The sequence below is a fragment of the Sminthopsis crassicaudata genome, chromosome 1 (assembly GCF_048593235.1).
Source record: "Sminthopsis crassicaudata isolate SCR6 chromosome 1, ASM4859323v1, whole genome shotgun sequence".
In the NCBI taxonomy this organism is placed as follows: Eukaryota; Metazoa; Chordata; class Mammalia; order Dasyuromorphia; family Dasyuridae; genus Sminthopsis; species Sminthopsis crassicaudata.
In genome coordinates, this window is record NC_133617.1 from 616,473,083 (window position 1) to 616,537,288 (window position 64,206).

The 64,206-nt window shown below is 33.4% G+C and overlaps 2 protein-coding genes across 9 annotated transcripts in view; both read left to right on the forward strand.

Moving 5' to 3' along the window:
• Nucleotides 1–13,990: 13,990 nt before the first annotated feature.
• C1H5orf34 (chromosome 1 C5orf34 homolog) lies at nt 13,991–49,042 on the forward strand. Of its 4 annotated transcripts, none has more exons than XM_074282563.1 (13): nt 13,993–17,523; nt 20,842–21,119; nt 21,281–21,370; nt 30,293–30,924; nt 32,445–32,534; nt 32,721–32,844; nt 35,121–35,212; nt 36,283–36,352; nt 40,304–40,459; nt 41,676–41,770; nt 42,618–42,719; nt 45,807–45,847; nt 48,803–49,042. In XM_074282563.1, exons 2-13 carry the CDS (start codon nt 20,925–20,927, stop codon nt 49,000–49,002), a joined length of 1,887 nt encoding a protein of 628 aa, XP_074138664.1. In that variant the 5' UTR covers nt 13,993–17,523; nt 20,842–20,924; the 3' UTR covers nt 49,003–49,042. The 4 variants fall into 4 exon arrangements, with proteins under 4 accessions (XP_074138665.1, XP_074138664.1, XP_074138663.1 ...); XM_074282562.1 differs by having other exon boundaries at nt 13,994–17,412; XM_074282564.1 differs by lacking the exon at nt 42,618–42,719 and having other exon boundaries at nt 13,991–17,412.
• A 6,889-nt stretch (nt 49,043–55,931) lies between these two features.
• Nucleotides 55,932–64,206, forward strand: part of TMEM267 (transmembrane protein 267) — a 14,502-nt gene continuing 6,227 nt past the window's right edge. The window contains exons 1-4 of one of the 5 annotated variants that reach the window (XM_074282571.1): nt 56,796–57,254; nt 59,212–59,278; nt 59,913–60,029; nt 62,190–62,577. In XM_074282571.1, the coding sequence (XP_074138672.1) occupies nt 62,266–62,577 (312 nt within the window). In that variant the 5' untranslated portion in view covers nt 56,796–57,254; nt 59,212–59,278; nt 59,913–60,029; nt 62,190–62,265. The other 4 variants (XM_074282567.1, XM_074282569.1, XM_074282572.1 and 1 more) reach the window with 4 other exon arrangements.

A 64,206-nucleotide genomic window follows, 5' to 3' on the forward strand; every position in this document is an offset into this window, starting at 1 on the left:
CAATTTTATTTTGTAGTTGTGAAGATTTTGTACTTGGGAATTTTAATAGGTTTATTCATCTACTACATATATAATTCCATTTTTTTTTCCTTTATAATTTTTAAAGAGTCTTTTTTTTTTTCCTGATATTCTTTAATTTCAGTTTGGTTTTGTACTGATAAGTAATTTAAGTAAATTGCCTACCAAACTTGAAACCTGTACTTATTTCCAACTTACTATAAGTAGGTAAAAAACAAAAACTTATGTATAAAAAAAATTGTAAATATGCATGTAAATAGTACTGTTAATAATGCACTGTAACACATTTGGAACTTTTATTTGTGTCAGTTAATACAGTTAGGTTTCTGACTAAATTTTCTGCCTGTTTATTTGCTGAATATACTAGTTTAAAATGACTTTTTTTTTTTTTTTTTTTTTTTTTAAATAAAAAAGTTTGGGTTTCTTTAAATGAAGTTTTGTAGTGGTTGCCAGGTTTTGTTTTATTTTATTTTAAATGGCTTTAAAAGAGCTTGTCCCACATGTGACATTTGTTGGAATAAGTAAGATTCTTAGATTTAATCTTTGACTATTTTGACCAAAAAGAAACAAACTTATTTTTTTCCTTATTTCATAAATGTTCTATTGATGTTTTTCTAGAACTGTTTTACTTCCCTAAGTCCTGAATATCACCACCAGTAAGAAGGCTCTCTTGTAACCAAAAAGTACAATTAAGCAAAACAGAATAAACGTTTTGGCCATGTTTTGACAACACATGTCTCATTCTACCAGCTCTGAATTATGTTTCACTTGTAGTTCTCTGAAGTAAAAATTGATCTTTTCAATGTTGTTCTCCTTTATATTATTCTTGAAATTCAAAAGAAATGTTTATGAAGAGAAAAGGGGAAAAAAAAAACTTTCAGCTTCCCCCTCCCTTCCCAGCACATAGTAAGGAAAAAAAATATTAAGCACCATGACAACAGTTCAAAATGTATTGCCATAATGCCTGGGTAGAAAGGAAGTGTTTCTCAAACTGGAACTGAGGCGAGATTAGCATTACAAATAAGTCCTTGAGATTATTATAGCTATTAATATGGCCTATAGCCTTCAAATTATTACTAAAATATCTTCATTTCCAACATTACTTTCAGACTATATTTTCATATATCAAACTACATTCTGAATATTTCCATAGAACTAGATAATACTCAATATCTCCAAAACTAATTACCTTCTCTTGAAAACTTGACTTTTTTCAAGTAAGATTGAGTATACTTACCACATGGCCTTGAGAATTTGTTATTTTCTATCCTCATCCATATGACTTGCAATGCTTAAAATCCTATTAATTTTTTTGCAGAAAAAAAAAAACAACCTCTTCCATCCATTATCTTTTTTTTTTAATAACAGCTTTTTATTTTTCAAAATACATGCAAAGATAATTTTAACATTCACTCTTGCAAACCTGTTCCAAATTTTACTCCCTTTCCTTCCCTTCTCTAGACTGTAAGTAATTCAATATAGATTAAATAGGAGTATTTCTTCTAAGCATGTTTCCACATTTTATCATGCTGCACAAGAAAAAACAGATCAAACAGGGGAAAAAAGAATATAATAAAGGTGAAAATACTATTATGCTTTGATCCACATTTAATCTCCATAGTTCTTCTGGATACAGATGGCTCTTTCCATCACAAATATATTGGAATTTCTTTGAATCACCTCATTGTGGAAAAAAGCTAAGTCCGTCATATAATGTTCTGGTGCTGATCAATTCATGTAAGTCTCTCCAGGCCTTTCTGAAATCATCCTGCTGATCATTTCTTATAGAATAGTAATATTCCATTACATTCATATACCGTAAGTTATTTAGTCATTCCCCAATTGAGGGACATTCACTCAATATCCAATTCTTTGCCACTACAAGAAGGGCTGCCACAAACATTTTTGCACATGTGGGTTCTTTTCTCATTGCTTTTTCTTTTAAAAATTATTTCCACTGCCACTTTCCAATAACTTTTCCTTCCCTAAAACAAAACTTTCTTTTGCACATTCATAAATCGATACATTGGCTGTATCTAAAAAATGGAAAGGATGCTTTACTTTTTATTGCTCAAAAGTCAAGGTTGGTCTGTAAATTGATGAGTTCTAAAGACTTTTCCACATTGTTTTCTTTTATAATACTGTGGTCATTAGGTAAGTTGTTAAGTCTAACCAAGTTCTGAATTTTTCATATTCAAGCATTTTTCTATCAATGAGTACCTATTTTTCTTGTAATTTTTTGCCACGCCAGAATCTTGACAGTATTTCTATGCACATGAGACTTGTTTCCTTGTTAGCTAAGTAGTATCACTGGGTCAAAGGGTATGTATCCCTTCATTTAATGACATTTTGAAATATATTTCTAAAATTTTTTTCAAAAGGGTTGGACCATTTCACTAGTACACCAGCAATGTATTTAGTGTACCTATCCTCACACTCCTCTAATAACATTTGCCATTTTTGCATATCTGATGAGGTGAAACTTCTGTTGTAATTTGCATTTCTCTTATTGAGGGCAGTTATATGACACAGTGTATAGAGTGAACTATATAACTTAACTTGGAGTGAACAGTTAAATCCCAAGTTCAGCCCTCAGCATTTACTCTGTGTGACTCAGAGTAAATTAAATCTTTCTCTTTTTGTAAAATGGGAATAGTAGCCTTTACCTCCTGGCATTATGAGGATAAAATGAGCTATTTTAAAGTGCTTTGCAAGCCCAGTGTAAGTGTTGACTATTGCAAATTTGGAGCTTTTTTTTTTTTTTTTTTTTATGATTGCTGATATTTTTAATGTGTTTTTTTTTTTCTTTTTTTTGAGTCGGGATTAAACATTTAGTAAATGTTGAGTGTCTGAAGCCAAATTTAAACTCGGGTCCTCCTGGCTTCAGGGCTGATGTTCTATCCAGAGTGCCATCTAGTTGCTCCAATTACTGATATTTTTTTAAAACTACCAATTCAAATACTTTGCCACATAGGTATTCTGCTTTCATTCTCCTTTTTTCCATTGTGTTTTAAATCCTCATTTTTCAGTTGGATAATTGTAATCGACTATTAGCTCTTCTTCCTGTATCTAGAATATCTCCTCTCCAGTCCATTTTAAACATTTCCTACTTGAATAATCTTCTTAATGCATGTCTGATCCTTTGCCCCAAATTCTTTCCCATTGAGCAAAACAACTCCACATCATGATATTCTAGGCTCAGCAATCTGGCTCCAACCTATCTTTCCTCATTTCACAATACCTTTAGTCAACTTTTAAAATAATATTTTAATTTTTGAAATACATGCAAAAGATAGTTTTCAACACTGACCTTTGCAAAATTCTCTCAATTTTTTTCTCCCTCCCCCCAAGACAGCAAGCAATTGATAAACAACATTCATCATGCTGTACAAGAACAATCAGATCAAAGTGGGGGGGGAGAATGAGATAAAAGAAACAACAAAAAATTAAGAATACCATGATTTGATCCACATTCAGTCTTCATAGTTTTCTCTGGATGCAAATGACATTTCCATCACAAGTCTGTTGGAATTGCCTTGAATCCCCTCATTGTTGAAAAGAGCCAAATCCATCACAGTTGTTAACACATTATCTTGTTACTGTATACTGTGTTCTCTTGATTCTGCTCACTTAACATCAGTTCATATAAGTCTTTCCAGGCCTTTCAGAAGTCATCCTGCTGATTGTTTTTTTATAAAACAATAATATTCCATAACATTTATATACCATAACTTATTCAAGCCATTCCCCAACTGATGGGCATCCACTCAGTTTCCAGTTCCTTGACACAACAAAAAGGGTTGCAACAAACTTTTGCACATGTGTGTTCTTTTCCCTTTTTTATGCTCTTTGGGATACAGGCCCAGTGGAGACACTGCTAGATCAAAAGGTATGCACAATGTAATAATAATCTTTTGGACAGAACAGTTTTCAATTTCAAGACTCCAACAATGCATTAGTGGCTCAAATTTTCCCAAATCTCCAATATTTATTATCTTTTCCTGTCATCTTAGCCTTCTTCATAGATCTTAGAAATGGACTATACCTTGTTTTCCTAATTTGCTCCTTAATCAACTTGTTTTTCTAAATGAATCATTCTGTCTGCTCCACCTCTATTGTCCAGCTCTTCTACTTCATGGCTGGAATGGGCTCCTTCCCTCCCAACTCTCTTTGAAGACTTAACCTAAGTACAACCTCTCTTTGCCCTTTTCACCTAACTTCTTTGCCCTTAGTAATTTTGCATGTATCTTAAAATTGTAAGCTCTCCAGAGCAGTATGGTAGAGAGATGATTGAAGACTTTTATTACTTGTGATTGGTCAACTCACTTTACCGTCTTTGAGCTGGTTAAACTATCACAGTTTCAGAATTTGATGGAATTAAGTACAATGCTTAATTAGAAAAGGAAATCAATCCTCTATGAGTCTAGCCTCTACTTAAAGCCCTTCAGTGAAGGTGAATGCAGTAACCTATTTCACCTTGAGATATCCCCCTAATTGTTAGGGTTTTTCCTGTGACCTAAATTCTTCCCTTTTTAACTTCCAATCCTTTGCTGCTTATGCTATTCCCTTTCCAGGCCAAGGAAAACAAGCATAATTCCTTATCTAGTATGACAGTTTTTCAAACACTTGAACACAATTATCATAAGTTTCAAAGTCTTTTTCTTCAAACTAAAAATCACCATTTTCTGTTACTCTTCATTTGACATGAACTCCACTATGCTTGTTGCCCTCTGCTAGATATTCTTCATCATACTGATGTCATTTATTAATTGTCACCCATACTGACCACAATACCCAGCATGTGATCTGACAGAAGAGCTGTAATCATGGTCATTTAACTTAAACTATAATGCAGCCAAGATCCTTTTAGCTTTTCAGCCTGGGATGATATACTGGTGACTCACTGAACTTGCAATCCACAAAACGCTTCATTGACAAAACCCTTCATATCTTTTTTCAGACAAATTGCTTTGTAATAATGGTTTCCTCATCTTGTATTTGTAAAACTGATTTATAAATTTTTTTAAAGTATTGAACTTTACACTTATCCCAAGTAAGTTTCATCTACTCAAATATAACCCAGTTTTCTAGATTGTCAATGTATTCATTAATCTTGACTGATATCCCTTGTTCTGCTTTCTGTCATTTGCACATTTAATAAGAATGCTACTATTCTTCAAAGCATTAACAAAAATGTTAAAAATAACTCAGCCTTGTTCAGATCCCTGAAGTACTTCATCTGAGAATATTCTGAAATTAAAATTGAACCCTTAAATATCATTCTTTTGAATCCAGCCATAGAACCAATACTGAATCCATCTAATTGTTCTATTACTTTTCCCCAATTTTTCATAAGAATTTTTTTTTTTTTTTGCTAAAACTTTAGGTCAACTAAATATCTTTATTTTCACCCAATCTACCAGGTTGGTAATTCTGTTAATAATATTAGTCTAACAAGACTGTCTTGAAATCTCTTTTGAAGGTTTTTTGTCATCATTGTTTCCTTCTAAATATTAATTATTTCTTGTATTTTTGCAGTAACCTAAATTAGGCTCAATGGCCTGTAATTTGCGAATTCACATCATTTCCTTTTTTTTAGATATGTAAAATTCATCCATTCTCTTGAATCTTTTAAAGTTCATTATGCTAATGTAGCACTTATATCATATATTTAATTACTCATGCTTAAAGTCTCTTCTGCTCACAGTGATATAAATCATCAAAGGTAACTTAATGTTCTCATTATGTCTTATATTGGTATCAACTCTCTCAGTTATTGTTCAGTCTTTTCAAATGCAAAAGTTTCCCTTGGCAGAAAAACAAACAAAAAACACCCCTACAGATACCATGGGAAAAGCTTGCCTGAAGTCTTGAGAACCCGAATTCAACTCTTATCCCTGATGCTGTCATCTATATGATCTTGGGCACAATCACTTCAACTCTATAAGTGTATTTCTTTATGTTTAAAATAAAGAAATTGGACTAAATGGCTTCAGAGTTCTCATCTAACTTTATAGATTTATGAATCTAATTGGACCAGCTTTTGCTTTTTCCCTATTAAGTCGTCATTTCATCCACCTTAAGCAAAAGTAATCCTTGTTTGATCCTTTGCTCTTTCCCTCTATATAGCTATTAAAAATTTAGAAGTGAATTCTTATCCTAAAAATTGGGGTCTTTGGGTTTGTTACACTAGATTGCTATAGTTATTGACTATTTTGTCCTGTGAACCTAACCTATTCCACAGATTAACTGATCTATTTCTTAGCCAATACTAAATGGTTTTGGTGACTGCTGCTTTATAATATAGTTTTAGATCAGGTACAGCTAGGCCACCATAATTTGATTTTTTTTCCATTAGTTCCCTTGAAATTCTTGACCAGATTAATTTTGTTGTTATTTTTTCTATGTCATTAATTATCATTTATTTTCTCATGCAGTAGAAGTGGTGAGAGGGGGGCTAGTCCATACCCATACATTTGACCTTGATTTGTGGTTATAACTGCCCTTTGCCTCATAGTTGCCCTACTGAAATTACCTTCTCAGCTATAGCTATACCCTTAATTTTGCTAGCCTAGGCCAAATCAGAACCCATCCCATAGCATAAGATCCAAAACATAGCCATTATTTGTTGTTACATTTATGTTTCATTCAACTATTTCAACATGTATAAAACTTCTATTTTATTGATATTTTCTGTTTCTTATATCATCATAATTGTCACAAGTATCTTCCCCTAAATTAGCCCTACTCCCTTCCCAGAGATCCATCTCCTATGGCAGATATTTCTTGGAGAGGACAAAAAAAAAATCAACACAGCTATTTAATAATCTGTATTACCTATAGAATGTCCAGAAAAGGAAAGTTTGAAGTTGTGTTCTCATCTCTTCAAATCTTGTTGATTCTTTATAATTTTGTTATATTTACTTTTGATTTTTTTGGTGTGTCATTCTTTCCATTTACATATTGTTTTCTTGTCTCTTTCACCCTGATTCAGTTCTTAAACATCCTTGGATTAATCACACATTATTTATTATAGCACAGTAATGTTCTGTTACATTAAGGTATCACAGTTTATATGGCCATTTCCCATTTGATGGGCATTTGTTTCTAATTCTTGATTGTCACAGAGAGTGAACCTATAAATATTTTGGAATATATGAAGATTTTCTCCTTATCAGTGGCTTCCTTGGGGTATAAGCCTAATAATATGGAGTCTCTGGTTCAGTGGATATGGGCATTTTAGTTATTTTATTTGCCTAATTCCAAATTACTTCCCAAAATAGTTTCACCATTTCATGGCTTCACCCAACAGTGTATGTGCCTATCTCTCTACAAAACTTTCAGCAGTGATTTGCCATTTTGAGGTCACTTTTGCCATATTGATTTGCATTTCTCTTTATTATTTGCTCTTTATTCAGAGCATTCTTTCATGAATATTTTACAGTTATTTTGGCAGCTGTTCATATCATTTGACATTTATCTATTGGAATTATTAGTCTTATATTTTTATAAATTGTTACATTTTAAGATACCAAATCCTTATCAGAGAAACTGATAGCAACTTTTCCCCTTCATTTGACTGCTTTCCTTGGTATTATTCTAGGTGCACCTAGATTACCTTATTCTAGATACAGTAAAGCTTTTGTGCTGAAGTTTTGCATTTGATTACAAGTCATCTATTTGTCTTTTGTAATTGCCTCTTTCTCTTGTTTGGTTAGGGATATATCTTCTACCTAAAGCTCTGAAAAGTATGATACAGTTATCATTCTTAAATAATGATCTTTAATATTAAGGTATCATATCCATTTAGAATGTATTGTGGAAAATGGCATGAGATGTTGGTCTAAGCCTGCTTTCCACCTGATTGTTTTCTATTTTTCTGAATGATTTTTATTAAATAAGCAGTGTTCTTAGGTAACTTATGTTTTCTACTTGTCAATATTGGGTTGTTCTGTTATTTCTGAATCACCTTTGTCTAATCTGTTCCATTGATCTATTCCTCTATTTTTTTAAACAGTACCAGATGGTTTTTGATTTTAAAATCTAGTTTAAGGTGTGGAAGTGTTGTTAAATTTTTTCTCTGTCTCTAATACTGGTTTGTTGTTTTTGTTATGGGTTTGTTTTCCCCCCCAATGCTGTAAATGCAGTTTTTTTTATTCCTTTATCCCCACTTCTTTATATTTCCCTTTTATATTCTAGTTTTTTGTTTTTCAAAATGAATTATTGAATATTCATCTTTTTTTCATGTATGGTTAAGTTCATATCCAAAGGCTACATCACTCTAGGTTGCATCTTGATCTCGTCTTCAGAAGATATTATTTCATAACCTCTTGTATTTTCTAGTGATTCTCTCCAACATTTTTCCAGTGAGGGTAGAATAATAATGCATTATTTAGATATCCTTTCTTTTTGTATTTGAAGGTTTTTTCTTCTGATCTTTTGTAGAATTTATTTATGAATTGAATTGTTAAATTTAACTACATGTGTCTTAAAAATTTGAAGCTTTGAGCTTGTTTTTCTGAAGATAAGCTGTGAATTTTTAAAATTGGTATTTGCTTTTCTATATTTAGAAGTTCTGGGCAATTCCTGCATTGTGATTTTAAGGGTTTTTTTGTCCTTTTGTGTCCTGTTCTTCTGTCATCCTTACATTGTATCTCTACCCATCCTGTCTTCCAGAAGGATCAGTATGTTTTGTTTGCATGTAGAGCATATTTTATTTTAATGTTGGTGGTTTTTTTTTGCTTCCATTCTTCTGGAATGACCTTCACTTCTGTGTATTTGCATTCTCAACTTATTCTCCTTTTTTTTTTTTTTTTTTTTTTTTTTTTGTTAAGGCTTGTCTTTTCCATTCTAGAATTTTTTTTTTTTTAATTCTGCCCATTATGTTTGCTGTGCAGGCCATAAATTTTGCTCTGATAATTTTCTCTTTTTAGGAACAGTGTTTTGTGTAGTTCATGTTCTTCTAAAAGTCCCCAGGATCTTCTATCCCTTCAGGTGTTGAATCACTTTCCTTTGTTTTCACTCACAGATGCTTGGATTCATTTACTAGATCTTGAAACCATACTTCCTATAGTTAGTGTTTTTCCTGTTGATTTATCTGTTTATATTAAAGGTCTTTGAGTTATTTTTCTGAGATCTTTAGTTATTTCAGTCTTTTTTCCCTTATCTTTCCTTAGCCCACTTTCTGACTTTCTCTTGTGCTTGTAGTTTTCTTAAGGACTTAATTTCAAAGCTTCTCAACCTCTTCCCATGCTGGGCAGTTCACCAGCAGAGGTCTTTGTTCCAAATAACATTGGAGTGGTCGGGACTAGATCCAAATGGATGCTGTGGTTTTTCCATCTAGTGCTACATATACCATGTTCCACATGTAACCTTCCTTATATGTTGTCCTATTCCACTCCTTCTGTTCCTTATTTCTTTGGCCCAATGCTAGCAGTTCAGAGCTTTAATGCACTGATTCTACAGGGTTGTAGCCTCTAGTAGACTTTTGCTCTTAAAGAATTGGAACTGTGCTGATTTGCTGTCATTGTCCAAGACAAATTTTTGCATCCTGGAAAAAGGATTTTCACAAAACTAGAAATAAGACGGAGGATAGTACTTGAAGGTAGATTTTATTATTAATGATTTTATTATTAACTTGTGTCATATCTTTAGACGCATCACTGATGGTACTGTGGAAGATAGAGGAGAAGTGCTGAGGGAGCTCAGGATCAGTAAACATGTATGTGCGCGTGTGTGTCTAAGCTTTTGGAATTTGGGTATCTTGGAGCATGAAAATAGCTCGAGTTGCTTTGCCTTTGGTACATATTTTTTTGTCTAGAAGAGGTTTGAGAAGTTATGAGAATCAAGAAAAAAATGCCCAAACCTCTATCTTTGTTGCTTACATGACCAAGAAATCCTATCTTTTTTTTTTTAAATGCGTTTCAAAGTTTTTGAGTATTGCACTTCTACCTCCATTTTCCCCATTACTTTTGTAGTTTTTAATTGAATAATTTTGTATAGCAGGGTAATTTTTAATAACACATATGTTCAGTTATAGCAGAACTAACTTTATACTTTTACTACGGTCACTTGTTTCACATGGTATTGGATCAAATTCATGTTACTTAAAAACATTTTAAAATTCTTCATCATGAAGCCATACTTCTATCACATTAGATACCAAATCTCTTTTTTGAAGAGTTTTCTAATTAGGATTTAAATCACATGAACTGCCTATATCAATGAAAAAATTTTATCTTGTGGAGAAAACTTTTTTAATAAGTGGCATGTTATAAATTAATGTTGTAACATTCCATCTTCATTTCAGATATTATAAACTTACCCAAAACAACTTCTGATTGTTAGTATATGGCCTTGACTGAAAAATTGATTTTGAGTTTCATCAATAACAGTCACTTTTTTTCACTCTTCAGTATTCTAGCCTGATAGTTTGGCTATGACAGGTGTTTGTGTTTTTGCTTCATATCAGTGATCAGCAGCTCTTCCTGCCTCCTCCCTCCCAAGTATTACTTTTTTCAACTCCAAGAAACCTGTATGCAACTTAGAGAAATTGTTTTAACATTCAAGTGCCAGGTGTCTCCGAAGATCTTAATTTATATTCTGATGGGTTCATTGGATTGTTTCAATTTTATAGTGGCATGCAACTCTGGCCAAATTAAAGACAGAAAAATAAGCTCAATCCAGTTTCATTTCATTTAGGTCTATTTTAGCCTAATGTCAGAAGCACATGTATATGACTCATAAAATTAAAATTTATCACAGAAATAAACCATCAAAAATACTACTTGTTTCAAGTAGTTTGAATGTGAACACCATATTTCTAATCTCTTAAAATCCTTTTTAAATTCACATTCCCAAAATCTAGGGCACAAGTTTGGCTACAATAGGCTTTTGTGTCTATAGAAAATAATGGTTATTTTCTTCCAGAAATGGCTTTCCCCATTTTTGTCCCAGCCATCAGCCTACTTTACCCAATTAGTGATATTTATATCCATAATAGAATTTTCTGCCTATTTTGGGGGTGTTTTGAAGATTGAAAATGCCAATTTTCATTTCAGTGGCAAGCCAGGAAATTGCTACTGGCTAGTTAGAGCACTCCCACAGATGTTTGCATAATTCAAGTCTCATATCACTGATATATACTGCCTCTCTCAGACTTCTAAGTCTGATGGGTCCAGAATCTATTTATTTCCTCCTGTGCAGAAGGGCGGTAGTAAAGATGTTGGTAAAACTGTTTATATTTGTTTTTCCATTGTTTTCACCAGATGTTTGTGGCTGTTAGTTTCTGGACTGGTTCACACAAGTATAGTCTCCCCTTAACCTATTTGAAAAGGGTATATACCCTACCAGAACCATATTTCACACTAAGTCTCAGTGATTCTTGAAGTCATATTTTCCCCCCTTGCATTCAGGCCTTTAGTTCCTCTTATATATTGCCTAAGGTTTGTGAATTTGTGTTTCATCAACATATGATATTGTGTAGGCTTTATTGATGTTTTATTGGGTATTTCTTCTTTGGCTTATGTGTCATAACTATTTTTCCTTAATTAGCTACTCTTTATAAGGTGTCTAGTTTTATAAATCAACAAAAGTCATTTTCTCCTCCTTTTTGTAACCCTTTAGAATATTCAAGAAACCAAACAAACTTTGTTAGTTGCACTACATCTCTATAGGAACCTGTAATTTGTGTGTTTTAAGTTGTGATCCAAAAATCTAAAACCTATTTTCAGTCACATTTTTTTTTAAAGACACAATTATTTTCTGTACAATGAAATTTTCTTCTCTGTATCCCTTGCCTTCAGAGAGCAGCAGAAGGGAAAACACCATCTCTACCCCTTTGCCCTTCACTTTTATTTCCTAAATCTTGGTCATTTCTCAATCCCTTATGACTATTTAATCATCAATTTGTAAGCTTTGATAAATTTTCTGTTATGCCTTGGCTATATATGCCCAGGAAAATAAAAAAAACTTTTTAAAATAGCTGCTTCAGTATTTTTCACTGAGGGAATGACCAGCTACTATTTCTCTTCTCTTCTTTTAAATGTTTTTGAAAGATCCTTCACTTAACTGCTTCAATGACTCCATTTTATCATTTCATGGAGAACAACCTGCTTCTCTCAGAACACTCTGTTCCTCTTCTTTAGAAAAATCCTCAATTTTTTTTAGATTGAAGCAAACAGTTGTCTTCTTTTCCTGTATGGCATTTTTTTAAATAACCTGACAAAGGTTAAATATTTCTTCTACTTAAGATATATAGATATAATACATCAAAGCTCTCCTTTATTTCTTTTTTTTTAATGAACAAAATACAAAATAAGGAAAAACAGGATAGAAAAAACAAAGAAAAGGAAAATAAAGAAACAAAATAAAACATTATCATGTGCCCAGCAAAACATCAGGGAGGATTAAAAAAAATAACAGTTTCCATCTCAAGAAATCATATGTAATAATAGAGATTATATTCATGAGTGTTCATCTTTGCTTCCTTATAGTTGTTCTTTAGTTCTCTTTTGTGCACATTTTAATTTATCCCTCCCTTTTTCCCCCCTTTCATTTTCCCACTTCCCCCAAGCAGGCTAAACATAGATATATTTATATGTATATGTACATATATTCATGTCCATTCACACAATATAGATCTATATACACATACATGCATATGCATCCATATCCACATATAATCTAACATATATATGTACATATGTATTTACCCATATGTAAACATGCATTTAAAACAATGTTAATGTGGTTGACATAAAATGTAGATTTCTCTCTTGACTGAATCTTTTAAGTTTGATTTTGTTTAAGATTTTATTACTAGTCTTACTTTTTTTCCTAATAAATTCTACTCCTGATCCTTTTGTAGTGTTTATATATAACTCCTATTCCCTATCCCTGTTAAGTCTTCCACTTTAATTCTGTTACTTAACTTCCCCCCATCCATGGATTCTTCTTTATCATCATTCCCATTGACTACATACTCTATCCCACTCCTGTTAATATAAACACCTTCTTCACCCCACCATATCTTATTCCCTCCCTCCTTATTTCTTTATAAATTTTGGAGGGGATATATATATATATGTACATATATATATATATATATTTTGGAGGGGATATATATATATATATATATAAAGAGAGAGAGAGAGAGAGAAATGGATATTCTATGATGAACTTGCAGATTTTCAAGACTCTATTAATTAAATCCAAATCAATTTCAAGAAACTCAACATAGACAAATCTTTTTTTTTTTTTTTTTTTTTTTTTTTTTTACAAAGACTGACATTAACAATAGAGTAGCTCAAAAGAAAGTGGACTCATAGGTATGCTAGTTCCTTCTCATGCAGGGTCACATCTCTGCAACATAGCTGGGCCTCCAGCTGAGCCTAGTGTTCTTAATCTAGCTGGTTCCCTCAGTCTTAGGGATCAGACTCAGTCCAAGAGGTCAAAGTTTCCGTGGTTGCTGCTGAGGCTCCATTCACACCCAGACAGCCCCAGGAATTCCCGCTAGTTGTTTCCATACTGTTACACCAGAGGTGTTTGCATTTTACTAGAGCTAATCACCCACTGGGGACTTTCATCAGATCTTGGGTTGACCTGGAGGACCCTTGTTCTGTCAGAATTTTTTTCACCAGTCTAAGTTTGTCCAGAGGCACAAATTAGTTCCATTTGTAGAGGAAATCTGGAGAGCTTGAAATTTACCAACTTACTCCACCATCTTTGCATGGTGGAATCCTCCTCCAATTCTAATTTTCAAACAATTATTTTCTTCTTGAAATTTCTACTTTCTTTTCTAGTTGGTTAACTTCTTTTTTCTCATAATCTTATTTTATTGGATGGTTCTTATTTTGTTTTTTAGTTTTTCCTTATGTTCTCTCACTTGGTTATTTTTCCTCTTGAAAAATTTTATTTTAAACATTCTTTTTTTTTTTTTTTCACTTTTTAAATTTTAATAGTATTTTATTTTTTCAAATACATACAAAGATAGTTTTCAACATTCACCTTTCCAAAACCTTGTGATCCAAATTTTTCTTCCTATCCTCTCCCCTCCTGCTTCCTAAAGATAGCAAGGAATCCGAAATAGGTTAAACATATACAATTCTTCTAAACATATTTCCATGTTCATCAGGTGTAAAAAAAGAAAAAAGCAAAACAAACCAAAAAAAAGATCAAAAGGCAAAAAACACAAGAAAGGGAAAAAAAAAAACCACAAACAATAACAACAAAGATGAAAGGACTTATTATGCTTTGATCCACATTCAGTCTCCATAGTTCTTTCTCTGGATGTGGATGACACTTTGTATTACAAATCTATTGGAATTGCTTTGAATCATCTTATTAGTGAAAAGAGCCAAGTTTATCGTGTACGATTTTCTCGTGGTTTAGCTTCACTCAGCATCAGTTCGTATCCAGGCTTTTCTAAAATAAACCTCCTTATAGTTTCTTATAAAATAATAACATTCATTACATTCATATACTATATTCAGCCATTCTCAACTAAGGGGCATCCATTCAGTTTCCAGTTCCTTGCCACTACAAAAAGGGCTGCTAACAAACATTTTTTGCACATATGAGTCCTTTTCCTCCTTTTATGATCTCTTCAGGATACAGACCCAGTAAAGTCTGTTGGGTCAAAGGGTTTGCACAATTTTATAGCCTTTTGGGCATAATTCCAAATTGCTCTTCAAGAATGGTTGGGTCATTTTAAGACTCTACCAACAGTGCATTAGTATCCCAGTTTTCTCACATCTCTTCAAACATCATTTTTTCCTTCAGTCTTAACCAATCTGAGAAGTGAAGTCTCCCACTTGATTTATAAAGTCTTTTTTTGAGTACTATAAATTTTCTGGGCAAATAGCCATTTAACATTGCTTTTTGTAGGCTTTTTTTCCCCCCACTGTCCTCTGAAGATGAACCCATTCCCATAATGAGTTTCTATGATTGTGTTCTTTTTCCTTTGTTCATTTTTTTTTATCTCTATAATTGGATTTGGAGGGATTGTGTCCTCTAGCTTCATTTCTCTCCCTTTTGGCCTAGAACCCCAAACTAAAAGCTCCACCCTTCTGCAAATGCCAGCAGCATTCCTGCCCTAATGCTTCTACAATCACCAGTGTGCTGGTTCCTTCTCCAGAGTCACATCTCAGCAGCATACCTGAGCCTGGCCTTTCCCTCTGTGTTCCAGACTCAGACCCCAGATTTTCCATGCTGTCCAGAAGGATGCTCCAGCTTGCTTTTTTTATGGAGCTAGCCTCGAGGTATTTCACTTTATACTGGTTAATATCCTCCTGAGACCTTTTTTATGGTCTTCTCCAGGTGTCCCCAGGGGATCCCTGTTTTTTGTTTTGTTTTGCATTGGCCTATGTTCACCCTGGGATGCAAATTAGTTCTGTTTGTGGGGGAAATCTGGAGAGCTTGAAATTTCTGACATTTTTCCAGAATCTTCCCTCTACTTTTTTTTTAACTTAATACACATAATTGTTCTTGATAATAACCTTAAGTCTTGTAACTTTGTAAATAAAAACCTTTTATAAATTGTCAAAACTATACACACACATATACATATATTTTTTTTCTCACTTAATGCTTCCAGTGCCTGGAATATTTGTTAAATCTGTTAAAACATTTCTGATAGATGGGAGAAGAGACTACTAAAATATTGACAAGCTTGGATTCAGAAATTTAAAAATAGTAAATTATTTGTGTTAGAGTCAGTGCAACAGTCATAATAGCAACATTTATATTGTATTTTAAGACTTGCAAAACACTTTATCATATTTGAACTTAACAGACCCTAGTTATAGCTGCTTCAGGTATTATTCCTATTATACAGATGAAGCTAACACTCAGGCTTTCCACTTGTTATCACTTACTTCAGGCCCAACCCACTTGTCTGATCACACAATTCTTTGATTTTGTGATATATAATTTTTCATTGACATTGCAGCATTTTTATACCCTCTGTCTCTTACTACTTTGCCTTGTGAGTGATAGCAGTTTTGATTCCTTTGAAATTCTATTCCATGATTACACCTAGCACAGAATTAATATTGGTATTTAAAGATGATGTTTTTATTTTGAGGAAAATCTAGAGTTCATTGACAGTACTATTTGATTTCTTAGATGTACATTCTTTCCCTCTCAATTCAACACAGCATCCAGTTCATCACACATCACCTGTAGCAGCATATAACTAACTACAACTCAACCTACTCTATTCTGCTTAGTAAGTGGGGCTTTTTGGGTAAATTTCCCACTAAGAACTGTCCCTACAATATAGTCTGGACAATGGCATATTCACTTATGTATTTATTTCAGGTCTGGATAGAACAATCCTACAGCTCTGGATTTTAAGTCAGAAGATCTGACTTCAAAACAGAATTAAAAAAGAAACCCAGGTCTGCTATTTATTGCCTTCCTCACTTTAAATAAGGTGGCTCAGGTCACTTCCTCCTTACGTCCTGATGACTAATCAAGACCTATTTATACATGAGAAAGTTTTAGTTATAGTGAAGTGACTTCCCCTTTTCCTTGATGTAGAATTAAAACAAATTGGGGTTTTATAGTAATAGGAAAAACTTTTCCCACTAATTTCTTCGGATTTCTCTCATTGTTGCTTTTAATGCATTAATTTTGGATAAAAGGTGTATCTGAGACAGAGTTCTAATTTTTACTAAGCTCTCAAATTTCTGTAGATGCTGTTCTCAATGAAGAATGTAAAGGAGTAGCCACAATGTTGTTTTTATTCAGAATGTTATACTCACTTGTTACTCGGGATAAGAAAGTCTACATGGTTTATAATTAGGATGCCTACATTGTTGAGCTTCTAAAGAAGAAATGGACTATTGTATTATTGTAAACATGTTAATTACTTAATTTACCAGTAATTCTCCTCGGTGGGATAGCCGCATACTCCCATTCGTGAACACTACACTTTTATCATGGTCTGCTAGACATACATTCAGTGCTCCTTGAGTACACCAGAGTGAAAATATAGGAAGACTTCCGCTGGAGCAAAGTATTAACTCGCTCAGGAAACAGGGATGGTGAAAAGGGGACCACTGACCTTTGGGTGTTTCCGGTGCCTACATGACTTACGTGGGCTCCTCTCTCACGGAGCGGCGTCTGCCCCGGGGTGTTTCTCCGCCTCTTGTTCGAGCTAGCCAATGAGCAGCGTAACTTCGGGAAGGAGGCGGGACTTCCTGCTTTCAACCCCGGGACGGTTAAATCCTTTCGTGGAAAGTCGGAAACTCCCATTCCCGTAGAGGTTGCTGAATCGAAGCTATTTCCTGTCCTCCCTTCGTGGTTTTATCCTTCTCCAGCTTCTGGTAGTTTCTGTTTATGCTGGCGTGCAAAGCTGTTTCAAAGAAGTATTACCGATGACCCGGAACGGTAGGCAGGACAGCCTTCCTTTTTCAGGGAAGGAAACCGAGGCTGAAAGAAATCACGTGATCCCGCCCCCCCTCCTTCCAGTCCCTGAGAAGTTCCGGGGAGTGTTAGGAGGTGGGATTGGAGATCTTGGAATCACATTGCTTAGGGTTGAGGGTGTTTGGCCGTTATTTCCTGCTTATGGGGGAAATACTTGGTTTTCTTTGTTTTGGGTTTTGTCTGCCTGCCGCGTGGCCCAGACTCCAGTGGCGGGCAGGCGAGGCAGCGTCTGTAAATGTTAACGAAGCTCATCTGTTGCACTGGAATAAAATTAACTACCAAATAGTCCCTTTATGGACCCTAGATTAAAAACTACCGATTAACTACTAGATTAAAAAGCAACCTTCCTCCAGCCCCGTATTCTGAGTCACCAGACGAGAAAAGATTGTTTCCAGGGGGAAAGTGGGTCTTTGTGGGGAGGTGGCGTTTTAGGGGTCAGGACCCGGATGCGGCACCCTCGGGGGGGATGTTATGGAAGAGGGAAGCCGTGAGAAGTGGGGAAGGGAAGTTTCTCCTAGCTCGCATTTATTTAACACCAGTAACCCAGCAGCGGCTCTATCTCCGGGATTCAGGGGCGGAAAATAGGTTCTTGTAGTCCCAGGGATACCGAGTTGACGAAATTTCAATCCAGACCCCCTGACAAAGAAATGAGGAGACTTGGATTCACTGGGCTGCAGCACTTAGAATGAGGGGGGGGAGTGCTTTTTTTTTTCCGTGCTGGATTAAACGGTTTGAAAAGATGAACTCGGGCCAGCGAGTGAAAGTCTTGAGTACCAGGATAAGGAAAGAGTAGATTTTATTCAGGACTAATTAGAAAATTTTTGCAATCAATCGGATGAGGATTAACGAGAGGCTTTGATGAGGTTTTGGTGTCAAAGAGGACTGTGATGGTTCTGGTAAGCTAGAATCAACAGAACTTGATGCTAAGAAGAGACAAAGACGACTCCCAGGTTTTTAGCCCATATGCCTGGAAATGTGGTGGTGCAATTATAAAAATAAGAAGGAAATGCACGGGAAGGAGGGGAAAAGAAGCATTTTGGGCATACATGTAAAGTTCGATAAACATTTGGAAATAGAGCAAACGTGCAAATTAAGTCAATTACATAAATATTGGATAGTTGAAACCAGGTAAAATATATAGAGAAAAAGAGGTTTGAGAAATTAACCTAATTCTTATAACTTTTTGAATGAAATATGGTATATTTCATTAATAATTTACAGATGGAAATGAGACATCCAATTTTGTCAAATTTAGATAACTTACTAAACATATTAAAACTGATGCACTAATTCAGAATGCTTTCTCCATGTAGTCTAATTGCCTTTGATTTCGACTTATTAAATCTATTTATTTATACATTTATTAATTAAATCTATAAGTTTATTAAGATTTATGATAACACTTCAAAAATTGTATCTTTATTATCTTTTGTTTTTACATCACCTCCATTGCAAAATATACTCCTCTTTCCCATACCAAACCAACCATTCTTTTTGTAACCAAGCAAAACCAACACAAAGTATGCAGAACTGGCTGTTTTAAACATGCTAGTTTAAGGATTAAATATTTGTATAATGGCATCCACTGTTCTTTGGCATGAGTGGGTTAGAATTCACTCTTTTTCCTCCACCTTGAAGACCTTCCTTCTTAATCTGTCTTTTTATACCCAGTCTCCACTTTTATCTGTGATCAATGCTATTCGTTAAACATTTTGTGGAGCACTTTAAAAAAAAAAAAAAAAGTGACTTGTCATGGAAATTGCCTGTTGTATGTCATTTATTTTTGCAGTTATTTGTAAAAGATTATTTATTGCTAGGTTAACTAACCAATAATATTTTCCCCCCAGAAAATGGACTCATTTGAGGGATGTTATCTCAAAAACAAATGAAATTGATAATGGTTCAAGTCTCAGATAACACCTAAATGAAATGTTAATTACTTTTTAAAAAGTTTTATTTTTGTCATAATTCAACCCATCCTCTATATTGAACTCTCACTTGAATCAAAAAGAAGCAAAAAAAATAAAAAATAATAATTATAGTAAGCACATTAGTTTATACAACATTACAATCTAATATATTTCCATTTCTGCTTTGATGGGGAAGGTATGTTTCCTTTTTTGTGCTCCTTGACCTTCATTAACATTTGTAGTTAATCAGTTTGATTACCTTTAAGTGATTTTTTTTTTTACATTGTTTTTGTGTATTCATTCTCTTACCGCTTATTTTCTTCTGCAGTGCCATGTTTCTTCAAATTCATTATTTTTTACTGCACAGTAATGTCATTACAATTCTTTTCCATAGTTTTTTCCATCCCAATCAATGGGCACTCCTCTTGTTTCCAGGTTATATGTTAGATTTTGTTTCTTAGATTTTCTTGTAATAAATGATCATGAGTGGAATTGCCTTGGGATGGCATAGTTAGCTGCTCTAGTAAGAAATGCATAAACTAGTATGTGTACTGTAAATGTCCGAGAGAGAGAGAGAGAGAGAGAGAGAGAGAGAGAGAGAGAGAGAGAGAGAGAGAGAGAGAGAGAGAGAGAGTGTGTGTGTGTGTGTGTGTGTGTGTGTGTGTGTGTGTGTGTGTGTGTGTGTGTGTGTTTAAATAAATATAGAGGAAAAAGAATCTGCTTTGTGGAATAAACCAAATCAGTTTAGCTGGAATGATAGGTACTTTCAAAAAGCTGTTCTTTAAGAGCAAACTACTTAGGATCACCTAAATGCATATAACCTTGAGAGAAAGCAGCTTATATCATTTCACATACCTGTAAATTCTATGAAAAATGATACAGAATTTCAGAAAACTGCTGGTTTTGATAATTGAAGGCTATACGGAGATAAAAATATGATGAAGTTCTGAAAATTAATTGATGTTCAGGTGGGTTTTTAAAAGTTTCTACCTTACTGAGAAACAAAAAATTTCTGAGTTTTAAATTTATATAACAAAAAAAAAAAAAAAAAAAAAACAAAAAAGTTGGGGGAGATAGTAACAATGTAAACATACATGGTAATGAAGATTCAATCTTTTTTTATCCTTAGCACATAGCAGAGTACCTGGAATATTAGTAGGCACTCAGTAAATATTTAACTGATCAACTCATTAGAACTTCTATTCCATTTATTTCCATGTTAACGATTGAACAAATAAAGAATTCCATGGAAAATTCTAATCTCTAATTTGAATGTAGTTCTTATAATATAGTAGAAATGGAGTCAGAGTATTTAATTTCTTTGTGGTACTGCCATTTATTACCTTGGTATTTTCAGGAAAATCAATTAATTTCTCTGGCTTCAGTTTCCTAATCTGTAAAGAATGAAGATGCTGGACTAAATAATCTCAGGTCTTATACAGGTCTAAATCTATAAAACTAATCTGTTCTTTTATTTTAACAGGTTTAATATGCATTGAGAAAACTATGCTGTTATGACCTATTTAGTATAGGGTTATTCTTGGAAAACTCTTACATACATTAGCAATGGATATTGAAACTCACATGGTACTTTATGAAGATGATTCAGTAGAAGTACACTATCTTGATGGCTCCAAATTACAGCTTTCTCCATGTGGCTCTGAATTCCTATTTGAAAAGGCACCTCCTATTTCAGCACATCCTTTGCAGCAACCAGAAAGAATTCGTCAAAGGACCCAATTTGTTATTAGTAATTACAGAGTGAGTGAGTATGGGACATTCTGATTATTGTTTATAATACTATCAGATCATTGAGGGAGGTTGGTGAAGATGTAAGATAATTAGATCTCTGGATAACTTGTCATTGTCTCCATTAAGAAATATATCAAATTAATGATTTTACTTGTTTTTCTTTCTCATAGGAGCAATTATTGCAGGCCCTAGATTTTAGAAATTGCTTTTCTAGTTGTCCATTTTTACCTGAAAGCATTATACCTTCTGAAAGAAAACAGGTAAGCTTTTATTTGACTCAGATTTTCTTAAATATAACCTGAAAAAGTAAACTAGATATCATTCCTTTACAATTAATTGTTTTAGTTCATTGTTGTGGCCCTTGGAAATAGAATCACGAGTGTGGCTTATATAAGCCTGTAGATTCCATGCAATAAGAGATTTAAGCATTTCCATATTTAGGAGAAGAGCTATGTGATCTGTCATCCTGTCCTCAGGCCAAATCTTAACTTTTCAAGAGATGACCATTTTTTAATTCTTAAAAATCACTGCAAATTGTAAGGTCTTTTGTGGTAAAAGAGACATTTGAAAAGATGTTTACAATCCTAATATTTCTTGTTCCTTTAATATTTTTAGCAGTGAAATACCGATTTTTATATATATTCAATTTGATCTCTGTGGAACAATTACTTAATTTGCAAGTGCTGAGGAAGGCCCTGGGAATGTTCCCAGAGACAAATGAGATAGTCTGTTTTCCTGTAGAGAGTTGCAATTTATTAGGGGAAATAAGATAGACACAAATAAATATAATATATAAATATAATATGATTACAGCCAGATAAATGTATGAGAGTATAACATACCATGAGAGTTCCAAAAAGAGGTCAAGGAAGGTTTCACAGAGAAGGCGGCTTATGGGAATTAAGTAGAATTTCTACAAGCATTGATGGGAAAAGTTCATTCCAGACATTAGGAAAAAAGCTAAAGACATGGAGATAGTATAGAATACAACTAGTTTGAGATAGTTTGAATGGTTCATTGTTAAGTCTGAAGCAAAATAAATATATGGAGAGTAGTTTGAAATAAAAATAATGTCCTAGAATTTAAAACTAGATGAGATTACAATACAGCTTTTAAAAGACCTTTATAGAAATTTTCTATTTTAAACTACTCATTTTACAGCTGAAGAAATTGACACCAGAAAGATCAAATGATAGGCAGTATATAACAAAACCAGGAATGAAACCTAGGGTCCTTTGAATATGAGTCCAGGATAGAATCAGATTGTGTAGGTCCTGGAATGTCAGTCAAAGGAGTTTGGACTTAATATTTGATAAAGTTTTTATGTCTTTTAAACAGAGTAATGATAATTAGAAATATCTGTTGAATTAGGTATCAATGAATGGAAGTAGATTATATCAATAATAAGGAAAAGAAGCAGTTGGATGCAAGAGATACTGAGAAGGACGGATATATATTTTGGTCCCATTGATATGGGAAAGAAAGGAGAAAAGATAATTACTATTTAAATTGTAGGTGATTGGAAGAATTAGAGTAAACAAATAGGTCAGGAGAAAAGATATATTTTGAGGCAAAGATGAGTTCAGTTTGAACGTATTGGTTTGAGATTTAGTCTCTTAAAGCTGAATGTGTACAACAGTAGGCACTTAGTGAAGCTATGGTGAAATGTCATAGGGCCTGTCAAAAGAAAAAATGTAAGATGATGTTAATTTTTTTTTTTTTTTAGAATTTTTTTCCACAGTATATATGCATGAGTAATTTTTTTTATAATATCCCTTGTATTCATTTTTCCAAATTATCCCCCTCCCCCCCGATGACAGGCAATCCCATGCATTTTACATATGTTACAATATAACCTAGATACAATATATGTGTGTAAATACCATTTTCTTGTTGCACATTAAGTATTAGATTCCTAAGATATAAGTAACCTGGGTAGATAGACAGTAGTGCTAACAATTTACATTCACTTCCCAGTGTTCCTTCTCTGGATGTAGTTATTTCTGTCCATCATTGATCAACTGGAAGTGAGTTGGATCTTCTTTATGTTGAAGATTTCCACTTCCATCAGAATACCTCTTCATGAATAAAAGGTCAAGAATTGCAAGGGAACTAATGAAAAAAAACTCAGAGGAAGGTGGTCTAAGTATACCTGATCTAAAGCTATATTATATAGCAGCAGTCACCAAAACCATTTGGTATTGGCTAAGAAATAGACCGGTAGATCAGTGGAACAGATTAGATACAAAGGACAAAAAAGGGTACATTTATAGCAATCTAATCTTTGACAAACCAAAGATTCCAACATTAGGGATAAAAATTCATTATTCGGAAAAAACTGTTGGGAAAACTGGAAATTAGTATGGCAGAAATTAGATATGGATCCACACTTAACACCATATACCAAGACAAGATCAAAATGGGTCCATGATTTAGGCATAAAGAGGGAGATAATAAATAGATTAGAGGAACAGAGGATAATCTACCTCTCAGACTTGTGGAGGAGGAAGGAATTTATGACCAGAGGAGAACTAGAGATCATTATTGATCACAAAATAGAAGATTTTGATTACATCAAACTAAAAAGTTTCTGTACAAATAATACTAATGCAAACAAGATTAGAAGGGAAGTAACAAATTGGGAAAATATTTTTAAAAACAAAGGTTCTGACAAAGGTCTCATTTCCAAAATATATAGAGAACTGACCATAATTTATAAGAAACCGAACCATTCTCCAATTGATAAATGGTCAAAGGATATGAACAGACAATTCTCAGAGGAAGAAATTGAAACTATATCCACTCACATGAAAGAGTGTTCCAAATCACTACTGATCAGAGAAATGCAAATTAAGACCACTCTGAGATACCACTACACACCTGTCAGATTGGCTAAGATGACAGGAACAAATAATGACAAATGTTGGAGGGGATGTGGGGAAATTGGGACACTAATACATTGCTGGTGGAGTTGTGAAAGAATCCAGCCATTCTGGAGAGCAATCTGGAATTATGCCCAAAAAGTTATCAAACTGTGCATACCCTTTGACCCAGCAGCGCTACTACTGGGATTATATCCCAAAGAAATACTAAAGAGCGGGAAGAGACATATATGTGCCAAAATGTTTGTGGCAGCTCTTTTTGTTGTAGCTAGAAACTGGAAGATGAATGGATGTCCATCAGTTGGAGAATGGTTGGGTAAATTGTGGTATATGAAGGTTATGGAATATTATTGCTCGGTAAGAAATGACCAGCAGGAGGAATATAGAGAGGCCTGGAGAGACTTAAATCAACTGATGCTGAGTGAAATGAGCAGAACCAGAAGATCACTGTACACTTCAACAACAATACTGTATGAGGATGTATTCTGATGGAAGTGGAAATCTTCAACATAAAGAAGATCCAACTCACTTCCAGTTGATCAATGATGGACAGAGGTAGCTACACCCAGAGAAGAAACACTGGGAGGGGAATGTAAATTGTTAGCACTAATATCTGTCTGCCCAGGTTGCATGTACCTTCGGATTCTAATGTTTATTGTGCAACAAGAAAATGATATTCACACACATGTATTGTACCTAGACTATATTGTAACACATGTAAAATGTATGGTATTGCCTGTCGTCGGGGGGAGGGAATAGAGGGAGGGGGGGTAATTTGGAAAAATGAATACAAGGGATAATATTATAATATATATATATATATATATATATATATATATATATATATATATATATATAAAATAAAAAAATTAAAAAAAAAAAAAAAAGAATACCTCTTCATACAGCATTGAAGTGTACAGCGATCTTCTGGTTCTGTTCATTTCACTCAGCATCAGTTGTTCTAAGTCTCTCCAAGCCTCTCTGTATTCCTCCTGCTGGTCATTTCTTACAGAGCAATAATATTCAATAACATTCATATACCATAATTTACCCAACCATTCTCCAATTGATGGACATCCATTCAACTTCCAGTTTCTAGCTACTACAAAAAGAGCTGCCACAAACATTTTGGCACATACAGGTCCCTTTCCACTCTTTAGGATTTCTTTGGGATATAAGCCCAATAGCAGCAATGCCGGGTCAAAGGATATGATGCACAGTTTGATAACTTTTTGGGCATAGTACCAAATTGCTCTCCAGAATGGCTGGATTCTTTCACAACTCCACCAATAATGAAGATACTGTTTCTTAAAAATTATTTTCTGGAAGGCCACTGAGATGGACATTTGTATCACTCATTATTCATGAATTTAGGCTTCCAGGGATATTGGGTCTCAATGATTATTGCCTTACATTATAGTTACTATTATTAGAGATTAACTCATTAGTATTTTCTGAGAGAGAAAAATATTTCTTCATTCTTATTTCTCCTTTCCATTTAGCCTACATGCCAGCTCAAATGGCCACCCCTGTCTGTTGAATAAACTTTGGATTTTTCTGCTGTTGTTCATGCTATTATTCTCTGTATTAAGAAGAATTGTTCAAAAGACTATTAGGCCAATTTCTATAGCAGAAAAGCCATTATTCTACCTTACTGTGCAGTTTCCCAAGGACTTCTCCCTTTGCTTCCCACACCTAGCATCATCACAAAGGAGCCCCTTGGAATCCACCTTTTACCTGAAGGATCCTGTACCTCTCTCATTGTAGCAGTTGCCCATTGTAACTAAATTGTGCTATTCTCCACAGGTTCTTCTTCCATCTCTCCTATTTGATTCTCCCCTGCAGTGCCTCTTGGAACTGTACTCTGAAGTTCCTGCCCCTCTGTTGATAAGTCCACTCCTAACCTGATTCCTCTCCCCTTTCTTTCTTACTCTTTCTCTCCCACAGTGTTGGCCAGTATAACTGAAACCGATTGTTTTGGATGTAAGCAATTAATTAGATTCATGGGGAGAAGGGAAGGTGTGGTTGTGAGTCAAAAATGATGCTGAAATTTATTTGCAAGATACCTAGAAGAATATGATGATACTTTTAACATAAACTGAAGAATTAGTAGATTTTGAAGGGAAAAAAGATGTTCAGTTTTAAGCATTTAATTTAAAGTGTTGATAGGGAGAGGTACATATGCATAGGCAGGGCAGTCAGTTGGAAATTAAGACTAGTATTTGGGAGAATGTTGCCTAGGCAATAGGAATCAATTTGAGGCTGATCTTTATGAAGTTAAATATTGAAATTGTAAAAAACAGATAAGGTTGGAAAGCAGAGAACAGAACAGGGTCAAACTGTACCATGGAAAAAGGAAGAATAGTCAGAAAAAGACATTGAAAAGATAACTCACCGAGAAAGAGAAGCAAGAAGCTTCAAAGTCTTGGAACCTAAAGGAGAAAAAAGAATCAAAGAAGAGAATTGTCCATAATAGCACATGTAGAGAAGTTAAAGAGGATGAAGACTAACATGAAGCCTTTAAATCTAGTATTTGAGGTAGTTATTGCTAAATTTATAGAAAGCTATTTACTTAGTAGCTAGAAGCCATATTACAAAGATTTGGGATAGTGTTAAAGAAGCAGATCTAATAAGTGTAAACAAGTCTTTGTAAAACGTCAGAAATGAAGGGGGAAAAAGTGGCATCAAAATATAAAAAGAGGTGTTGTTTGTTTTGTTTTGTTTTTAACAAAGTTTTTGCTTTAAAGTAGGATAGATCTAAACTTGGGGGGCAAAGAAGAATTAACAACATGTTTTTAATAAGTTCATGCTACTAGCTGCAAATGAACTATCTCAAGTTACTAGAAGTACTAGAAGATGTGATTGATTGTCCAGCCATTGTGAGTAATCTTTGAAAGATCTTAGAGAACAGAAGAGCTAGATGTTGTAGGGCAAGTGTTTTGACTTTAAAAGGGGGGAGAGGAGAAGTAAATATAGTCTGTATTCTGTAGGTCAAGTACCATGACTGAGAAAAGAACTTTTCTGAAAAAATTGGTTTAATACCATGTTGGAAAGAAGCCTCTAGTGAAATATTTCAAATCCGTGATTAATGTTTTGATAAATGATTTGGATTTGTAGAAAGTACAAAGACTAGATTGGATACGGATATAGATGACAGAATCAAAATTCGAAAGAACTCTACAAACCACAATGCTGTAAAAAAAAAAAAAAAAAAAGACAAATTTATAAGGATTAATGTAAAAAGTTACACTTATGTTCAAAAAAACACAACAAATTTAAGATGAGAAAAACTTGTGTAGATAGCAATTCATCTATAAAAGATCTGGAAGTTTTTATGAATAAGTCCAGAATGATTCAGTCTTGTAAATATTACTCTGATTACCTATTCTGTCTGCTGGTTCTTTCCATATCTGTGGATGTAGACTTGGTAACAAACTTATTTAGGATTAGATAAGGTCTTCTCTCACTATCAATAACTATCTTGAGTTACAATTCCCTATTAGCCATTTGTGCTCTGTCATTTTCAATCTGATAATCATTCTCTGTGGCAGAGAAAATAGGAATTATTCTAACTTGTGTCTATTATCATTACATCTACCAAAATTTCTGCTATCCCTTTTGATCCTTTTTTTTTTCCCCTCAACAAGTCTCAATAAGGCTTAAAAAAATCTAACACCTTCTCTTTATCCTTAGCATTTATTACTGATTTCTACTTTAGTACTCTAGACATTCTTATATATAATCATACCATGCTTTTGCATTTTTTCCTTTGCTTCCATCTTTTCAGTCTTTTTAAAAATTTCCATTGTTTAATGACTTTCTGCATGCATATCAGTTTTTTTACACATCTCCATATTCTTCCTTATTGAAATTATTTCCATTTATTCCAACTTTAATTCTTGAGAGCTTCTTGCCCTTTCTTCATTGATTTCCCTTATACAATCTTACTTATTGGAGTTTTAACTAGCCTTTCAATATACCCTTTGAAATCCATTCTCCCAAAAATCTAGGATACATATCAGACTAGGATTTTCTTTCTTTTTTTTGAACTTTTGAACTTTAAGATGGTTTAGTCATTTCCCCTCTCTTCCTCTCTCCCCCCGCCCCGGACTATTGTTAATGTTTCTACTTCATCAACCAGTTTTTTTCCTTGGTCTGAGAATAGCAGTTAAAGCAGATTAAGAACAGTTCAAATCCAACCTCAGATACTGGTTCAGACTAGATCAGGCTCAAATATTAGTATATCACTCAGAGTTTTTGTGAGAATCATACAAGATAGTATATGTAATAGATATGATATAGTGACACAAAGTTATTGAGTATTGAAAATGGGTAGTATGTGTAAAGTGCTTAACATAGTTCCTGGCACATAGTAGTTAATGTTTATTTCCCCTTCCCATTTCCTCAGTCATTTAAAGGAAATTAGTTATTTAGGGCATAATTTAGCAGACGTTGAGAAAATGAAATTATCCAGTCACTTAGATCATATCTCCATGCAGGCTTGTGATCTGTTTAGTAAACTCATATATTTCTTCCTTCTGTCTTGGTTGTTTTTATCAGAAGAGTATCATTTCTATTTTTCCTTCTGTTGATTCTCTCCCAAGTGCTTTCACTATTATTCATATGAGCAGAAACATTTAATATTATTCAGTTCTATTCCACTCCCCCTTTTTTTCTGCTCCCAATGAATAAGCTTTCCAGGACCATATTCCATTCATTAGTCCCTTCCTATTAAGACTGATTCGTATCTATGAGGTTAGATTTGTCTTTTATTTGCCTTCATCAACTACATATGATAGGCAGAATAGAACAAGCTAGTAAAGAGTGACAATTGAAAATGAAAGAGACAGAAAAGCAAGAACTCAGAGAAAATAGGAAGAGATGGGATCATGTCTCTAATACTAGCTAAGTTACTTGGGAGGAGAAGCGGAATAGGAATTGGTTATCCAATAAAGAAAACATAGTATAGAGGATGAAGCATTTAAAAGTAGAGTTCTTACTCTATTGCTAAGAGTAGAGCAATATTAATATTGTTCAACAATAGAGTATATTGTTGAACTGGCCATTTAAGACTAAAGAGAAGAAGGAAGAGAAGCTAGAAGTTAGGCATACACATTGAACTGAGAGATGAGTAAGAAATAGAGAAAATTAACATTATGATTGAGATAAAATATAAGTTAAGAAGTAAAGGACTTTTTAAAAAGCAGTACTCTGAAAAGGGATTTTCACAGTTAAAAATCATGGCGGTGAGCAGTTTGAATGATGTTGAAATCTAGAGTGTGATTTACTTTGTTGGGTGGAACAAGTAAGGTGAAGATAGAAATGATGGCAGTTGTGGGAATTAAGGCCAGGGGGTTAAAAGGGAATTAGAAATGAGAAAATTAGTTGCCATAAAAGATAACAAAGTTCAGGAAGAAGAGAAAGACTGAAGAATTCAGGGAGAGTCCTCCAGAGACAGTTGATGACAGGAACTAAATTTGAGGAAAAAGTTGTAGGACCAGTGGTGTTATAACACAGTGGTACTGAAATTGGAGTTATGGAACCCAAGTTAAAAATCTTAGATCTACCACTTAATTATGTTATCTTCAGGTTATTATTATGGGATCCTCACTTTTCTTATCTGTAAAATAGAGGGTTGGATTGGATCACTTTTGACTTGTAACTCTGGGTCTTTGACATAAGAAAAGATTTGAGAATTTTTTTTTGAAAAGTAAAATTTTAATTACCATAAGAAAATGTAAGGACTATAGGAATAGAGTGTGCTGACATTAAGGGAGGGGATCCCAAAGGAAAAATAAAAAATCACCAAGATCTGGAGTCAGTTGGAATGAAAGTACAGGGAATAATTGAGCCATGAGAGTACAGAGTTGGGGGGGGGCAGCTGGGTGGCGAAGTGGATAGAACACCAGCCCTGAATTCAGGAGGACCAGAGTTCAAATCTGGTCTCAGACACTTCCTAGCTGTGTGACCTTGGGCAAGTCACTTAACCTCAGCCTCAGAAAAAAAAAAAAAAGAGAGAGAGAGAGTACAGAGTTGGAAGATACTTTTTAGAGCCCTGAGGTTTTAGTTGCTTATATTACCAGGAGTGGGACAGTGACTTGGGCTCTAGAAGGGAAGCTGAATTGATTTTAGGCTAATTTTATAAGCATCTCTCAGAGGAATCATTTGTCACAAGGCCAAGATCTTTAGTCTGTTAAGCTCTAATTCTAATACTGAGCATACTGTCAACACTTAAGTGGAAGAGTTGAATTGTTTATAGAAAATCTTTATTATAATCCTTATTTTATTTTTTTAAAACAGTCTATTTATACTGATATCTCAGAAGTCAAGTGGCCCAGTCGTGATACTCATGATGCAGCGATTTGTATGGATGATAGCTCTGTGAAGATTTCATCTTTAGATGGTCATGCTTATCTTTGTCTACCTAAACAGCAGCATGAATTTACTATACATTTTTTATGCAAAATCAGCCAGAAGTCTCACTCACTAATGGTACTACCAGAAAAAAAGAATAATAATTTTAAAAAAGTACATCACCAGTGGAAAAAAACAAGTAAAAGCTGTATGTTTCAGACAACTTCTGATGGACAAAGTTTACAGAATAAGGAAAATAATTCACACTGCCATATCATGAAATCCAAGGAATTATTAGGGGCAAATAATTTTGTAAATGAATCTGAAGGGAAAGAGATGACACCTTTGTCTCACAAAAAATACACATTTGTGTACACATGGGTGAAACAGCGCTGGTCAATAGACTCATGTCCAGAACAATGGAAATATCCTTTATCTTTGGCACTTGACTTTCTTCAAGCTGATCAGAAAGTTAAACAGATCACAGTTTCAGCATCTGATATTTCAAAGGAAGATGAAGAGGTTTCTGTTCTTCCTAGAGCTCTTCCCCTCAGTTGTCATAATCCACATCTGCACAGGTAATGAAAGAATTGCTTTTCAGAAGAGTTCTACCATAAAAACTAATTTAACATTCATGTTTTGAAAAATTCTAAAGCTCTTAAATATTAAGTTTCAACTCTTAAAATGGATGTAATAAAATTTATTATTTTTAAGGAATTTTTTTATATATCTCTAATAGCTTTTTTAGCAGAATCTTTGGGGTTCTCTAAGTATACCACCATATCATCTGCAAATAGTGATAGTTTGATTTCCTCATTACCTACTCTAATTCCTTTAATCTCTTTCTCGGCTCTTACTTTATATATCATTATTTTTTAGTTTATTCATTTTCAATCAAGCTATTACTATAGTTGTTTAGATCATAAACCTAGAGCCCAATTTGTTTTTCACTCATTTCATGACCCCATTTCAGGTTTTTTTGGCAAAGCTACTGCAGAGGTTTGCCATTTCCTTCTCCAGCTCATTTTACAGATGAGAAAACCGAGACAGAGATAAGTGATATGCCCAGGACCATATTAGTAAGTGTCTGAGGCCAGATTTGAATTTGGGAGGATGAGTTTTCCTGATTCTAGGGCCCAGCACTCTATCCATTGAACCACATATCTGCCCTCAAAGTTCTAGCTTTGCACTGTTTCCCCACACTCCCCCCCCAAAAAAAATCCCAAGCCAACAATTATTCTATACCATTCATTCTTAGTCCCAGATGCTAGAAGTAATTAGTATCAAAAATAATAATGCTTTATAGTTAAACAAAGCATCATTTGTGTTATGATTTTCAATCCTTATAACAACTCTTTGAAGTAGAAGTTGTGTCTTGTCCAAGTTCATACTTAATCCATATCCAGTGCTCTTTTCACAAGAAAAAGATGTCTAGTAGATGGTTGAAATCTTATCTATCACCAATATTAAAAGACATATGCCATAATGATGATAAATCCTGAAGATTTATCATTTTAATGCAGAAAAAATATAGAAACTACTTCAAAGCCCCTAAAGATTGGTTAGTTCTTATGACAATAATGTACCACAACTTTTGATATTCTTGGAAAAAAAGAATCCATCAAAAGAAACTTAAAATAATTAAAACATCTAAACTGATTCTTTAAAATTATTGCTACCTTTTTTTAATATATATATTATTTGTATTTCTCCCCCTTCCAGAGGTTTATTCTTTCAAATATAGAATACAAAAAAGGGAGGAAATTTTCATTTTCAACCAAATCTGATTCATTATTAGAGTCAACTCACCTCTAGAAAGAAAGTGTGGTGCATTCTCATGTCTTTGGTGCCAATTTTCCACCAGGCTGATTTGGCTTGACTGTATAATTAATTATATTAGAATTTTATAATGATAATACAGAAAATCTTCAAAATTTGTCTCCTGGAATTTTCTTTTGAAAATGTAGTTTGATTTTTCTCATGTTCTGAATTTCATAGGGGAAATCATTATATGATAATAACATTATGTTGATTTTTCCAGGTAAACATAAGGAGTACTCTTAAAAATAATTCCATATTTGTTTTTACTTTGTAACAGATGGAATTTCTCTGATTCATCTTTGCAGGAACAAGAATATACTTATCCTGAACTTGCAAAAGTAGTATGGTATAAAGGTACATTATTTAGGTAAGATACTCATGTGGTACACATTGTTAATTTTTTTAAAAACTAAATTTGAAATAAACTGAAATTTAATAAAAATTTCATTCTTGCCAGCTGAGCAAAGGATTTATATTTTTTCATAGTTATCTTTATGTTCATATGTATATAAGAAAAAAAATCAATTTTGGTTTAACATTGATCCTTCTCTAGATTAACTCTTGAAACTGTGAACTCAATAGAAATTTTTCCTGGGGATGGATCCATTCTCAAATCAGAAGGAACTTTTTTGGGAAACTATTTCACATTCTCTTCAGCACACAAAGAATCAGAACAAGTAGGTCTTAATAATCATTATCTCCACACAACTCTATTGTTGGTTGAGTAGATGTTTCTGATAGTTGTGATACTTTTGTTTGGCTTTTTAAATTGTAAAGATATACTTCATGAAATAAATTGTCTTGCAATTCATTGTGTTGTGATATATTGCCCAGTCATGGCACAGACTGCATTGTCATCCAATTTGCAAAATTTTGTTTTAATTTTGTTCTTATTAGCATGGATTGCTCATTCTTGGCAGCTCACTGACAGTATCCTTTTACCCTACTGTACTTGATTTGCCTGTGCAGTCTTGCGCGAAAACATAGTTTCCTCTAGCATATGATAAAAGTTTATGAACAAAAGTTTATAAACCAGTAGCATTTTAGCACAATTTTAAAAATATCAATAAATATTAATAAAATTATTCTTTTTTGAATTTTCTGATCATATGAATGCATGAAGAATGTGATAGATCATGCTTAGTACTGGTAGAAGATAATAGTGGATATAGAATGATAAAACATATTTAAATAATAGACTTTAACTTACCCAGGAGACATTTGCCATCTCTCTCTTAAGTGATATCATTATATTGTCTTACTTTTCTTTGCAATCATAGTAAACAGAATTTTCCTACCATCTATAGTAGAATGGAAAATTGGATAAATTGCTTAATAAAACCAGTGGGAGAGATAGTTGAAAATTAAGTTAATCTTAGCCTAAGGTGTAAACAGAAATATAAAAAAGTAAAATATTATTATGACATATAATAACAACAATAGTTAGTATTTATATAGCCTTTTAAGTTTTGAAGTGCTTGACACAGCTAGTAAGTTTCTGAAGCAGGGTTTGATACAAGTCCAGTACTCTTATCTGCAGTATCAGTAGCTGCCACAGATATAAGTAATATCCTACTCTGTAAAATAGTAATATGTGTCCTTTGATGCAAGGTTCAGTTATAACAAAGCAATTTTACTTTCTTGTTCAATTAAAGTTTTATTCTCCCTGTTTGTTAAGTTTACTTTTATATTTAAATGAAAAGAGTTAAGGCATAATTGGACTTTAGTAAACTAAGGTTTAAAATTATTCAAATTTATAAATACAAAGTGAATAGTTTGGAAAGATACTAATAATTAGGGGACAACAAGAAAGACTTAATGTAGAAGGTGATGTTTGAGCTACTTGAAGAAAACATATTGAATTGATAGTAGCATTTCATATGTTTACTTGAAAAATTCAATATAATGCCAAACATAGGGGCAGGACCAATGGAAAAGCATGGAAACATGAAGTATATTTTATATGAAGAACTGAAAAAAAAGCTTTTTTGACTATTTATAGAGCAGGGTGAAGAATGAGATGCAGCAAGGCTAGAAAAAATAAGTTCAGGACAGGCTCTGAAGGTCTTTCAGAGCCAAACAAAAGAGTTTAGGTTTTCTCCTAAAGATAAAAGGAACAGTTTTCAGTAGAAATGTAATATGCTCAAAGTACAAAAATTATTAACAGTCTTGGATAAACAAAAGTGGAAGCAATTTGAATTAATTAGACTATTAAAGTAGTCTAATAATTACAATAAGCTTTGTGAGGATAAGAAAGGGGATCAGTTAGAAGAGATGTTGTGAAGATAGGAAATTCTAAATTTAGCAGCTGATTGTATGTGAAAAATGAGGGAGAATTAAGAACCGAGGAGAGTAGAAATGGTGCTGCCTCCCACAGAAGTAGTGAAGTTTGGACATGTTGAGTTTGAGATGCCCCTGGGACAAGGAGTTTGAAATTTCCATTGAGTAATTGGAGAGATATTGGGATATAGAAATGTAAGTCATCCACATAAAGATGATAATTAAACCCAAGTGAAAAATTATTATTTGCCAAGGTTGCCAAGAGAGATTATAGCAAGAGAAGTCTTAGGACAGAATGTTGGGGAACATTCACATTTGATTTCATTCCAAATTTTAAATAGTCCTTTTGAAGTAACATCTATGACTAGAACTGGATATATCTCAGTGGTATATTAAAGTTAGCTCATACCAGCTTAGAAGAGCCAATTGTTAAATTTTCAGTGTGAATGTTTACACATCTGAAATTGGCCAGCACTACAAATCAGAGATTATTTATTGTTTTGTTGACTGTCTAAAAATATAGGAGAAAATATTAGTTATGCCTTGTTATTTATGATAAAAACTTCATTTTCTGTAAAATGCAGTGGGAGTGTGATGGCCTAATAATTACATGCTTTTTAATTGTCAGTAATTGTGCTAATTCAGAATTAATATATTTCTAACTACATTTCAGAGAGAAGAGAAAATGTATTCAATAAAAAACCTTCCTCCAGATAGACCAGGGCATTCATATTCTGTTTGTTCCCTTATTACACAGGCCACCAGGTAAGCCATCTACTTTCATCTTTATGAAATACTATACTAACACATTTTTGTGTTACTTACGGAATAAGATCTGGGTCTGGTAGGTACTATGAAATGGTTTCATCTTGAGTAAGCAACTTTACCTTATAGTTTCCCATAAATAAAAATCTAAAGTCACTAATTTCTGGTCTTTGAATTCTAAAATTCAATGACTTAGTATATTTTTGAACCAAAAAATTAGGCATATCAATAAGAAAATACTTACATGCCTAGGACATAGGTATATCTTTATATTTTCTATCTCCCATTTAGAGCTTCAACTAGGAAAAAACCTAAGGCAATGCAAGTCTCAGAGATTAGTTTATGCTTCACATTGATATTTTTCTCTTCCTAGTAAGTAAACTCTGCATAGGGAAGGTTAAAAGTCCTTTGAGGACATTATATTCCCACTGTCTCCAGGCATAGCTTATGACTTCCCTTTAACTGGTTATGGCTCTTCCTTAAAGAGGATATTTGATTGACCAGTCCAATTTGGAATCATTTCATAGATGAAACTAAAATCTCTAGCACAGCTATCAAGGGGAATTGAGAAGTAGCATGAAATAAGAGAGAGACTCAGGAACACTTGACTCCAAATCATTCTAACAGATGCTGGCTGTGTGATTAGTGATTGACAAGTGACAAGTCAACCTCTCACTACCTCCAGAAAACTGTCAAGTCTATAAATTATATTTATGTTGAGAGTCAGCATTGTTGAAAAGAGTTTCTATATTGGAAGCTCCTCATACTAAAGAAATCACAGATCCAAACATTTTTTTATTTTATTATTTTTTTTTTAAATAATAATTATGGAAATCTAAGAGGAATATTTCCTGACTGAGATATTAAATGAAAAGGCAGCAACTAAAACTCCCTTCTTGAATCTTAATTATCAATTGTGGGGAAAATAAAAGATTATGGTAAATTCTAATGCAAGTGAATGTTGTTTTTGATCTGAAATATTGTATGATCCCGTGAATGAAGTTACTTTTAAGAGCTAGAATGTGCAACTTGAGTTGTTTATATTTAACTAATTTTTTTCATATTTGCAGAATTCTTCAACATTGTGTCAAAATTAGACTTTCTTTAAGCCATAACTATAATATATGCTGCTGGAAAATGGTATGTACTTGGCTCAACAGAAAAAAATAATTTAATCCTCAAAACAAAGTACCATCTACCACCTCTGATATGTTCTTTTAGAATTTTCTCTTTTTAGAGATATTTTAAAAATATAAATGGAATTCTTGGTACTCAACTCCAGTTCAGATTCCTTCTGTGTTTTTTCCATTTGGTATGAGCAGTGGTCTATTTATATTCTGAAGTGCTGTTGCCATATCTTTACCTAGTATATCAAATAATGAGATGTAGAGTCTATATAGAATATCTGGGCCTCCTGGTGATAATCATTACTATTACTAAGAAGAATAGAACCTTAGAATTGCTGGTGAAACTATTTCATATTAGTTTTTATTCTAGTTTCAAACACAATAATGTTAGGATAATCTAACTTATTTGTATTTTATATGTAGTTGTTTTCAAAGTCATTTTCTCAATTGTTTTTTGCTATTTTTAAAGTGATAATGCTCATATTTCAATCATACTCTTCCATGATATTTTACAGATAAACTTAGGCTCCAATGTATTGCTCTTGGTTCCCATGTTTCTCCACCAAGCAAAGGAGAACATGTATGTGTGTGAGACAGACACAATGTTTGAAATTTTTCACTGTTATTATAAATATTAGCAGTAATCTTTTGAATATTTTCCATCTTTCAAAATCTGCAGCTTGTTTCGGTAGACTTGAATAGGAACTACTGTTATCAAATATAATTTCTCATTTTTATCCATTTTAGACTAGATTTTGACTTTCAAGGCCAATTGCTGGTCTTAACTTCACACAGATATCTTATTTGTAAATGACTCCCAAACTAATAACCAATTAACTTGTCGGTTATGATATATGTAGTCCATATTTTGTGATGTAGGTTAGTGCTTCCCATATTTTAATACCTTCTGACCCTCAGAGAAAGTATTTAGTCATATGAAAACATGCTCCAAAACTTTAATAATTAGAAAAATGCAAATTAAAGAAACTCTTTGCTTCTGCCTCATGCCAATCATATATTGGTAATGTTGACCAAGAAAGAAAGGAAGGAAGGAAGGAGAAAGAAAGAAACAGATGTTGGAAAGGCTATATAGCAAAGCAGGTACATTAATTGCACATTGGTGAAACCATGAATTGAGCCATTCTGAAGGACAATTTGGAACAATACCATTATCAGATCCATACCCCAAAGAGGTCAAAGAAAAAAAAGAAAAGGACCGATATGCACAAAAATATTTGTAGGAAATGTGTTTCTGTTTATGCTTATATAATAGCAAAGAAACTAAGGTGGTGCTTATCATTTTGGAAGTGGCTGAACAAATACAGGTATATGAATAGGATGAAATACTGTTTGTACTATAAGAAATGTTGAAAGGGACGGTTAGTTGTCTTGCTAGTCTACATCAATCAGTACTGCCCTCAAACAAACATTGGTTGCTATTCAGAGAATGCAGGGTTTTGTTTAGTTGTAAGGAATGAGCTGATGACTGAGACCTCCAACTTGCTGTTAGGATTCTATCCCTATGATTCTAGGGATATTAACTGATTACTCTCAAATTTTGATTGGTTGTCTAGTACCAAATTTATCTACCACATAATTTGATTGGTAGTTAGTTATGTAAACTATTGCCAAAAATTGTTTACATTATTTTTAATTGTTTTTTAATTGTTTACATTATTTTTTAATTGGTAGACTGTCATTTCTGGGCTTTTACGTGTTTTGTCAATTGTTATGGGCATATACATTTTCAAGTGTATTACATAAATATCTATCTTGTTATTGAAAAACAACCTAACAGTAAAACAACTTGGTCAAAACATTTCAGTCATAAAATAGAGGCTTAAAACAAAATGGACTTGTTCATGCAAAGTTAATGTACTTTGTCTCACTATGACTTATATGAAATAAAAAGTGAGCAGAAGAAAAACTGTATACAATAACAACATTGATAAACAAACCACTTTGAAAACCTTGAAAGCTTCATTCAATGCAGTGATCAACTAATGATGAAGCCTTGATAGTCAGGTAATGGACTTGGTACAGAATGAGGCTATGCATACATATTTATTACAAGGGTTTTGATTTTTGCTTTTTCAGTCTTGGAGAGATGGGAAGGAGGAAGAACAAAATAAAAACCTATTTTTAAAAAATGTTATGACAGTGTAAGAGGGGAATTGTGAATAACAGGAAAAAAAGCTAAAACAACAACATTTTGGCCCTCTTTATATTGAATCACCACCCTGCCTTTGAGTTTGTTTGTTTGTTTGTTTTTTCTTAATGCTGAAACATCAGAAATGATGTTATCTGTTGGGGTGGCATTACATGAGATAGCTAATCTAAAAAGGGGTCTTTTCTGTTATTAGCCAGCAATAGGCCTGTCCTATCAAAAGGATATTACATTTCCATTCCTATCTTCCTTCCCAGGATTAGCTCTATCCAGTCCTAAGGTATCCCATACCTAATTCACCTCCTGGCTAAACTAAAACTTATATAAGCTGCCCTTCTGTTCCCTTGGAGACTCTATGTGTGGAAAATTTTGTAACAAACTCAATAAACTCTTGTTGGTTCCTGGATATATGGTACTGTGTTTGGGTTAAAAATAATTATTTTGATCTCTACATTGGAAGTTCATTGTGAAAATTGCTTTCCAAGATAGTTAAATATCCCATGAAATTATGTTATCTTTCAACTCCTTTGTCTCAGAGAAAACTTATGTGACACTTAAATTTAACTAAAACTAATTCATGTCTTTGGTTTTCATTTATAGCAAGAATTTCAATCTGGATGTTCAGTTATATTCATGTGTAATATTATTTTGTTCAGTTATAGTTTATATTTACAATTATGTGATTGGACAAAAGTCACAAATTAAGATAAATTAACATTCATAGATGGTCTTAGAATTATTAGTATCCTTTTTTCCCCCTCACTCTCACTAGAGAAGCAGAAAGAGGCCAAACAAGTTTGAGTCTCCTGAATTTTATGTATTTCATGAGTAGCCAGTCTTGTGTTGTTAAGCCTCTTTTTAAAAACTTATTTTTTAACAAATAAGCATTAATATCTCAGTCTCACAAACCTCATCGCTAGAAAAAGCCTTGTAACAGATATGCTTGGTCAAGTAAAATCGATTTCCACATTAGTTTTTATACTTCATTCTGCATCTTGAGCCCATCACTTTCATCAGTTTTTTTGGAATCAAGATTGACCATTTTTTAATCAGAGTTTTTTTTGGTCTTTCCAAGTTATGTATTATGCTGTTATTGTATAACTTATTCTTTTGGTTCTGCTTTCTTCACTCTATCAGTTCATACATAGATTTTTCTGAAACATCATTTTTCATTGTATTGTATCGTTCTTCTACACTCATATATCACAAGTTGGTTAACCATTCTCCAATAGATGAATTCCCCTTTAATTTGCGATCCTTTGCCCTTACCAAAAAAATTATTATAAATATTTTTGTACTTAACAGTTAAGCCTTTCCATCTTGAATGGACCCGGTCTTCAGAGAGCAGGTTTTCATCCAGGCCATATCAAAGTTTTTCCATTGTTGAAAGCAGCCAAGGCCTATAGTTTGCTGCAATAGCCTTCAAGAACCTAGAGTCACAAAATACTAAAAATAGCCTATGGAAGGCACTGAGAAACTTTAATGATTTTTCTTTGGAAATTGCATAGAAGATTAATTTCTCAGTCTCACAAACCTCATCTCTGGAAAAAAAGCCTTGTAACATTTATGCTTGGTCAAGTAAAACCAATTTCCACATTAGTTTTGTTTTTTGTTTTAAATAGATGCTCATTCTACATCTTGAGCCCATCACTTTCATCAGTTCTTTGGAATCATGATTGGCCATTTTTTAATCAGAGTTAGGCATGGAGGGGTGGAGTCTTAAAATGCTTTTTAGTTGACTATTTAAATCTTGTTTATGAATAACTAATGTTCTTTTTTCAACTTACTTGGTTTTAGGTTTCTGGATCAAATAAAAGGAATATGCCAGTGCTTTTGAGGGAGACACTCATTCCCATGATAGGAAGTTTTTTTGTGTATTCTGATGATAAAGTATTTGCTATCTTTTTGGATGGTGTTTCCCTAACCCTAATTTGGAATTTCAGAAAGACACAGGTAAATATATTTCAGGGCAATCTGCCTTTTTTATTCTGGATCTCCAACAGGGTATGTCTCTTCAACATTCTACATGTAAAAATATAAAACCTCTTTCCCCACTATTTTCAATATTGAATTGAGTTAAATAAAACCTATCAAAAAATTGGATAGTTTAATAAAGATTTCAGTTGATATCTTTATCAATTGATAAAGATAAAGAATTTAATAAAACCTATTTTAAAAAAACCTCTAGCTTCTGCCATTCTAATCTTCAGCAAATGCTGTTGAATCCCTTCTTAGCTTGGCATTACCACATTGGAAAAAGTGAGGGCGGGAGGGAGTCCCTTTTACTTGTCTGGAGCAGCCAAAAAAAAAAGGAAGAAAGAAAAAAGGAGAGGAATATCAATTCCATCATCTGTATGGGATGGACAGTCCAGGTTCCAAGGTATTATTCCCATTAGAGAAATTAAAATATTGTATTTCAACAGGTTAAACATTCTTCTATAGGTCAGTTGAAAACCTGAATATTGTAACTTATTTCTTTGACAAATTGTTTTCAGTACTATCAAATAATTTTTCAAATATTCTTTTCAATGGACCTGGGTTCAACTTTGACTTCATACTCTTTATTAGTGGTATAATCTTGAGCAAGTCATGTGATCCTTCTCTGTCCCAATTTATTCATTTCTAAGATGAGGAAAATAATAATAGTACCCACCCTCCCAGGATTTCTTGAAAGAATAAAATAAAATATTATTTGTTAAAGTACTTTGTGAACTTTTAAGTGTTCTCTGTAAATGCTAACTTTTATCATTGTTTTTCCTAATTTGGGAACTGTGTGTTTTTGTAATTGAAATATGGATGTCCATTCTTCCCCAGAATACAAAAAAATTTTTTTTTAAATGAAGAAACATGTAATGTTAACTCTGCTTCCTTGATAAAATACTCAAGTCTGGAAGGGACTATACTATGCTTTCTTGATATGTTTTAATAATTTAATTAACTTCATTTTATTTCTCTTTGTTGGGTTGTCTTGATGTAAGGATAATTTGTCAAAATAGTGTCCACATCCCAAAGTAAAAGTATTAATTGCATTTAAATTATCTGCTAATTCTTTGCTAGTTCAGTTACTTGCTGAATATTTCTCTATTGTTCTTTGCATAAAATAGGAATATTTTATCAGTTTTAGACTTGTTGGAGCTTTTAAAAAATCTTTCTCCTCACTTTTTTTTAGATAAATCAAGGTATTGCCTTAGGTTGGTGTAAATTAACTCTCCCAGATGGACAAGATCATTTAATTCAAATTGAACATCCTGGAAAATTTGAAAGGTACTATAGTAAAATTTATCTTTTCCTTCATATATTCATGTATAATAATAATATAAATATATTTTATTTATATAAATTTAAGTTAAAACTTTAAAAATATAAATAATTTTTTAAAAAATATATAAATAATTTTTAAAATTAATTTTTACTTGTCTGTCAGAAATTGAGTTTTATCATCTAATTGTTAACATTAATAACATAAAATATATATTGGTAAAAGAAAACATCTCATTAAATAGCAAAGTTTTCTTTCATATTGACAGTACTGTCTAAGGTAGAACATATCTTAAACAACAAAAAAGATGTATGGATGCTATTTCTTTTTTGACAAATTTAATACCTTGTCCAGACAGCTTTTAAGGCTACAACTTAAACATTTATTTGACAAACTGACTGAAGCAGGTATTTTTTATATTTATATATGCACTGATTAAAATTTTAATTTTTAAAATTAATATATATCATACACATATATGTTATGTTAAAATTTAATAAGGTTTTTTGTGTGAAACTTATAAAAATAAATTTTTTAAGAAGCAATTAAATTGAAATTCATTTTATTTGGAGAGAATGATCTTATAAATGAAATTGGATTTTCTGTTTAAAATTTGTTGAATATTTCAAGTTATTTTTTTTCTCCTACTGAATAAGGATCTTTTATTATGGCATAAAAATAAAAGTTGAATTAAATTTAGATAGTTTAAAATTTTAGAAATTTTATTACTTAACACTTTATCTGCTTTTTCATTACTAGTCTTTTCCCCAATAGTCTTCAAGAGTAGGTTTCCATTCTCTGAAGTAGGTGATTTAAATGATTTCCTTTCCTAATTACTTGTATTCAACCTAGGTATGTGACAACAGTAGTAACTTGGTGCAAGAGTCTCACTCAGACTAATCTTCAGGAGATTTTCACATATCCTCCATCATCACCTGTTACTGAAAAAAACTGGTATTCTTGATAATTTTCTACCTACTTTATGTGTGTATGGAACATAATCAATAGTGACAGCTTGAAAAGCTGTGTTTGTGAATCTAGAGAAAGTTTTTTTTTTTTTTTTTTTTCGCTTTCCCTGAGTAAATTATCTGTTAGAGTAATTTAAATGTGGTTATTTTATCATTTTTCACAGCTCATTGAACCTAAAAACTATAGAATGAGTTTTAAACAAAAGTGTTACTAATGATATTTTATATAATTTAGCAATGGAGTCCTCAGACTAAAATGCTTGGTAGCAAAAAGCTATGTGATATATTCAGTTATCATTTTTATGCCAAAATTTAAAAGATTTTAAAAATAATCTACAGGCCAAGGTTTTAGACCAGAAATCTAAAGTTCTTTTTTGTTCCAAATCCCATGATCATATGATTTTGCATACGTTTTGACTGCTTTAGGGAAATCCCAAATACATGCTGAAATACCATGTGATTTTAGAGACCTTGATGTGATTGTCCTATCTAAAATAAATTTATAAATCCACAAGTATTGAGCTTCCTTGCCCAACATTTTTATAGGAGTTTTCAGTGGCGCAAAAGAAATAGGAGAAAGTCCTTACTGTCCTCTTTCTTACACGTTTTTTTCTAGTAGAAAAACAAGACAAACACGAATAGAATGGTTAGAAAAAAAGTTAGGTGCATTAGAAATTGAAAAGAGAAAAATCAGCCTGGGTGGATTAATTGGGTGAAATTTTATGGAGAATTCATTTAGCCTTGAAGATAAGATTTTAATAGATGGAGAGGAAAAGATTTTTTTGAAAATAAGAGGAACAAGATGAGCATGCCTTATAAAAGTAACAGTTAAGGGAAGAACTTAACTGGAGTCAAGTCATGTGGAGGTAAAATTAAGTAGAAAAGATTGCCCCAGATGATAGAAAACCTTGAAAGTAAGATAGAGAATTTGAATGAAATGTCATCAGTATAATTTCTTGAGCAAAAGAGTGGTATTTGTAGATGGACTTACTGTTATTAAAATTTTTGTTGTTGAAAATTATTCTGGCAGAAGAATGAAAAATGAGTTGTAATGGTGACATTGAATTTAACACCACCAGGTAGAAGGCTTTACACAGTAATTCAAGTGTGAGATTCTTTGGACCTAGCCTACAGTGGTGATAGTGAGTGCAAATACAGATGTAATTCTTTACATATGTTTATTAGATCAAAATAAAAACCAACAAATTTATTGAGTTTTTTACCCAATAAAACCTTGACTACTCAGGATGCAGTGTTCTCCAGATTCTATGAATCCAGAGGTGGCTGGGGAAAAGAACCTTTTTGGTAGCCACAAATCTGCTTTTTCTTCTTATCACTTTCCCCACCACCATCCTTAGCAACCAACAAAAAATGAAAACAAAAAACTGTAGATCCATAGGTTACAACCAAAATATTAGAAATTTCTTTCATTCAAAAGAAAAAGAATCCTTCAAATTAGATAGTTTAAAAGACCAAGTCTTAAAAAACAACAACAACAACAAAAAAAAAAACTTGGCTGTGGAATGATACTGGGCACATAATGAAAAATTATAGGAGACAAGGGATAAGGAAAGAACTTGAAGGAAAAAAAATCAGCAGAAGTCACAGTTTATAGTTGAATCATTTCAGCCCTGTCTATTCTGTTTAGTCCCATTTGGGATTTTCAGAAAGATACAGGAGTGATTTGCCATTTCCTTTTTCAACTCATTTTGCAGATGAGGAATTAATCTGTTAAGTAATTTGCCCAGGATCACACAGCTAGTAAGTGTCTGAGACCAGATTTGAACTCATGAAGCTGAGCCTTCCTGATTCCAAGCTCAGTGCTGTATCCCCTAGCACCACCTAACTGTCTTAGAGATGGCAGTAATGGACAGTGTGGGGAGCAGCAATGAGGAATACCAACTGTATGCTGTGGAGAAATATGAGAGGAATCAATGAAGAAATACAATGTAGGCAAATGGCTGTCTAAATTTACTCAAATAATTGCTTTAAGAACATATCTATTGCTGATTTTAGAGGGCCAGAGAGGAATAATAGGCAAATAGTCACCAACATTGTATATAACTATTCAAATTATATGTAACAGTATGCTTGAAGGCACAAGAAATCCTGCATAAGTTAAGAACAAATGGCCTCCTTGGCAGTGTCTCAATATTGTTACAATCTGCATACCTCTCTATTTCTTTAGGATCCAACCACGAAAGTGGGTTTTATTTAGAATATTAAGTATAATTACAGAAGATATTTCATGGGGAAAAAAAATGATGCCTTGTGCTTGCCCTACATAGGATTTTCCCACTTAATTGTGTAAAGATCTGGTTTCCCTTCATTCTGTCTTTTATGACAAAGCAACATACAACTGAATAGTAATATTGAAGTTAGGTTTTTTATAAAATCAAATTCAAGTGGGTAACTTGTCAGTATTTATTTATCCCTAATTCTCACTTTGTCTGCATAAATATTTCATCATAGTAATTGGTAGTTTGAAACCTTGAAAAGATGAACAAAAAGATTCTTAAATTCTGTTTAGTTAAAAAAAAAAAAAAAAGAAAAAAGAAAGTATACCTTTTTGAAAGATTTCCATCAAAAAAAATTTTTTTAAGTCCTGACACTTTATCTAACCAATTACTGTTCAAAGTAATGCATTTCTTGATACTAATCATATTATTGTTTGTGCAAGCCCCTGTGTAATCACTCCTGAAGATCCAAGGGCTTATAAAAACATGACTTCACAGAACTTATAGTCTACTTGGAAAGAGGAAAAACTAACTTGGAAAAGTTAAATAATAATAAAAGATATATTAAGTAGCAGTTAATGATAATATAATTGTCATATTCAAGATTGTGTACATATGACTCCTTAGAAAAATAAGGATAGTATCACATATGCGAGCTTTCTGTTAGTAAAATTGAGCAAAAATACATTAGCAAAATAATTACACAACCTTTTAGTTGTAAACTTATAAGGGGAGGCGTAAGGGAAAAAGCATTTATTAAATACCTCCTGTGTTAAGTACATTTACAACTAATACTTCACTTGATCTTAATTTATTCTTTGTTGTTGTTGTTGCAGGTCTGTTACTTCTGAACTTGAAAAAATACGAAAATTTAACTGTATCCTTTCAAAGTTAATTCTTATTGTACATCACTATTACCTCTTTAAACTCCATTCTAATGCCAATGCTAACATTTTATTGGATTTTATGATCTTGAAAAGGACCTCTGAAGGTCATATAGTATTTATAATTCCCTGATTTTGAGAAAACTAAGGTCCAGATGAAGTAGAAATTTGTCTGTCACACATATAATAAGTGGCAGAATCCACAAACTCTGATACTAAATCCAGTATTCTTCCCACAGCACCACATTGTTAGGGTTGATGAAAGAAAAGCAAACAGCTTTTCTTTTTGTAAAGTGCACATTGTATCTGTTTTTCTTAGACATTTTTTGGTCTTATGAAAGCTACATATATTATACCTTTCTTTAGGTTCAGGTTAAGCAGAATCATTGTACTCTGCTAACTCTACTATAAATTTGTCTCTCACACACACACACACACACACACACACACACACACACATATTTTAAACTCTTCATAATGAAAACTGCCCTTGAAGACATGCACTTGATTTGTGCTCCCCTGCTCATTTCATTTTCATAGAAGTGTTAGTCTTCAGTGAGTGGATATACTAGCAAAATGAGTACAATCTTCTTTTAAAAAAAAATTTTGTCTTTGATTTTAACATTACCTACATTTTCCAAAGTATCTTTTCCCTCCCCCTCCCTTGTAACAAAGAATTAAAAAGAAAAAGAAAACAGTTTAGCAAAATTAACTAACACATGAGAATAATCTGACATTATCTGTAATTTACCACACCCATACTCTTCCAACTCTGCAAGGGAAGTAAGTCCCATTTGTCTTGTATTTGGTATTCTCGGTATAATTTCACAACATTCATTTAAGCGTTGTACATTGTGTACATTGTTTTCTTGGTTCTGCTTACATTTTTTTCAATTCGTAGAAATCTTTCCATGCTTCTCTGTATTTATCATATTTAATTCATTCTTTCTTCAGCATTCCATTACATTCATGTTCCACAACTTTACTTATTCCAATATCAATAGCTGTCACTTGGCTTGTTTCCAATTCTTTGCCACTACAAAAGTACTACTGTAAATATTTTTGTGATCTTGAAGTCAATTGATTTTGAAGCATGTGCCTTAACAGTAAGAATTTGTAAATCAGAGGATATAGTTATTTTAATTGTTTCAAATAATTACAAATTGCTTTCTGGAATGGATGAACCGATTTATAGCTTCACCAACAAAATATACTGATGTGCTTCTCTTTCTATAGCTCTTTCAGCAATGATTATTCTTTCTAAAAAAATTTCTTTCTCAATAGTATTTTATTTTTCCAAATACATGTAAAGATAGTTTTCAATATTTTCTCTTTTTTTAAATAGCTTTTTATTTTCAAAATACATGCAAAGCATTAATAATTGTGGAAATATGTATAGAAGATCTGCACATGTTCAACACATATATTGAATTACTTGTCTAGGGAGGAGGTAGTGAGAAAGGAAAAAAAATTGGAACACAAGGCTTTGCAAGGGTGAATGATGAAAACTATCTATGCATGTTTTGAAAGTAAAAAGCTTCTTTAAAAAATGAATGCAAAAATAGTTTTCAATATTCACCCTTGCAAAACCTTGTGTTCAAAATTTTGCTCTCTCCCTTCTCCCCATCTCTCTCTGCTAGACAGCAAGTAATCCAATATAGGTTAAACATGTGCAGTTCTTTTAAATATATTTCCACATTTATCATGCTGCACAAGAAAAATCAGATTAAAAGGGGGGAAAAAATGAAGCAAACAACAATAAAAAAAGGTGAAAATACTATATTGTGATCCACATTTAGTACCCATATTCCTCTTTCTGGATGCAGTTGGCTCTCTGTATCACAAGTCTATTGGAATTAGCCTGAATTACTTCATTGTTTAAAAGAGACAAGTCCATCACACTTGATAATCACATAATCTTCTTGTTGCTATGTACAATATTCTCTTGGTTCTACTCACTTCATTTAACATCAGTTCATGTAAGCCTTTCCTGGTCTTTCTGAAATCTTGCTGATTGTTTCTTACAAAACAATAATATTACATTACATTTATATACATTGCATTCATATGCCACAATGGCATGCACATCCATTCAGTTTCTAGTTCCTTACCACTACAAAAGACTACTACAAACATTTTTGCACATGTGGGTCCATTTCCCTCTTTTATGATCCTTTTATAATCTCTTTGGGATATAGAAACAGTAGTGAGACTGCTGGATCAAAGGATATGCACAATTTGATAGCCCTTTGAGCAGAGTTTGAAATCAGCATTAATTATGTCAGATTTATAATTTTGTTTTGTGTAAGTTAAAACCTCAAGGTGATTTGATTTTCATTCCTCTTTACTATCATTAGTGACTTATCTAAAAATATAAAAACCATTCTTAACTTCTGAGTAATAGGTGGCTAGATTTGGCCTGCCAGTTGTAATTTGCTAACACTTGAATCTTAGTATTATATGTGGTTATTAATACTTTGCAGTTCTTTTGAAAGTTGTTTTTGGTTTGGTTTTTTTCTCATATTCTTTTACCACTATATCCATATTGGGGAATGCCTATTGGTCTTATGCATCTGTTTGTTCCTAATAACTATTGACTGTCAGACATTATCAGAAACATGATTCACAGATTTTTTTTTCTCCCCAACTCATTATTTCCTTTATCCTAGATATACTGACTTTGTTGATACAAAGTAAACACGTTCTTTGCATATTTTTCCATTTAATTAAAAAAAAATTTGCATTAAAAAAATCATTAACCCAAAATTTTGGTTTTAATGGTTTTTTACATTATAAAAATCTATATAGATTTCATATATTGCTCTTTAAAATTTTCCTGAAGTTTCTATATTACATAACTGTTAAAAGCATAAGTTTCAAAGGCAGTTTGTTAGTCAAAAGACTTCTAAAAATGAAAAAAGAATATGTTCCTTAATTAAACAACTTAGTTTTATTGGAGAACAACAGTGTCCTAAATAAGATTTCTACTAAAAAAACTGAGCAGTCTTCTGGTAGTTCCAAACCACAATCTTCAGAACCCTGTAGCTTTTTTGAAGAAGCTAATCAAAAGAATGTATCATTAGCATTGAAGAAAACCTCAGAAATCCTTCAGGATATTGAATCTCTAATAGTCAGTTCCAAAAAGTAAAAATAGTAATTTTTTTTTTTAATAAAAGGTTTTAACTACATCATATTCTTAAAGTTGTGTTTTGTTGGTACAAATGATTATCCTCGAGGATTATTTGTATACAAAATTATCATGAAAATTGAATGGGAGGGCAGCTAGGTGGTGCAGTGGATAGAGTACCAGCCCTAAAATCAGGAAGACCTAAGTTCAAATCTAGATTCAGACACTTAACACTTCCTAGCTGTGTGATCCTGGTCAAATCACTTTACCCCAATTGCCTCATCAAAAAAAAAAAAATTAATAGGAAAATTTGTTCCTCTTGAGCCAGTGGCTTATATGGTATGAAAATTTTTCTAATTTAATGTCAGTGTATTTCACACTGCTTAAAAATAGTTTTGTATGAATGTGTGATAATGTAAGTTAAATTTGAAATTTTCATTTTTAATCATATTGTTTTAAATAATAACTTTGAGATTGCTGAACAAATTAATTTCATTTGATTTCCCACTCAGCTTTTGTTTATGGAGCAACAGATATTATTAAGAATAGCCTGCATATACTTTGCTAAATGTTGAAGGATGAAGATGAGTATGACAGTTCCTGCCCTTGAGTAAGTTTACAAATGTATAAGGAAAATATAGTAAGTGATTATATTGTATCTGCTGGGACTGGACAATGAGTACATTTCTAGCCTGCAAAATTTTTTTATTCAAAATAAGCAAAACTAAGAAATTATTAGCCTACACCTAGTTTTTCTGATCCAGTGAATTTTTTTTTTCCCTGTAAATGTATTAGAGAACAGTGAGTAAGAATTCAGTATAGAAAAAACCATTCAGTTCTATCTGTGCAAATTTCCTATGAAGTACCTCAGTGCCAGAATTTTATTTCCTTTTAGAAACTAAAGAGGTCTCAGTGTTTTATGTCAGTGACACCTTATATCCAGGGGGGAAAGAAAGTCATTTTGGGGATTTAAAGTTAGCATAATAAAGAACTAGTCACTACTAATATCTTTGGAAAGTGGCCACCAAGCATTTTCTGAATTATTTATGTATGGCCTTACCTTTCTTGATAAGACTGTTTCCCTCCTCACCCTTCCCCCCCAAAAAAAAAATAAAAATAAAAAACTAAAGAAAAACAGTTCTTAATTCAAATTCAATTTTAGAATCTGTTTATTACTGTTATTTTAAGGATATTTTTCTTTTTTTATTGCAGTAGCATTTTGGGTATTACATAAACTATAGGTTTCTTTGGTTTAACCTGGAGACTTACTCACCACTTCTCATATATTTTATGTATTAAAATGTGTTCTAAGTTCTGAACAACCAACTTACAAACATTTGGGGAACAATCCACTTAAAAATAGAGGAATTTTTGTAACATTCCTTTTTTTTTTTTAAGGATGTACTCAAATTTTGTGTATAAAGTTTAAATAATTGGAAAAAAAGAAATGACTATCGTAAAAATATTGTACATTACATAAAATGGTCATTTGTTCCCAGGGTAGATCACAAAAAGTTGACTAGATAAATGAAGAAATAAAAAATCAGCATGACCTTGAGTATCTACAAAGGAATTATTTTTGTTTAAATAACGACCACTAGTTAGGAAAATAGTCTTGAGGGTATGTTCTGTAGTGAAAAGACAGTGTAGCTTTTCCCATTACAAATTTATAGCTTTCCCTTGATGTTTTCTAGCTAGCAATTACCTATTCATAAAGGAAGAATATCAATTGAAAAAGAAATGCTAACAAACATTCCTATAATGAGGAGAGGGCCCAGCAATTCCAATCATATTTAGATTAATGATAGTTGACCAATTTAGTTGACCCTAAGATAATATTTCAAACAACATATCTCCAAAGTTGAACTAATTATTTTTCCCTACCCCCTAAAAAGCTATCCTCCCTTTCTCTAAACTCCATTATTTATGTGGGCATGATAGTCATCCTTGCTAATCATTCAGGTTCATTACCCAGTTATCTTTAAGTGTGTAGTAGGTATTTTTAAATAATCCTTGTTTTTACCCCTTTTACTCAACAAATCAACTGCCCTGTCCTATTAATTCTACCTATGTAGCCCTTGCATGTATCCCTTTTTATTCTATGTGCATGCTACCACTGTTCTGGTTTAGATTTATGAGTTTTCATCTGTTCTATAATAACCTAATCGATTTTCTCTTTCCAGTTTGTCCCTTTCCAATCTGTGACCTATACAATTACTAAAATAATCTCCATAGGATATAAGTTTGACCATAGCTTCCTCTGCAAATCTTTATTTTCTTTGGAGACTGTCTGAGTAGGTATACTCTTATCATGAACCCTTTCCTGACTGTTCTTTACTCCTATGCATTCTAAATACACTCTCCATTTTCACATTACTTTGTATAACACTTGCCTGTGCATGTGTTATATTCTCAATAAAATGTTAACACTTTTAGGTTTTTTTCCTTTATATCTCTAGCGCCTTGGATGTGGTAAGTGATTTATACTATAATAATGCAAAGAGGATCTCATTTGGGCCTAAGGTCTTTCAGTGAAATGTTGTAACATTTCTTTGTTTTTTCCTAACATTAGTTAGATTGTCATTTTTGTTTTTGGCAAGTATGTATTTTTTCTTATGTTGGGTTTTTTCCCCAAATCTAAAATTTTAGGAACAACACAATCTTGACAAATACCTAGGGAAATTCTTTCCAAATAAATGTGTTGTCTATTTTCCAGATTTAGCAAAGCAATTTTAAAAGGAATTTGAAGAAATTAGAAGCCACACAACAGTGACAAAAATAATGAAGGGGATCAGAAATAAACTTTATGCAAAGTAAATTCAACAAATACCTGTGGATTGAGTTGTGAACCTTGTAAAGGTCTTTCCTATGAAAACTGAGTATTCATAAATAAGTTTTAATCTTGTTATTTTTTTGAATAACATCTAGTAGACTGCCTGGAATTTAGGCCTGGGCCCTGGTCCTTAATGAGTAGCTGTGGTTAACAGCTTCTCGGCTACACTGTCCTTGCTACTCCTTGAGTAAAGTAGGGATGCTTCATGGTGCCAAAAGTTACATATAGTTACTTTTACTGCAATAGTAGTCCCCAAAAGTGACTTTTCAGGGCAGAAGTTTCGATATAGAGAGAGCCCATGGGTGGCATCTACAGTAATTATGATGGTAACAGAGATAACTAAGTGACTAAGACATTAAGGGGCAGTCAAGCTCAACATTTATGTTTATTATATATGTTCTCTGAAGTCCAGTAATGGACTATTTTGCATTCTGGACTTGATACTCAAATTCAATTGAAATTTTCTAGTTTCAGCCTCCTTATCCTTAATAATTGTCATGCCAAATTGCCATTAGGCCAGTGAAAAATTGATTATGAAAATGTTTTTTAGTAAGTTAACTCTTCTCTCTCTATCCCAAACATATAAGTACATACTCTGGTTAATACATTCCAAATTGGAATTTGGTCCAAGACTTTTTTCAACTTAGTTGTTTAAGTTAAAATGATCTGTGCTTGGCATTTTTTTCTTTATAGAATAAACTAATTTTGACAGAAAACCAAGGAATAGACAAGCAATAAATGATGTTTCATGCCTAAAAGGGAAATTCAGCCAAACAGGGGAGACCTCATAAGTCAGTATTGCCTGAGTAATATATAACACTTGAAGAACACAGGGTTCTAATTCTCCAACGTCCCATTCATTTCTAAAATTTTTTATTCTAATTATAATTCCTGCATCTGCTTCCACTTTCTGAATTCTGTTGACTTTTAACTTTTGAATCTGTTAACTCCTTAACATGTAAAAATTCTCTTATTGTCATTTAGAAAGAAAGAACTTGATAGCACATTGTAGACAAATACAGTTAGAGGCAACTTTTTTTTTAGTTGCCCTTGGAACTTGTCTATTGATAAAATATTTATTGAGTACCTACAATGTACTAGGTGCTTAGCATTCTGAGTTATTGAGAAGACAAAAGTTTTTTGACAAGAGTTTAGTATCTAGGGCGATGACTAAGACAATTATCAAACACTGTAGTATAGTTCCTAATTCTTATGATAGGGTATACAAACTAAGTTCTTTAAGAGTAGAGAAGGAAAAATAAATTTTTTTCCCTATCTTCACTCCTCTCAATAACCTTGTTCTAGTTGAGGTATTTATCAATTCTCTTCCAGTCAAATATGACTATTCCTCTCCTAGATTTTCTGCTTCTAGGCATTCCTTCAGTCTAACTTTCAAATAGTTGCCAAAATATTCTAAGATACAACTTTGATCATGCCACTTCGCCACCAAAAAACCTATAGTGTCTTCCCTATTGCCTGTAGCAAACATTTTAGCCTGGCATTTCAGACTTTCCATAATCTGGCTCCTACCTAGATTTCTAGTCTTATTTCAGACTACTACCCTTCATATTACATCTAGCAAAATTGGACTATTGACTATTGCTTTTTCTTCTGCATTTTCCCATTACTATAAATGTATGCAGGCTTTCTTCCTAATGTGAAACACTCTCCATATCTCTTCCTCTTGAAATAGTTCTCTGTGTAAGGCCCAGTGCAGGTGTCATTCCTCCATCTAAGTCTTCCCTACTCCCCACCCCACCCCCAGCTAAAAGCCATAACCTGCTCAGATTTTCTTAAAGTATCTTATAGTATGAGTTTTCATTGAAGGCAATATCATTTTTTTAATCTAGCATAATGTCCTACATATAGTAGGCAGAATTTATTATTATTATTGAGTTGAGAGATCAAGAACCAGAGAAAGCATCCTAAAAGGGTTGATTAGGGCTGTCCCTGCTAAGTTAGATGGGATTTGGGTGAGCAGAGTCCTCCAAGGAAAAGGACGACCCTGTAGGTTAGAGTACATGCTGAGGATTAAATCCTCCTTGGTTATAAGATCATACATGAGGAGCTCAAAGATATCTTCTTAGATATCATATTGTTCAACTCTCTCATTTTATAAATGAAGCAATGAAGACCCAGAAAGATAGAAACATTTTGCCAAAGTAATATATAGTGACAGCCCTGAGAGCCCAAGTTCCCTGACTAGCAGCTTTCTACTAAACCATGATACTTCCTGATGGGAAAACATGATTGGGCAGGGCCAAGACAAGGGAGTTCAGATTTGTGTAAGCAAGAACAAGTTTCCAAGCTCATTAGTGATTTAGTGAAAGCTGTATCTGTTGAAGATGTATTCCAGAGTTCTTTGGATGAATTGAAGATGAAGGGAATCATTCTCAGAATTGGAGGTAGGGAATCGGGGGAACTTCCAACTAACAGTTATGTGCCACATACATAGAGTAGATAGTCACTTCCACACCCCAAGACTTATGTATCTGACCTAAGCCTAGGGTCAAGATCTTCTATATGAGATAACTTTGTCCCTGTACCCAAGATCACATAAGGTTTATCTGAATTTCCTAGGGCAAACTCTGGAGTGTCTAGTAAACAAGTTCCCTTTAATCACGAACCACAATAAATCTGGCTTTGGAGAATAAGAAGCTTTTACTAGTATATTTGGTTCTTTGTTGAGTTATTCCAAAAAAATTTCTCCCTCCTGAGAGAAGATTGACAATATTTAAGGAATTGATGGAAGGAAAAAGATTTCCTCTTCCTGAAAAGTGAGTTATATGCTAGCTCCTAATCTTGATTAGAAGTCATCCTTCACCTAATGAGGGCAGGCTAAAATAATCAATTTGTTTTTTGCCCATCTTGAGATATCAGTTTCTGAATAACTGTCTATAAGTGATTATTTTATTTGTTTTGTTTATATAACATCCCCAGAATCTCATGGAAGTAAACAATATCGAGGTGGTCTGGCAACTCTTAAAGAATCGGGGTATGGCCCTCTGGAGGACATATCTGAGTAGGATGTGATGTATAGATCACCTTGACATACCAGGCTGAGATGATTATAGGGTCCAAGATCTGTATAACCACCCATCCCACCCATCCACACATATAACTTGGTGACAAAACAAGGACAAACCAAAAAGAACCTTGTTCTGTAAGGACAAAAAGACTGGCCTTGAATAAGCCCCTACCTGAAGATTAAAAAAAGCTATCAAACAAAAGGACACTGAATCACATGGAAGTTGGTATGTAGAAGAAGCTATTGGGTTTTCACCTATAAATGACCCTTGGAGAAAAATTACATCCTAATATATTGTGCTAATTTTGGAGTTTTCCCTTAAGCTGTTTTTAAAAATTGTCTTCCTCAATTAGTTTGCAAGCTCCTTTTAGACAGGAACTGACTTTGTTTTTATTTGTAGTGTTGTTTTTCGGTCCTGCCCAACTCTTTGTGACTCCATTTGGGCTTTTCTTAACAGATATGTTGGGAATGACGTGTTTGTTTTTTTTTTGTTTTGTTTTTTTTGTTTTGTTTTGTTTTGTTTTACAAATGAGGAAACTTCAGGCACATTGGGTTAAGTGACTTGCCCAGAGTCACACAGCTAGCTAGTAAGTCTCTGAAACCTGATGTGAAATCAGAAAGATAAGTGTTCCTGACTCTGGACCTGGCTGTGCAATCTATCCACTTTGTCAACTACCTGCCTGGTACATAGTGCTAAATAAATATTTGATTGCCTGGGATGCTTAAAAAAGAGAAGCTTTTTGGACTGTACAATTAAATCGTCGTTTTCTGAATAAGGGCTCAGACCAAGTGAAAAGTCGTTTTTAAAATAACCTGAAAGTATTAGGCTATCAGGTCTCCTGGTATACAAATCACATTAACTAAGGTTTATGTATCTGACAAACATATTAAGAGTCTAGATTTCAAGAAAAGATGTAGGTTAGGTGATTGATAATGCAGTGAGGTAATTTTGGAATTGGTTAAATGAATCCAATTACCTTGGAAGAGGACTACACCTGTTTTTTTTTGTTTGTTTGTTTTTTGGTTTTTTTTTTTAATCAATGAGTTAGGTGAAGGCATATTAGACATGCTCAGATTTGTAAATTACATTTAAGTAGTAATAGTTATTAACATATGAGATGTCAGAATTGGGGTCCAAAAATATCGCAGCAAGGGTTGAACAATGAAAACAATTCCATATGATGAAATTAAAAGAGGTAGAAATGTAAAGAGACTTTATTTTCCTTTCTTTGACTGTCCCGGGGATTCCGAGCAGCACTTAAAACTATGCTGCTTGTCAATGCCTCATAGGTTCTCCTCAAAGCATCCCCTACTACAATAAAGCCGGTAGAGCTACTTTCATCACGGTCCCAAAGTGTCCCTGATCACTTTAACACCAAGACCGCCAATAACATCTTGAAGCTTTCATTGGTATGAATTTTCGGAGAGCATTTCCCCAACTGAAAAGTCAGATGCTCTAATGGACTGTCAAATCTGTAGCCGCTAAGAACTCTCCAAAGGGCACAGGAGGATTTGTTGGAAAATAGGCTCTCAGAGTTCTTTCCACCAGACAGTCTTTTCCTTCCTTTCTCTTCCTTCTCCCTTACTTTTTCATCTCCTTTCCCTTACTCTCCTCTCTTCGTTACCCCTCTGTTCTTCAACTTATCCCTTTTCTCTACCTCTTCCTTCTTCTCCTTTACCCCTATTTCTGTCTCCCTTTCTCCCACTCCACTGCTTCTCACTCACCACCTCCCTCCTCCCTCTCTGGAGTCTCGCCAGGTATCCCGTCGGCCCCTGGGCGGCGCAGCGTCGGCCTACAGCGGGAGCTTCTCTAGCGGGCTCCGCACGTCTCGTTGGTGGGCAGCTGAAGAGCCGCGGGTTCGGCTCCGCACCTTCGAGGTTGCTCTCGCACTCTGGGCCGCGGACAGACAGACGGACGGACATCTCCGGAGTCATTCGGTCGGTGGGCGCGGCCGGGAGGGCGGGCGGCTCCTACCGGACGGTCAACTTTGAGCTGGATGGGCCTGGGGCGACCTCGGAGGTCGCTCTTGGGAGGCGGAAGGAGGGCTGGGGGTCAGTGGAGAAATTGGAGCTGGAGGTCCCGGAAACTCTCCCGAGGTTGGGAGGGCGGGAAAGCCCCAAGGCTGTGGCGGGGGTGCGGCAGCTGAGCCTTCCCTCTTCTTTCGGCTCTGCCTCTCCGAGGAGGAGGTCGCAGTCGGGTCCAGTTCGGGTCCGGGTGGGCTGGGCTCCTCAGGTCCGCAGGAGCTGTCCAGCACTTAGGAAGCTGAGCTTGAGAGTGCTGGCTCTTCCCCCCTCCCCCTCCAGCCTCGTGGGGGGTGGGTTCAGAAAACTTTCCCCTTCCCCCATCTCCTGTTGCCTCTCATCCTCTCAGGCTGCGGGAGAAGCTGCAGAAGTTAATTGGCTGAGTACAAGGTATGGGAACCCCCGGGTCCTCTTTTCTCCTAGGAGCTCAAATTCTAATTGAGTCCTGACACTTCCTCGTGTCCCCCCTCCGACCCCCCCGGCTTTTAAAAACAAACAAACCAACAAACGTGGTTATCGAAGTTTTCTGCTGTTCTGAAGGACTGACTTTAAGAATTTGTTTCACTCTGAAATATCACAAAGTTTATAAATATCTTTTTAACAGTTACTCTCACGGGAATCGGCTGAAAGCAGTTTAGGACTAGCAGGAATATTTTGAAAGGAGTTCTCTATTAGAATTCCCAAGGATTGTATTTGACCCTGTGCTGTTTATATATATACAGAGTGTTCCAAAAGTTTTTGTGCAGTTTTAAACTATTAAAACTATTCGAGCTTGACTGCACTAAGACTTTTGGGATACTGTGCATAACTTAGTAAAGGTACATAGATAACATGTTTATCAAATTTTTAGATCCAAAAAGCCTTCTTTCAGATTCCTTTGGGAGCAACTGATGAAAAAGATATTTATAAACTTCAGTTCACCAATTATTAAGCACCTCTGATATACTAAATACTCTTGCAAACTGGAGAAGCAAAGAAAAAAAAAAACCAATAGCATTATAGATTCTCTAGAACTGAGGGACCTCAAAAACCACTAGCCCAGCCCCTTCATTTTACAGAGAAGGCAACTGAGGCCTTGGGAGCTTAGGTGACTTGCCCAAGGTCACACAAGTAATAAGTGTCAGGGGTGCATTTTTGATCCTCAGGCTGAATGTCCTGTACTGACACTGTACTATGCTGCCTTCCTTCAAAAGGCTTATATTCTGTTGAGAGCTGTAATGTTTAAATAAGTACAAAGTAATTTTTCATTAGGAAAAAAATGTTGATTGGTTTGAACAGAAAGTAGAGTGAAGAGGAATAATTGAAATAAAAATGGGAAAGAAAGCTAGAGCCAGATTGGAGGATCTTCAATGCCAAGCTGGATAATTTGCCTTTTATTCTAGAAATAATAGGAAGCTATTCATGCGTAGTTATATGATATGATTGGATTTTTACTTTAGGATTTTTTGGGCAGTAATGTGAATGAATTGGAAAGGAGAAAGAGTATTTAAAAGCAGGAAAACAAATTGGAGACTATTCTATCAGTCCAGAAAAAAAAGGATAATGAAGTTTGAAGTAGGGTGGTAATTGACTCAGAGTGGAAAAAACTGTTTGAGTCAGGATATCAATGAAAAAAAAGTGTTAATGGATATCCTTGATGAAATGAACTAGAATGACCAGAAGGATGGTAATAGCCTCAACAGAATTAGGAAAATGTGGAGGGGCAGTTTTATCAAGGAAATTCCATTTTAAACATTTAAATTGAGATGCTGATGGGAAATCCTAGTGGAGATATTCAACAGTGATTTAAGAGTGCATCTTAAATTCATCTGCATAGTGTTGATATTTTAACTTATGGTAGCCAATGGGATCAGCTAGAGGGTAATTATAAAGAGGTAAAACAGGAAAAGAGAGGAAAAGCATGATAAAGACTAGGAGGAGAAAAAATGTATTGCTGGACTAATGTGAAAAAGACAAGATTAATTCATGGTAGAGGAAATGTGTATTAATCTTGTTTTTCAGAGAAACACATATCCCCCAAAATCAGACAAGTTAAATTCATTAGAAATCGGAATTCAGATCAACCATAAGGATTTTTTAAAAATCTCTGGCTTTATAATTCTATGAAAATAAAACCAATTAATTTGTTTTTACTATTTTATAGTTAATGATTAGCTATATTAAGGAAAATTCCCTAGCCATAATTTCTCTTTTTGCCTACATTGGTACTTTGGAAAAAATTTTAAGATTCTTGAATAAATGGTCTTTTAAAAAATACATAAGATTATCATGCTTGATCCTTTGGTTAATAGGTCAGAGATTTTGGCTCATGTAAATTTACTACAACACTTTTCTCTGGGTTTTTCAGAGCCACAGAAAGACTGTCTAAGCCAGTAACCATTTCAAAGAGAAAAGACAGGAATGGGGTTGAATAGGTAAATTTTCTCAACACTAAAAATCAAGTTATCATTATGCATGTATGTGTGTGTATATACATATATATATATATGTTAAATACTATTCATGTATGTACATGTGTATATACATTTATACACTAAATACTGCTTTTAGATTATAAGGTACTTAAAGGCCCAAGCTTTGCCTTAATTTTCTCTGTGAACTACTAATAGCACATCACAGAGAGTAGATACTTAATAAGTAGTTAATGTGTCTTCTTTTTTTGACAGCTGTAATTTCACACTTTCTGACAAGTATAAAGTGTTCAGATCTCTCCCCTAATTTCCTAGTATCCTTCACTTTTCTTATCCCATCCATGAAGGGAAAGTTGGGGCAAAAGGAAGATAACTTCCCTTTTTTTTTTTTTTTTTTTTTTGTAATTTTTTTGGTAATTCCTATGTTATTAGAATAATAATAATAATAATGCCAGTCTCTAACCAGTCCAACTAAAGGTACTTAGAATTTCTGTTCACCTTACTGACAGCCAACAAAAATCATTGTAGAAAGCTAATGTAAGCAAGGAAAAGCTATTTCTATCTCCATATATAAAACACAGATATCAGATATCTTCTGTCACTGAGTTCTTATAAAGAAGCATTTTTTTGTTTTTAGTTCCCATTAAACTGGGTCTCAATTTCTTATGGTAAATGATGTTCTAATTCATGCCCTCATGACATCACATCGGCTACCAGACCCTTTTGGTGTCTGCAACCTTCACACATATATAAGGTTAGTATGATAAGTTTTGTAGTTTGTTAAATAGTTGATAGTAAAAAGAAAATGAGATGAAAAAGATTTGTGAAATTATTTTACAAATTTATCAAATTTTTTTAAAATTGCTTGTCTAAATTACAGATCTAACTAGGATTGAGTAACTGAGGTTTTGCCTCTGGTCACTAATATGGAGGAAAATTTCTTCTCCTGAAGATGTAGACACTTCTCTCCCCAAATCTCATGGTTCTGTGCTGGCTTATGCTACCTGACAAGACCCTGTTCCCTTCACTGTTCCTATTTACCATTCTCAGGGTCCCATCACCATAAAATCCCTGATTTCCTTCTTCCTCTCTGACCCTTCTTCCTTTTCTTTGAGAGCACTCCTCTAGACACAAGTTAAGACACTTGAACTAAACTGCCTTATCTCCTGATACAACTCTCCTTTAGAAGACTGTCCTCTGTGATATTATTGCCACCACCTTCTCCCATTCCCCAAAATGTTTTTGTCTCTGGTGAAAAAATTTTGTAGTTAAAGCTCTGATACCCATTTGAAAGTATCATGAACTTTCCATATATGCAATGGAACTTGTATGTATTTCCTGGTTTCATTATGCATTCATATTTCAAATTTAGTTATATTAACAACATATATTACACTGATTTAATTTGAAGTAAAAGCCAGGGGCATAATCTGAAGAAATGATTAACTCTAAGGTTTTTAAGCAAAGAATGAATTAATCTTCAAAGTATGCACAAGTCCTTTGTCAATATTTAACCTAAGTTAATGGTATTTGAAAATAGGAGCCTACACCAAGGATATTTATGTAGTACCTTAAATTTTACAAAATATTTTATATACTCAGGTATTATTACTCTTCAGTAAGTTAATTTAATTTATATTGTCACTCTGTAGATAATGAAACTAAAGTCTCAGAAGTTAAATAGTTTTTATCATAAGTATTTGTGTCACATAGATGACATATGAAGAGGCAAGATCAAACCTAGATTCTTCTGATTCTAAATTTAGTACCCTAGTCATTCAATGGATAAAATCCTGGGCCTCAAGTTGGAAGACCCGAGTTCAAATTCAGCCTCAGACACTTACCAACTTAACTTCTGTTTGCCTTACTTTCCTCAGCTTTAAAAATAGAGACAATAAATAGCATCCATCTTTTATGATTGGTGAGAAGATCAAATGAGGTATTTGTTTAAAAAAATAAAAGCACTTAGCACAACAATTCCTTTCACTTAGTAGGCAGTATATAAACACTTATTGCCTTCCCTTCTTCCACCCCTATTCACTATACTGTGCTGGCTTTTTGTAAGAATGTCTCATAAGTATGTTACTCTCAGTGCCCTTCCTAAACTCTGCATGCTGGGACTAATAGTTCTGTGTACCTTTAGAAAATTAATCATATTTATAGTCATTTGGTCTCTTAATTCACACAAGAAAGGCCAGCTGGATGAAGATATGTTATCTATCTATCTATATCTATAATCTATCTATATCTATCTATATATCTATGTTTATAGATATATAGATAAAGATATGAATATGTAAAGCCTGTTGAAAATTTGGGAGTTGAAAGAAGGAAGGAGTAGGATAGGTTAGATTACCTTCCAGTAATTATAAATCTTCTCTATTAATCCTGAATTTTCCAGGAAAGTAAAAACAGATCTGTTTAGTATTTATCAGTATTGTTATATGACAGTAAAATATAGAATATATATAATATCTTTGAAAAATAAAATTAAGTATAATTCAGAGGGCAATAGAGAGGCTCATAATAGGTGTATATATTTCATATATGTGAATATTTTTAATGGACCTGTAATTTCATTGGTAAAAGGAGCTTCAGTGAGGACATTGCCTTTATCAATGCATACCAACAACAACCATGCAGTATATAAGTCTTAGAATATTTCCTGAAGACGCTGAAAGATTAAGTTTAAAATTAAATTTTTAAGATTAAAAAAATATTCAGGGTCTTATAGCCACTATGTGTCAGAGACAGAATTTGAACCCAGGGCCTCTTAGCTCCCAGAACAGGCCCTCTATTATATTCCATGTTGCCTCTCTCACATATGATATTAACCTAGTAATATTATCTTATGTGTAAGTAGTGAATATTGGATCAAATCTTAATCATGATTGTTTTATACATTCTGTTACAGGATATGTGAGTATGTAAACTACAATAGACTATAAGTTCTCTGATGGCATTTAAAATACAGCAACATTTCAATTGTGATGGCAACTGAGACGGAAAAGACCTTTGCTCTCCTCCAGACATTTAGCACTCTATCTGTTATTTCTAGCCTTGGTTTAGGTTTATTCTGCTTTGTAGCAGACAGACTTTTTCAGTTTTCTTCCATTCAGCAAAGTGACTGGCTTAGAGCCCTCTCTGATAATGCAGTGCATGGTTTAATTGGAATGTGGTCATGGGCAATAGTAATTGGATTCAAGAAGAAGAGTGATTTTGGAGAAATAATTTTGGCTGGATTTCTAGCCTCTTTTATTGATGTGGACCACTTTTTTCTAGCTGGATCTCTATCTTTAAAGGTAAGAAACAATTTCATTTTCTTGTTGTTTTTCCAAATAATCTCAGCCAAATATTCTTCCCATCAGTTCTTAAAAATTTAACACGTATCTTTTTTTTTTGTTACTTTATATTAATGACATGAAGTTATAAAAACTGTTACTACATAGCATATGTAAAAGCCCAAAATATATAAAGAATTGTTTTTTAAATCCTACCTTATCATTTACTTTATTATAAACTTAGTCAACAAACATTTGGTTACACGAGGAGCAAAGTAGAGACAGAATATAAAATTGTAAGCTTGTTACATACACTACACTAATAAGAGAGTAATAAAATCAACTTGTTTGTGTTTACTTTTGAATTTCTTCTATAGATTCTTTTGTATATTTTTAAACATTTTATTAATGCTGTTTTCTTTCTTTCATTTCTATCACTACCAACTAACACTCCCCTCCTAAACAGAAGCCTTCCTCCATAACAATAAAGTAGAGAGAAACAAATCAAATAGAATTAATATATTGACCTTGTCTGAAAAAATATATATCATTTTAAGCTTTAAGTCTATCCCTGTTCTTCTAAAGGAAGGAAAGTGTATTTTATCTTCAGTCTTTTAAAATCTTGATCATTGCATTGTTCAGAGTTCTGAAAACTTTCAGTTATCTTTGACAGTACTAGGATCATCTTGTAAATAGTTCTGTTTCTGATCATTTTTCTCTGCAATAGACATTCTTAAGATTCTCAGAAATTGTCATAGTTATAATTTCTTATAATGCAGTGATATTCAGTTACATTCACATATCACAATTTGTTCAACTGTTCTCCTAGTCAGTCTTTGCTACAACAAAAAGTATTGCTAAAAATCCTTTTTGTACTAAATGGGTCATTTCTCTCAGTTTTTGAGTATATACAAAATACTAGTGTATGTGGGTCAAAAGATATGTACATTCAGTGAAGTAACTTTTGGGTAGTGCTCCAAATTAATTTCAGTAATGATGGGAAAATTAATTATTCTAAAGCAATCTGTTACTTTGTCTGCCTTTCCAAAACTCTTCTAACATCTATTTTCTTCTTTTGTTGTATTTGTCTTCTAAGTGTTGTAAGAGTTTTCATTTCTCATATTATTGATTGGGAGCTTTTTAAATATATGGTTATTTTTCATATTATTTTGATTTTTTCCATTTGAAAACTCTGTTCATGTTCTTTTACCCTTTATCTATTGGGGAGTGGCTCTTGTTTTCTATATTTATATAAATTCCAGATATATCAGAAATTTATTGTGAAGTTGTTTTTTTTTTCTGTATCATTCCCTTTCTGATTCTAATTTTGCTGGTGTAGAAGCTTTTCATTTTTAATAATGTAATTCAGATTGCTCATTCTTTGTTCTATGATCACTTATGTTCTTTGTAATGTAAGAATTCTGTCCCTAGAAAAAACTGTTAAAAATATCTCTTCTCTTCATTTTTCTGTAATAAAATTATATATCCATTTGAAGTTTATTGTTGTATATAGGATAATATGTTGGTCTAAGACTAATTTCTGCCAGATTGCTTTCAAGTTATCCCAGCATCTTTTAAACCCTAACCTTAGTAATTGACATCTTTGGACTTCTCAAACACAATAATACTATGTTGTATTGTTTCTGGGTG

What these genes read in the sequence shown, in the direction of transcription:
- C1H5orf34 (XM_074282563.1), top strand. Translation starts at nt 20,925, where the DNA reads ATGGATATTGAAACTCACATGGTACTTTATGAAGATGATTCAGTAGAA. An exon ending in CATAATCCACATCTGCACAG is followed by an intron (nt 30,925 to 32,444) that starts GTAATGAAAGAA and finishes ACTTTGTAACAG; the next exon opens with ATGGAATTTCTCTGATTCAT. An exon ending in GGAATTTCAGAAAGACACAG is followed by an intron (nt 40,460 to 41,675) that starts GTAAATATATTT and finishes ACTTTTTTTTAG; the next exon opens with ATAAATCAAGGTATTGCCTT.